Source organism: Lygodium microphyllum, chromosome 14 (assembly GCF_053477565.2).
Source record: "Lygodium microphyllum isolate KBCC chromosome 14, Lygodium_microphyllum_v1.1.10, whole genome shotgun sequence".
NCBI classification, from domain to species: Eukaryota; Viridiplantae; Streptophyta; class Polypodiopsida; order Schizaeales; family Lygodiaceae; genus Lygodium; species Lygodium microphyllum.
In genome coordinates this window covers 126,664,016-126,736,104 of record NC_141148.1, presented here as the reverse complement: position 1 = coordinate 126,736,104, position 72,089 = coordinate 126,664,016, and the positions used below count along the sequence as shown (strand labels likewise).

The following is a 72,089-nucleotide window of genomic DNA, read 5'->3' as shown; positions in this document are numbered from 1 at the left end:
ACTCTACCTTGGCAGTTTGCTATATAGAAAGTACTTCCTTTCCATTTGCTAATTCCACAAGCAGCTTTGATGCATTTACAATATCTGTACCTATCTTCTTAGCATAAATGAGTGTATACTTCCACAGTCAATCAAAACTTTAAATGATTTACCTTGGTGACTATCCGGTGTCTATATTACCGAATATTGACGATTTGGTCCTTTCCTGTGGAATGCAGCATGAACAGTTGCTCTTTCAATATCTTCTTCCATAGTAGGGTCTTCCTCCTTATTAGTCTCTTTTAGGGTAATATTTGACGTTCTTCCTCTTGCCATAGCTACATGACCATGACCTTGGGCAGCTCTGCCTTGACCTCGAAATTGGCCTTGGTGATGGTTTCTACCAAGCTTTGGACAATCTCTCCTGAAATGTCATGTCTCATTACAGTGGAAGTACCTAAGACCATCCCTGTTTCCCTGGGTAGGAACAAAATATCCAATTGCGTTGGATTTTGCCTTCTTCTTTTGTCCTTGGAAAATTTGTTCTTGGGTTCTTTTTGCTTGACCTTTGAATCCTCCTTTGTTCTGGTTATTGTAGCTCCAGAACTTATTGTTATTAGGCTTTGATTGTACTTCCCGCACAATAGGAGCAGCTCGAATCAAAGCATCCTGGAGGTCTATGGGACGCATTGATTCTAAACGAGTGTTCAGAGGATAATTTAGCCCATTGCAAAACTTGGACACTTGTTGAAGAGTATCCATGGGAGGTGCATATTTAAGAAGAGAAACAAACTTGGAGTAGAAGGTCAGTCCCATTTGCTTCAAATTGAAGAACTCGTTCATCTTTTGGGTGCGATAAGCTGGAGGTAAATACCTTCCTCTTACAGCTTCTTTCAGCAAGTCCCAAGTAATGGTATTTTTAGGGATACCTTGATCTCGGCACCACTGCTTCCACCAAAGTCGAGCTTCGCCAATTAATTTTAGCTTAGCTATCATGGCTTGGTTGGCTGGGATAGTTCCAGCAGCAGTAAAATAATCTTCCATCGATTCGATCCAAATTTCTGCATCAGCTTCCACATTTTCGGCTTTCCCATCAAACTTTGGAGGTTTGACTTGCTTCAAAAGATTCCTTTTCTCTTGAGCTTCGTTGGGAATTATTGTGGGTGCGAGATTTTGTGAAATTTTTTAGCAATTCGTAAGTTAAATTTTACAAATCTATGTAGCATTAATAATAGAGTCCAGTACTCAAAATATCTCTCACTTAGTTTACTAAAACAACTCTCAAATCAACTCTCTTCCCATGCTAAAGTTAAATTGCAATTTCAGAGGTTTCGAGACAAAAAAAAATATTGCATTATTTCTCTGATTGATAAAGTATCAATCAATCTTTTATTACAACGGATGTACAAGGTAATCAGATGGAAGGAAATACATTATTCAGATGGCTCGCAGGCTCATCTTATTTTCTCTCAGGAAAAGATTCCCTACTACAATCTAAGTATGACACTTTGATACATCCTTTATGAAGTAACTTGGATTCGGAGAGTAAATATCTAGGAATCTATATTTTTGAGGGAGTTCAAGAAATCCGTCTTTTTTTGTAGTTGTGGCAGCTAGAGCGACCTATGACTTTTATTCTATCAGCCGGAAGGATTTCCGTAACTTCCCCATAGATATATTGGTTTAGTTTGATCTTCTTGCCTCTAGTATACAGGGTTGAGTTTACAGTGGCCTCATGAAATAGATAGATCTTAACAACTTTAAGATCTTCCATCCATTTTACCCTTTTCATATTATTTTGAAGATAAGCTAGACGGCTTGCATCGATATAGCAATATCCTCCACTAATCATCCATCGTCTTTCATGATATAGAGGCGACGGGTTGTACAACTGATCTAGTACTCGCATCATCTGAATTCTCTAGGAAAAACTGGATGAATGAATAGCTGACATAAACATTACTTGAAAGATCAAGAATCGCTTCCAAGATTCGTTACTCTGCCATAATTCAAAAAACATACGTTAATAAAGAGAAAAAAACATGTCCTAGGCTATGCTTCGAAAAAATAATATTTTTCTTAAGCTTACGTTGTAATCTATACTAACGTGCGCTCTGATACCAACTGTAAGGTGTTCGCTAGTCTCAATCCATGGCACACCTTTTAGTAGTCTATCAGTAGGTTTTCCCGTAAATGATACCGCATGGTGCTCCCTTGGAACATCACGGGGTTGTCACTTAGGCCCTACCGAGTCTACTTCGCAACGGGAGAGTTCCGGCCGAACCCACTAGGATCGACCTGAAGATTTGGGTTCCTAAAATCGGATGGGTCTCCTAGCAGCCAGCTAGCGTCAGTAATTTCGAGTTTCACTTTTTAGAGGATTACTTGATCTGAAGCGGACTTACCATTGCACTTGGTTCAAAGAGAATGGGAGATGGAGGGGAGTGCGGTATGTCAACCCTCCTGCCCATAAGGCAAAATCCCATTCCGGCCCCCTAAAACAATGCAAGTCGGTTCTACCTAATGACTACTTGGTCAATTTATCTTCTTCCTATTTCTATTTCCGATGTAGAAAAGCTCCCAGCTAACCGGGACCACCCTACCATTTGACGGACCCGTCGGGGGTTACGCCCAACCGCTTTTCTCTGATGATGGGTCATCTTTAGTTTTTTAATTACCTACAACACATTTATTGGAACATATACAACCAGCTTCCTTAATTAGTCCATTAAGTCACATGTTCCTTCACATAATTTATCTCACTAACACGCATACAATTGGAACAATAAAGCAAACTTCTTTATTATATTGGAAGTTTATTACAATTTCCATCATTCCGTCCCAGCGGAAGATACACAGAATTCCATAAGGACATTCTGTCCACCAAGATTCCACCCTCATAACTAGTATTTAGGGTTCCAGGATCCCATCCTGGGTCACTAAGGGGCTCATCAGATTCTGTAGGTAAGTCTGGAAGGCTGCCTGTCTCCTTTGGTATTGACGGTATAGATTGGGTAGTACCTTTTCCAAGTGGTGGATTGGCTCAGACACTCCATCCATCGCACATCCACGAACTCTTCTAACTAGCCGTAAAGAATGCACTCCACGAGACGTCACCTACCTAGATAGAAATTTACAAGCCACACCTAATGTTTTTGTATATGGTAAATCCCTCCAATACCATCCTCCTAAGGGTTTGCTTATTGCTTCAAGCGTTTCGGATACTCAAAGGATGACCGGCTACCTAAAGAGGCGCCACAACAGTGCGAAAGATGCCGCGTATCTTCATGGAGCCTACAGCACGCCGGAATCTCTCCTGGTCATCGTCATCAAACTCCATCACTTCTCATTCACAAGCATCAATGTCATCTACCCACCGGTTCCACCTCGCAACAGCATCATCTATCCCACTACCTCCCACCACAGTGCCATGGGACTGGCACTTGGCTAGGAGGGGGTAATATTTACCGCAGCACAGAGGAGCGGGAAATGGAAAAAAGGAAATAGCAAAAGGTGCAGGACAAAAAAAATAAAAAGGCGCCTTAACCGGTAACCAGACCCTAAAAAAATTAAAAGCACGGCACGACCCTCAGGAAGTCTTAGAGTCGCCCAAGGAAAGCAAAAGAGTAAAAAGCACACCATTAAGTGTGAAAAAGCTCCCAAATCCTTGTAAGAGAGTGCCAGGCTCACTCCTATGCAAATTGTATGCATTAGTTGGGAATGGGATAGACTAGAAGGTGGGAAATGAGAAATGGGCCTAGGCTAATGGCCGGCCATGTAAAAAAGGGGATGACCTCCCATGAAAAGTAGGGCATATATATAAAGTTGAAAAGTGAATGAGAAGCTCATTCTTGTGTGTGGCCAAAGCTTCTTCTTCTCTTGTTTCTTGCCTTCTTGCTTGTGCTTGAGAGAGGGATTGAGAGAGTGTGAGGGAGTGAGGGAGTGATTGTGTGAGACTGAGGGATCTTGGAGAAGAAGCTCTCCATCTTCTCTCTTCATCTTCCCCTCCTCTCTTCTCTTCTCTTGTCTTGCACATGGCTATGGAGGATGAAGCTCATGGGAGAGGGATTGAGGTTGCTTGAGCTTGCCTCAAGGATCGTGGAGCTACCGGTGTGCAAGAAAGAGGAGGGTACTCGATCGAGCATCAAGGTAAGCTCACTACACCCGTAAGGTAGGCATTGCGCGTCGGCTATGTGAGAGGTATTTGAGCAATAAGTGGTCCGTAGGTCTCGGGGTAGAGCTTGAAGCTTCCCTCCAATACTACTGCCAAACTAAAAGCATAACCACTGGTTGACCTCCTGTTGTAGACACAACCAGCCCAATCAACATTTGTATAACATGTCAAGTCAAATGATTTTCCATGCTCATAAAACAACCCATAATCACTAGTACCCTTCACGTACCGCATAATCCTCCTAGTTGCATCTAAGTGTGGCTTACGAGGTTTCTACATAAACTAGCTAATCAGCCCCACTGCATAACTCAAGTCAGGACCATAGGGGATTCACTAGTAGTAATAAGGAGATGTCATCTGCATGCAAGAAATATATGAAAATACCACTTATTTATCCCCTATTTATGGGACCTTACCTTATAAAATGTACATTCCTTCCCTTAAATAACCCCCTCCCTTGCACTCACGTGGTACCATACAGTAAACCCTAGTGGACCCCCCGGGGTCAGGATAGGTAATAGTAAGGTAAATTAAGCTACCCACCATCTATTTGTATATAGTGACATTCTTGATCTCAATCCCAACATCAATTGCAAGTTTGACATTCTGATCCAATGGTATTTCCATGACTTTATACTCCATCATGCCATATTTCAGCAACATATCATGAGCATACTGTTTTTGCAACAACCATATACCTTGAGGTGTAGACACAACCTCAATCCCGAGAAAGTACTTCAGCTCACCAAGATCCTTGACTTTGAATTCATCCTATAACATTGCTTTAATTTCAGCAATCCCATGTTTCAACCTGTACAAGGCCTTTTTCAGCTTACACACATAATATGTCGGATAGTTAGGGTGTACGTAACCCTCAGACTCCTCCATGTACACCTCTTCAAGCAAGTCACCATTCAAAAATGCATTTTTGACATCCATCTACCATAATTTCCAGCCCTTAGAAGCCGCTAATGCAATGATTGTTCTCACCATTGCCATCTTGGCAACCAAGCTAAAAGTCTCCTCATAATCTAAGCCATACTGTTGTGCATATTCCCTTTGCAACTAGCCGGATTTATACCTTTCCAACAAACCATCTAACTTGCATTTCACTTTATAAACCCATTTGCAACCAATGGGTACTTTTCCTTCAGGTAAACGGACCCGTTCCCATGTCTCATTTTCAACCAATGCTACTTATTCCTCATCCATGGGAGCACACCCACTCTCATATGTAAAACTACCTCACTAAACTTCGTAGGCTCTCTATGGCTTAACACTTTATCCATATATGCATAATGTCTAGCTGAATATCCACTGTATGTCAGCCTATCAACTAGTTTTGTGATCCTTTGTGCACTCTGGGCTTGCCTCTCATGAGGCGGCACATATCTACTTTGCTTTGCACTAGACATCATAACTGATGGTATCCCTAATTCATTGTCAAGACTATCATTGCCAGGTGACTCATATCCAGTTGTAAGTGGACCATTCACATTGTCAAACATCTTTTCTTTGCCTTATATCCAATCTCTCCTTCAGTGACATATACGTGTCAGTGGATGCAGTAGCACAACTGCGGGGTCGTCTTGTCCAAGGACTAACAATAGATGAACCATCACCTATCAGTCCATTCATAGACATACTAGCTAAAGGATAATTTTCAGCATAAGTAGTGTTGCTTGGTCCATTAGAGACCATTGCATTTGGATTACCATACCATGAGGCTAGCTCATAAAAAACTATATCCCTGCTAATTAGGGTTTCTCAAGTGGACAGATCATAGCATTTGTAAGCCTTTCTCTCCTGTGCATAGCCAAGAAAGACACTTTTGACAACTTTCGAGTCTAACTTCGTGTTTTCACTAGGCACATGTACATAGGCAATGCATCCAATAGTTTTAGGTGACTAATGTCAGGGTTGTGCCCATACAATTTCTCGTATGGAGTCAAATCATGAACCCTAGATGTTTGGTTTAGCACATAAGCTGTAGTAACCATTGCTTCAACCCAATAAGCATTTGGCAAAATTTCTTCATTAAGCATTGCCATGGTAACTTCCATAAGCACCCGATTTTTTCTCTCTACCACATCGTTCTGCTGAGGTGTGTAACTGCATGTGAGCTACCTTTTTATGCTATATTTAGCAAGATATTTGTCAAACTCTCTAGATACACATTCTCCACCTCCATCGGATCTTAGACATGAGATATAACAGCCAAGTTCACTTTTAGCATGCTTCTTAAAGTCCTTAAAGACATTGAGCACCTCATCCTTGTGCTTTAGAATGTACAACCATGTGTATTGGTTGAAATCATCAATGAAGAATACATAATACTTGGCATGACCAAAAGACACATTATGGGTAGGACCCCATACATCTAAATGTATCAATTGTAAAGGCCAAGAACTGTTTCTGACATGTCTCATGAACATGAATCTCGCTTGATTCCCAAACTGACAAGCAGAGCATACATGTCCAAGATCAATGTACTTGAACTTCGGTAAGCGAAGTACAATCTCTTTCTGCTGCATATTTTTCAGCTCTTGTACATTAAAATGACCGATGTGTTTGTGCCAGATTTCCACATCCTGGACTGCTCCATTATCATGGGCAAACATGTCTGCCTTCGATTTTGGGATAGATGCATCCATGGTAAACATTCTGCCATCTCTCTTGCCTTTGGCAATCAATTTACAACCATTGCTATATTCTTTAATAAAACAACCATCCATGTTGAATCTGACTTGTAGATTTTGTTCTGCCATCTGTCCAATTGCTAGTAAATTCTTGGTAATAGAAGGTACATGTAGGACATCATGTAGGCTTTTCTTTCTACCATCAGGTGGCATGAGCAATAGAACCACACCTATATGCTAAATATCATGCTGTGTATCATCACTAATACTTACATACAAATCCATGAGACCATGCTACTAACTCATCAAACCATTTGCCATGAGGATTCATATGATTGGATACTCTTGAGTCTATGTACCATTTCTCATCTTTACTTTGATTAGGCGTATTCTTTGATACATGTTGCACATCAAACAGTCTATCTCCTTGGTCATCTTGAGTACCAGTGGAAGATGCATAATGTCCATGCTGCTTGCCTTTTTCCTTCATATCAGCTTACTTTTTATGGCAATCCTTCGTGATATGCCCATATCTTCTGCAATAATGAAAATCTTTATCCCAATTAGATTGCTCATGTGACTGCCATGAGCCACCTCTTCCTCTTGGTGATCTCCCCTGCCTCTAAAGGCTCCAGATCCTCACTGTCCTTGCGTATTTGAGCTGTGCCAAGCATTTTGTTGATGCTTTCCATGTGTGTTTTGAGTGTCTCCTCAACTTCAAAAAGCTCTACGAGCTCTACCACCTCTAGCTTGCTGACTAGAGTAAAAGATAATGTCTCTGCCCTCAGATGTGCTTGAACCTGTATTCAAGCCAAGCTTTACTTCTTCATGTAGCAGCAATGCAAGTAACTCATCCCAATCAGGGGGTTCTGCTTTCACAGAAATGGACGTATCAAATGCCTTATACTCCTTGCCTAACCCATTCAATGTCACTGCAATCATATCATCCTCTGAAACACAAGATCCAATAGTAGCCAGCTTTCTCATGCTGCTTTTGTGTTGAGGACCTTGGGCCACCTTTTTACTGCCTTGTCCTACATCTTTTTTATTTTCTTTGCTTTCTTTTCACTTTCTTTGCACCAAGGTTAACACCAAGGCGGGCCGATCGAGCTACCAAAAAACCCAACAAGCCCACTCGAATACACAAAAATCCTTATGCGTTCACCAACATAACAAGTTTCACATGGTTAATGTTATTTTTAATAATATTAACATTAAATATTAGAGTTAATGATATGTTATTATTATGAGAATGCAAAAACGTAATCATGTTGATATTGAAAAATGCTTAATTGCAGACATGTATATGCAACAACCTGGAGACTTTGAGGAAAAGGGCATGAAACACCTAGTGTGCAACTTGAGGAAGAGTCTATATGGACTCAAGCAAACACCTAGGGAATGTTATTATAAGTTTGATGCCTTTACGCTCTCACAAGGTTACTGTTGTAGTGATATGGATCTGTGTCTTTACACAAAGAAGATGTGGAATGGTAGCCTTATTGTTTTTATGCTATATGTTGATGACATGATAATTACTAGGAGTGCTCCCGATGAGTTTTGGATTCTTTGAAGACTCAGATCAAGAATAACTTTGATATGAAGGACACGGGTTATGCTCTCACATACATGATATGCACATTGCACATAATTGTTCTAAAGGACTCCTCTACATGTCATAGAAGAAGTACACTCATAACATCCTTCAGCAATTCCATATGCAAGGTAGCACCCTCAATAATATGATGTTTGAACATGAAACTAGGCATTCTCATGTACATGAAAAATTGGTTGGAAGAGTGGAATAGATGAACACATCCAATAGTCAAATAAAGTCTTTTATTGATAAACTTGTGGAATCAATGACTCAAATGAAGGCTTCAATTGATAAGGTTGTTGAATTCAATACCCAAATTATGTCACAATTTACTTGATGGGTGCAAATGCAAATGGGAGATAATGATAATAGAGATTAATTTTAGTCAAATAGCGATCCTAGAGTTCCACTTCAACAAAGTTATTCTAATTCCCAAGGTTAAGGCATTATTAGATAAAGAGGTATACCTAATAGCCAATTTGAAGTGTGAGATACTTGCAAAGAAATGAGGATTATATGGGTAGTATCAATGGGGGTAATTCACAAGTGCATGGGTTGAATTCCCAAATGCTAAGAGATCCTTTGCCTAACAGGAAGATACCAACAAAGTTCTTAGCCACCTTATGGAAGAATATCATCTAATTTTGGAGGTCCAATATGTAGAAATTATGATCAATCTATTATGGGACATCAACCTTTCCATGGACAAGAGTTAAGAGATATTGGCAAAGTATAATGGATAGTCATCTTTACCTTTTGATCTAGAGGAATGGATTGCAAAGTTGGAGCTATATTTTCATATATTGTTTAGGAGTAAAGATCAAAAAATCACTTTGTCACATTGCATTTGGAAGGCTTCGCCCGCACTTGGTGGTGATACATTAAGAAAGAGAATCAACTAGTGGAGCCTTGGGACGCATTCAAGATGCTTATGATTGAAGTCTTTGTATCCTCACTTGAAAAAGAAAAGCTAGCAAGATAGTGGTAGGGCTAAAGCAAAGAGGTCTCACTCTAAGACATTATACAAATAAATTCCTCAATCTTACCATGTATTTGGAGTGTATAAGTGATGATGCCAAGCTCCATAAGCATATGTATAGCCTAGAGGCTTCTTTGTGGGCTAATTTTATGGCCCAAAATCCAACAACCCTTTTCAAGGCCATTGACCTTTTGAAAAAGTATGGAAGAAAGTACCAAAGGGAGCTTAGATTTTGACCCACTTGTAGATAGCCGACTGTTTTAAAGGAGCGCCAAGTTGGCAATACTTATGGTATATGCACCTAGTGGGAACTCTAGAGTACTCGTTTATCCACCATTTAATACTTTAAGACCAAAAAATAATTTCAAACCAACAAACCATTTTGAAATATAGAATAAGCATGTGGATAGCAACCTTAAACAATCAACTTCTCAAGGCACTTACAAGTTCATTCCTATGGACCTATTCAAGGAGAGAAAGGAAAAAGATGTGTGTTTTAAGTGTGGCAAGAAGTACACATTAGAACATGCTTCCAAATGTGCACAAAAAAAGGCCAAAGTCAACAGTATGTTTGTCATTGAAGATTTTGAAGATGAAGGTAAGGATACAAGCATTATGGCTCATGCTAAAATTGAAGACTATGATGAGGAGGGTGCTTATGAGTAGTTTTGTGATCCATTCGATGGTTTTCCCTTTGATCCACACAGGTAGTAGTGCCATTTGATTTTGGTGGATTTGACCCCTCTCACATTGCCATTTCAGCCTAGTCTATCTCAATGGATGCTTGGACTAGTTCTAGGAACCTAGGTACACTCAAAATACAGGGGAGCATCCAAGGGAAGACTACTTTCATTCTAGTAGATAATGGAAACATCCATAGTTTCATCAATAAATTAGCCTTGGAATGATTGAAATTTCTACCAATTGAATTGCAACATAAGAGTACAAGTAGCCAATGGGATGACAAAATTAATACTCAAATGTGCTCATAGGTTCACCTATGTCTTGCTGAAATTATGGAGTGTAGGTGGACTTGATTGTGTTAGAAATAGACCCTATTAACATTGTTCTAGGATATGATTGGTTGAAGCAATTGGGTAAAATCACACTAGACTTCTCTTAGCTATATATGAAATTTGCAAGTGATAGACAACTAGCAAATTTAAAGGGGATCTAGTATACATTATATTTTTAGCTTAGCACTACTAAGTAACTTAGGAAAGAGTTCAAAAAGTTGTCTCTGATCTTCGTATTGCATTTCAATAAGGAAACCATAGATCGACCCAAGAATTTAGTAAGCGATGCAATACTAATCCCTCTCTTTGTAGCCTCTAGTGCACTATCCCCAATACAATGCAACTATGTGCACTATTCACAACCTTGTACACTAGTGTATTACCCTAGTGCACATAAACTTGTGCAGTACCCCACTTAGTACACCACATCTTACACATAATGCCTTCATCTATACAAGAGACACCATCCTTGATTTTGCAGATCTAATATGTATGTTAATATTAGAAGAGAAAAACTGGGGTCTTAATGCATCTTCGTCACAAAGAAAGAACAATTTAGAATAGATACTCTACTCTAACACAAGTAGAGGAAGAGGTTGTGGTGGTAGAGGCTATGATGGTGGCCAGTATGGGAAGAGTGCTTTCCCCCAATGAAACCACCCTCTTTCTTTATGGAAGAGTGCGTTCTCTCTCTCTCTCTCTCTCTCTCTCTCTCTCTCTCTCTCTCTCTACACATAAACAATTTGTAAGTCTTTTTCTCATCACGATAACCCAAGAAGATATATTTTTTACTTTTTGGTTTTAACTTGTTTCTTTTCTCAAGAACATGTGCATAGCATTCACATCCAAAAGTCCTGAAATGAGAGATAGATGGTTTCTTATCAGTGTAAGCCTCATGAGGTGGTTTTCCCGTAAGAGTCTCTATGTAGCTTCGATTGAGAATGTAGATTAACAGCTTGGGTCCAAAAAATGGTAATCCCTTGCTTTTTAGCATGCACCTTGCCATCTCCAAAATGGTGTGATTCCTGGGTTCCACAACACCAATTCTGTTGAGGTGTTTGAGGCGTCCTCAATTGTTACTTGATCCCTTTACTCTTGCAAAATTCTTCAAACTTCTTTGAGTTGAACTTACCACCACCACCTATTCTAAATTTCTTCGCACTTTTTCCTCTTTCATTCTCAACAAGTTTTAGCCATTCTTTAAACTTACAAAAGGTTTGAGTCTTATCATGAAGGAAGTACACCCACATCTTCCTACTGTAGTCCTTGAGATGATCAATATGAAATAAGAAGATTCTCCCAAGGCTTGTATTATTGTGTTCCTGTGGAAATGCCTTTCTCTGTTGCTTGCCCATCATACAAGCTTGACATGGATCCTTCAATTTAGTAATTGTAGGTAGGTGAGCAACCATACCTTGCTTATGTATCTCCTTTAAAACTACAAATCTAATGTGTCTTAACCTTTCATGCCAAAGCTTACTTGTGACCACTCTAGCAACAACGTTGGTTGTAAGAGCACTTAGCTCATACAGGTTGTTCATCCTTACTCCTTTACCAAACAACTTTTCCTTCACTATCTAGAATTTTTAAAGTAGTCTTGTTGAATCTCTCTTCATGACCAAGATCAATTATGCATAATAGATTTCTCCTCATTTGTGAAATATATGATACATTGGAAAGCTTTTTTACTTCACCATTTGCAGCAACAAAGAAAATATTACCTACGCTCATAGTAGGGCATTTTGCATTTATGAAACATATAACACATTGGAAAGCTTTTTGACTTCACCATTTGCAACAACAAAGAAAATAGTACCTATGCTCATAGTAGGGCATTTTGCATTGTTTCCAACTGTCACAGTGATGGATTCTTATAGAGGTTGCATAAAACTCTATGGTCACATGGGGGGTCCACTAGGGTTTACCATATGGTACCACGTGAGTGTAAGGGAGTGGGGTAAGGTCTCATAAATAGGGGGTAGATAAGGGGTATTTTCATATATTTCTTGCACGCATGTGATGTCTCCTTATTATTACTAGTGAATCCCCCATGGTTGGTCATGTGACAGGATGCACCACTATCCAACACCCATGAAGAGGAACATGCTTCCTCAATGGTTGCCATGAATAACTCCAGTTCTTCTTCAGCCATGTTGGTTGTCTCCTTGCCCTTACTTTTAAGGGTACCATTCTTTTCATCTGCCTTCTTTACACGACAATCTACAATTGCATGTCCTTTATTCTTGCAGTAGAAACACTCTCCTTGATATTTCTTCTTACCACCCTTCTTCTTTATGTCACCATAATTTTTTGTAAAGGAGCCACCTTTGCCTTTTGCATTGGCGAAGAATGCAACATCTCCACTGCTACTTCTTTCTTGAGCTTTTAGCCTCAACTCCTCCTCCATTAATAATGCAAAAAACTCCTCAAAAGTCAAAGGTTGAGGTCTCACCTGAGTATTAAAGGCAATTACCAATCCATCAAAATTTAGTGGAAAAATTCAAAGACACCTTCGAGTAGCTCCTCGCTAGTCTTTTGTATCCTAGTGCCAACCATCTAGTTGTGCAAATTCTTAATCCGAGTGATGCATGCTTCAATAATCTCTCCTTCAAAAAACTTCTCAGTTGCTAGTTTATTCTCCTATTTTATGTTTCATACAAACTTCTCAATATAGTAATATGCTTGTGATGCCTTGGTTGTATGTTGAATCAAAGTCAAAATACTATCAGAAAAGCTTGTAGCTAAGGTACACCAGTGCATGTGCATTTCTTTATTTCCAAGCTCATAGAAGATCTACATTTGGAGGAATCATCACATTCGAATTTGATGGGTCAGGGGTTGGTTATGGTTCGAGGTCAGCAATCCCCAACATTGTCTCTAGGAGCTCATAAGAATCGAGGATTGTAGTGATTTTAAACTTTCACAAAGTATAGTTTCTACCATCTAACTTGCCTTTGTTGAAGGTTCGTGGACAAATTCTCATCTCAGTATTTGAATAACCGGTATAGTAGCACTGCCTCCAAAACTACTTTTTGATGCACCAGAACCGCTTGCGAAAGTTGACATTGCTGAAGCCTTTGCCTCTCGCATACTCTTCTATTCTTAGAGCTCCCTAGGCTCTGATACCATGCAAAAATTACACGATGCAACGAACATAATTTGAGCAAGAGGCAGAAAAAGAGAGTACATAGTAGATAATAGGAGAACAAATAATTTCTTTAACTCTAAACAAGCTGATACAAAGATGGATGTGTCCACGTGTTGTCAGAGGGGTTTTTGTTGAAAGGTCGGATCCACCGGGGATCAGAGGTAGAAGGAAGTAGAGATAGGAGATGGAAGAGAAGAAAGAGAATATAGTGGTAAACACGACAAAGACAAAGCACAATGAATTGAAAGAACTTGGAATATTTGCACTACTCAGAAGCAATCTCCATGCATTAGTTCTCCTAGAGCTCCTTTGTAGACCAAAAACGTGGATAAGAAAAATCAGCTCTTTTTCTGCTACCCGGAACCCAAATCTGATGGCTCCGTTGGCTTCGAAAGACGGGTAAAACTTTAGGACACCTGTTCACGAATCTCCCAGATCACTCCTTCTTCCTCTTCTAGTTCAAACTGCAGTTTTCAACTTGTTTACAGTGATTACAACGGCGCAATTTCATCAATCTGTCCCTCTTGTGAAAATCCCCTAATTGGTTGAAAAAGCAACTAGCTTTTTGCATGTCATCCGAATCTAGAAGCTTTTTTCTAACTTTTTCAAATTTTTACAATAAATAAAATAGGCTAAAATTATCCAAAAATCTAGTATTTTTGGATAATCCATGCAACTCACACTAGTACTAATGGCTCAGATCACATTGACTCTCTAAATCAATAAAGAAGTCAGATGATGATGCATTCCATACTTTTTCACATTGTGTCCTCATAACATCACGATATCCACCCCCTCTGGACCTGCACATCCTCCGGTATGTGCCAAAATCCTAGTTGTCACCAGATTCTGAGTCCTCCTCATCCTCTGCAACCATATCCTTTACTTCTTCATCTTCCATATCTTCTTGGCTAGTCCCTGTATCAGGACCACTATTTTCTTCCAATTCTGGCAACTCATAGGTAGTAAATTCCCGCCTTTTGAATAATTTGATTCTTTTCCTTGCTACCAGAAGTTTGATGGCTATCCCATCCAGCTCATTTAATGCATAAGTAGCATTATCAAACACCTTTCTTACCACATAGGGTTCAAACCATCTTTTGGAAACTTTACACATGGCACTATGCTGCTTATCTAAACTGCTATCATAAACCAATACCCAATCCCCATCTTATATGGTTCTTGGTCTCAGTCTATGTCTTTTGTCAAACCGTTTCTTGTTCTGTATCCTTGTTGCCCTTAACTTTGCAGTTGCTGCCTCTATGTCTTCTGAATTTCTTTCCAACTATCCAATGCGTAAGGGCAACAACTCCTCTCGATTCAACTCCTCCTCCCAAGGTAACACACTCCATATTACTATCATCTCCTCTATCGGCATGATAGGTTTTTGACCATACATCAATTCTGCAGGCATATATCCTGTAACAGCACTATGAGTTATTCTGTCGGTCCACAAAGCATAAGGGAGCAATCATGGCCACTCTTTTACCTTCTCTCCACATGCTTTTGCCAATGCCTTCACAATAGGTGGGTGACCTCTTTCACTTTTTCCATTTCCTTCAGGGTTATAGGCTGAAGTTAAAGCAAGCTTTATCCCCAACCGTGCAAAGAAATCATGAGCTTCATCTGCATCCAACTCACCCTATCTGATGTATTTTTTCCCACACAGCCATACTAACAAAACTATCAATCCCATCTATTTTTGCTGGTGATGGTCTTCGCCCATAGGACCCACACATATGCCCAACAATCAAAACCTCTTCAACTCCAAAAGACAGACTTTTGTCCAGAAAGAGTTAAATGCACCTCTTCTAGACACGTCAAAATCCTCTCACAATCCACAATATGGTCTGCAACAAACTGTATGCATCCATGAGCATCCATCTCTTCATTCTTTTCATCCACTACACACCCTTTGATTAGAACATCATCCAAGAAGGGTATAGTCAATTGTGGTATAAAATCCCTAAGTACCCTATTCATAGCATTTGTCATGTGTGCCACTGAGTTTTTTGCACCTTGTGGGAGAGTACACATTCGTACTAACCCCAAAGGAGTCTTCAAGGTTGTGATATCCCTGGTTTCAATTGCAAGATAAAACTGATCATAACCCGAGTAAAGATCACCCAAAGAATAGATCACTCTGCTTGCAAAAGCCTCTGCAAATTCATCAACCACAGGACCTGCACCCACATTTCTTATGGTCACTTTATTGAACGGTTGCATTCTTGAATAAATCTCAAAGCCCCATTCTTTTTGGGCACAGTAAACCAACAATTTGAGTACGGGGCTGAAGAAGGCTCCAAGATCTTCATGCAAATCTTTTCATTTAGCAAATCCATTAGCTTTGGCAAGTATGCTTTAGGCACTGGAATAGGCCTCAAGTTCATGGTACATGTGGCACAGTAAATATGACCATAGGAGAGACAACATTGGATCCACACAACCTATTTCACTTGGCTGAAATGCAAATGCCTTCCCATGTCTAGCCAACATTTGCATAAAATAGTCTCTCTCAGTAGGTAAAAGAAACCCTTCTACACCAACTTTCAATTACTGTAATGTTTCAGATGTAAACTGATGACCTATATCTTTAGGATCCTGTAAGCTTGGCTGCCTTGACACTTTTTCATATATACCCTCACTCTCTGGTGGAAGTGGCAAAGCAATTGGTTTCATCTTTTTGTCAACTGTCTTATACTTTGTCTCCACAAGTGCTTCAGCCCATTGTAATTCTTCCTGCTGAGCAAACAATGCTATAACATCATACATATCCAAAGAACATACTGACAACACTTTGTTTTTAGCCTCACTTTTTGCATGTATAGTTGCTAAAATTTTAGCCATAGTGTCATTAATATTCAGCCCATAAAAGATGCATGAAATGCCTTCATTTTCAGCTAACAACCCCAATGCTCTGAGTTCCTTAGTAGCCTGTTTCATAGATATGCGTTCAACCTTGCATATAGCTTCCATAGGCTTAAACCAACATGAACTGTTTGCTATAAAGTGAGAATGCGTTTAGCCTTGCACATAGCTTCCATAGGCTTAAACCAACATGAATTGTTTCATAGATATTCATTCAGCCTTGCACATAGCTTCAATAGGCTTAAACCAACATGAACTGTTTGCTGTAAATTGAGAATGACCACTAGTAAATACATGCTTCATTCCATCAAGAGGCGAGTACACCCTCTGAACAACACTACTGTAGCCTCGCATTACAACAGTGCTTAATGAAAATCTAGGTTTTTGAATTCCCTTGCATTTGGAATCAAAGGAGACTTACCAAGTTTATGGCTAGCCCAACAAGTAAGATACTGTGGAAATGCAAGAGCAATCTCAAGGAAGTTACTATATATATATTCTCTACATCACGTGCGTTCAAGGCCTATTTATAAATATCCTTATCTGTGAATTTTTCTTAAATAAAACATAACCCTTTTCTATTCAATCTGTAAATAACACATTTATATTACACCCTTCTGTATGTAAAAAATGTATAAAACTGTTACTTTAAAAATACCTCTTTTTGAACTCACGTGATGCACATGTATATTCATGAGTAACTTACCCAAGAGAGCAATTCATCAGCTTGCTCGAAATCCGGACCTCTTCGACATGTCACTCAACCACAGATGGGATGACTGGCGGTTGTGGTGGTGGCTGTTCATGCTCCTGAAAACCTAGCTCCTTGAGCTCAGTAGTGGAAAGGCCCATACACCATAGGTAGTGGAATTGTTGCTCCTTAGTGATCCCTGTACTTGTTGGGAGCTCCCGCTCTTGAAGACTGTATCTTAGAGATCGGGTGGTTAGCTCCAACTTTCTTTTCACCTTTTCCACTAGATCATTGCCCTCAGCTTGTGTGACATGGAGCACCGTGTTGAGGAAGGCCTGCCGCTGTGTTTTAGTAGTTATTTCGGCAGTCTCAACCCTAGCTTCTGCAAGCATTCTTTCGCATTCTACCACTGCTAGGCGTTCGGTCAAGTCCCTCACCCTGTCAAAATTTTTTCTTTCCCAATCCACAGCTCTTTCCTCCATCCTTTTTCTCTCTTCCTCCAGTTGGCTCGCCAGGGTGGTTACTACTTGTTGCTGCTCATTTGTTAAAAACCATAAATGGTTCCTTTCTCTTAACTTCTGAGCCAGCTGCTCTTCAGCAATCCCTCTGGCTTGATCTACAATGCTAAGCCTTTGGTGCACCTCGGCTAGTACTTCTAATTTTTCCTGCACCAGCTGCTGTTGGCTTTGGATTTCAGCGAGGAATAGCCTTTTTTGATTGAAAGCCATGGCCATGAGGGCCTCTACATCTTCCTAGGAGGTCTCCAGCACATGTTGTAATCTTCGCACTTCATCTTGTAGCCGTTTTGCTTCTGTTGCTGAGACTCCTGGCCCTTCACTCTTTAGAAACTCGATTTCACTTATTAACATGTTTTGTTCTTCTAGCTTCTGCCACAACCGGAGCTCCGTGGTATGTTCTTGTGGTACACTAGCTTCGCCTTCCTGAACCTCCTGTTTTAGCATTTCCAGCTGAGCGACCTTGTGCTGTAGATCATTGTATTGCTGCACTAGTAGCTTTAGACTCCTTTGTTCTGCCACCAGGTTCTGCTCTTCGTCTTCCAGCCTTTGTCTAAGGCGGCTTTCGTTGTCCTGGGCTTCCTTTGTTTTTGCTACTAGCTGGTCCTGCAGGGCCTTTATTTCTCTTTGTCAGTCGGCTCCTTGCCTTGAGACTTCTAGCCTAAGGGCAGCTGCCATTTCTTTTTCTTTTTCTAGTTCCAGCAAGGCCACTTTCTTCTCTTCTTTCGCCTTGTCCAGTTGTGCCAGTAGCTCAGCCACATATGCATCATAGTTAGTGTTGGCAGGCATGGGGGTATGGGGTGTGGTGGTTGATGCCTCCAGCCTTTGTCGTTTAGGGTCTTGCTGTCACTCTGCATCTGCAGTAGCGGGCCTTTTCAATCTGGTTTCTGGCACGATCTCGGTCACTTTGCTCACTAGCATTTGCACCATGTTCATGAGTTGTGCCATGTTGAGGGGAGGTGTGGGTTGTGTGGTGGTTTCAGCCATTGTAGGCACAAAAGAGGAAGGAAGTGGATGTAGTAGGGACTTGCCCTTGCCTACAGCCACTGGAGCTGCTTCCACACTTACCGGCTTTATGACAGGGGCTCACGGGTTCGAGCTCTCCACCCTCGTGGGTCTCTTCCACAGATCTTCGTGTGGCCTCTGCCAACTCGGCCAGCTCCTTCAGTCTCTGCTCTTCAGCTTCTTCCTCCGCCCTTCTTTTCCTGTCCTCTTCTGCCTTCTTTGACTCTTCTCTTATCCTTGCAAGCTCCTCCTCCTCTTTCCTCCTTCTTTCTTCCTCAGCCCTCCTAAACTCTCTCTGAGCCCTCTTGATTTCACTCATTCTTCTTTGCTTAATTTCTCTTTCCTTTCCTTCTATCTCCTATCCCCTTTCTTTTGTTCTTCGGGTTTGCTTGCTCGTGTAGGCGGCACCTCTTGTTCTCCCTTGTCACTTATCGTTCTTTCGCTTGATTCTTCTCCTTCGTGGTGAGGTGGGCTTTGATGCGGTGGGCTTTGATGTGCAGCTTGCTCTTCTGTGATGCCAGCATCCTTTATTGCTTCATCTATGATGGCTCTCAAAATACCACCATATCTAATTGTGGCTGCCTTTGAGGCAGGTTTCTTCCTTATGGAGCGTGCAGTTGAGGCAGGGGATTCTCCTCCTGCGCGTGTTTCTGCTGGAGTGAGAAGGGCAGCTGAGCTTTGAATGATTTTCTGCACGAACCCATTCCAGTCTACCTCCTCAAGGACTCCTGCTGCGATGCTTTCTAACAGCGGGACCCCGATCCTGTTCATCAATGCATTGTACCTTTGGCCCGAGAAGAGTGTGTGGATCATCTTCGCTTGTAATTTCACTACTGGATCCGGGATGTCAGCCAAGCTGATTCCATCCACGGTGTGCGCCTCTTCTTTCTTTACCCCCAACATGGCGTAAACATCCCTTCTTGGCCGCCTCTCTTTCTTGGGTACAAGCCCCAAGGCCTTCTCTACGATTGCTGCATTGAGGGGCACTTCAATTTTTCTTTCCTACTCCCCTGTCCTCACTGTGACAGTGCCACAGTTCCTACTCTTGTCGAAGTTCCTCAGAAAATCCGCACACATGCCGTAATCCACGGCCTGCCCCACCTTTTCCACATACTTGTGGAGGTGGCATCTGTCCACCAAGTCTTTGATCGTAGGTTCCTCCAAGATGGCCTCATCCAGATTCAGCGTGTGCTTGAAGGTGAATTGACTGAATCCTCGTGTCTCGACGGGGTCTGATGCCGAACTTGGTCATCTCTTCTTCAGAAAATGGGAGTTTGCCCCCTTTGTCTTGTCCTGCCATGATGGTTACCTGTCAACACACCATGCCAACATTAATGCTTAAAAATCGGCTTATTTCTAATCAAAACTCAATTTTGAGAGAAAAATGTATGTGTCCAAAATTGGTATACTTTCTTAGAGGCTTGAATTTTAGAGACAGGCTCACAGCAGCAATTGCTATTGTTTTCCCTTTGCAGTATCTTCCATTGAAACTTAATTAATCATAACATTCTACTAGATAGCATGACTCTCATTTTGCTCTGCTCTTGCTCATATTGCTCCCCCCCTCCCCCCCCGTCTTGGATCTTTCAAGGAATCCTTCCTAGGATTAGCACGGGAAGGACAAGGCAAACGTTGTTTCTCGTGGATTGACTTACTTAGCCAATAACCAATCATAGAAGCTTGGATTGTATTTGAGTTGGGCATGACAATCAAGAGCAGATGGTTGGATGGAGACTTGGGAGATGTAGGTCAAGACATCGTGAAACAGATCTCCAGTATTAAGGTGGCTTGCAACATGTAATTCCTCTTCCGTAAGGAATTGGTCAATGTAAGGGTGAGCGAGCACATGGTCATCTAAATGCTGGTTACGGGTAATGGCCAAAACCCTAAACAAGATAGGAGCCACATAAGTAGGGTCATATTCGATGGTTTTAATTGCCCTACGTTGCTCAGCATTGGTCATTATCCGACAACCTTTTTTCTCCCATTGGATTGTCAGAGCAAACCACTACTGCAAGAATGTGGAAGGCGAGCTTGCCATCTGCGTGAGCTCTTGCAACACGTGTTCAGGAACAGAACGAGGAGGCTTACGATATGAAGTGATTAGTCTTCTGAGGGCAGCTTGCTCCTTTGAGATTTCGTCGTTTGCTATCAGTTTGGCAGCAATTGTGGGGAATTTAGTGGTCATAAGTTCGTATTCTTCCCAAGTGCATGGTAATGCACGAACATCCGAAGCAAGTGTTTGGTCAAGAAGACCTAGGTCTAGCCTCTCATAACTTCTAGCGAATGTAGTGAAAGTTTTGTCCAACATCTTGATGCAGGTTATTAAGTCAAGGAGAGGAAAGGTCGTACCGCGTAGGAAGGTTTAAGACCTGCTGTGGTAAGACTGGATAGTGGCGACTCCATCATTGGTGTCACAGGTGTGGTTGTGCACTCCGAAGCACTTTGAGGTCCTGTAGAAAGCTCTGGGGGCATGGGAGTTGTGATGGGTTCTGAGTGAGTAGTCATGGGGGTATTTAAGTTCTCTGAATTAGGTAGGTCTAAGGCTTGTGGCGTTTGCTTTGGTCGATAGATGAGCTGGGGCTTACTAGCCATAGCGGGCAATGGTTTGCTGACTATGTCTTGGGCACCATGTGTGCAAGCCTCTCTCGCTGGGGTGAGATTTCTTATAGATGAGCTTTTAAACTTGCCATTTTAGGCACCCAAATCCAAGGGTTGCCCTCGTAGTATCCTTGTGCTCGCAAGAGATCTTTGGGGATCCATCGCGGTGTGGTTGTGTGTCTACGTCGATAGCGTCTGGACTGCCTCTTAGGCCGTGATGGGTGATTATTTTGGCATTTAGGATCACATTTGGGTGGTCTACCCAGATGTGGTCTTTGCCTTTTTGGCACCCATATAAGCTTGGACTCCTTGGCCTTGTGAGTACTCTTGGTGGGTTTGGGCCTGGGGTCGAGAGCCTGGCACGAGGCCGTAGTTTTCTTCTATTTAGACTTGGGCTGGAGCGTGGTCGTTGGGGTTTCTACCGGTGGCTTTGTAATGGTGGAGGAATCATGACAGCCCTTGCTGAAAGTCGTCACTATACGCACATCGCCTATAGCAAGATGAATACGGTTTAGGTTGTAATCCACATTACAGTTCGTTTGCTTCTTGAAAGTACGACCCAATAGTGACATAGTACCGGCTCCTTTAGTGTCAGGCAACACATGGAAGAAAGCTGGTAAACTTTCAGACTCGATAAAAACGACTACCTTGCACTTCCCTAGGAGTGAATAAGCAGTACCCCCAAAATGGGTGACTTTGGCATTAGTGGGCTGTAGTTTCGGTTGACCAATGCATGTCCAATGGTCATGCGTCAAGATGTTGTAGTCGGCAAGGCATCGAGAGAATACATCGCTCCTGCTGCAACTGTGATTCGTAGATATGCCGGTGCCACTGCTTCTTCGTCCTGATCTGTAAGGTTGGTTATAGTAGCCATGCAGACGTTCGCTGGGGGTTCTAGCATGGGTGGCTCATGTAATGGATGGGAAGGAGGATAGTACTTCTTTATGCAGCTGCCATTAAAAAAGCCTATTCCTTCACCTTCAAGTGTCTCTAACTCAACATTCCCTGTTCTACCAATCATGCGTACTCTAAAAGGCCCTAGCCCCCGAAACTTCATCTTCTGTTTATGTCCTTTTACAGAGTATAGCAGAACAAGGTCCCCTTGTTCAAAGTCTTGATGTTTGACATGCTTGTCAAACCACATCTTTCATCGAGCCTTCTCACAAATCAGAGAGTGAGTGGCGAGGAGTCGGGTCTTCGTTAGGCGCTCTAGCTCCACTAAGCGATTGGTCCAAGCCTCTCTTCCCTCCCAACACTCCTGGACTGCTATCCTTAAGCTAGGGATGAAGAATTCTAAGGGTAAAATGGCTTTAGTTCCGTACGTCAACCTAAAAGGAGTCTGTTCTACAATCGTTTTATAAGTTGTGCAATAGGCCCACAAGGCCGCCATTAGCTTGTTGTCCCAGTCACCTCTTGAAGTAGACACTATTTTTTTAAGCACGTTGACTAAGATTTTATTCATGGATTTGGCTTGGCCATTAGCCTGAAGGTAATAGGGAGAGGACTTCCGATGAATTATTAGGAAGGTAGAGAGCAAGTGGGAAATCACCTCATTAATGAAGTGCGTGCCTTGGTCGCTTACAAGTTCGATTGGGCAGCCAAACCGTGAAATGACCTGCTCCCATGAGAACTTTGCTGTGGTTCTAGCATCATTCTTCCTCGTGGCCCATGCCTCTGCCCACTTCGTTAGGTAATCGGTTGCCACTATGATGTAGCGAGCTTGGGAATATTATGCCACAGGACTGATAGGTCCAATAAAATCGACGCCCCATTTTTCAAAGGGTTGTTGGGCTATGACAGGGGTCAACTCCGTCTTGTCTTTCCACACAGGCACTTTGGTCCTTTGGCACTCATCGCAGTGCTTTATGAATTTAGCTGCATCGCAGAAAAGGGTGGGCCACCATAGTTGGGATTGTAGCACCTTTCGGGCTGTTGTATCCCCGCTAAAATGTCCTCCAGCGATTCCGCCATGTGCTCCTTTCAATGCATCGTGCATCTCGTGCTCACATACGCATCTGCGCAATAAACCGTCTTGTCCCAACCTGTAGAGTTGGCCAGCTATTAGTTGGTATGGCTGAATTTTCAGGATAAGTCTTCTCAGCCTGGCCTTCTCAATGGGTCTCTCAGGTAGTCCGTTCTCTAGCACTTGCACTATGTCATCGGCCCAATACGGCGTCAGATCAGCTTTGAACAATTCTCTCTCGCTAGACAAGTTAAAGAGATGAGCATCCGGTAAATCGTCAAGTATGCCTTGTCCAGCGGCTTCTCCTGTGGGTATGCGGGACATGTGGTCAGCCATGTAGTGCTGCTTTCCTTTGCATACAACCGCAGAGAAGTCAAACTCCAGTAGAAGGAGTAACCATCTAGCTATGTGTCCCGTAGCGCAAGGCTTGTTCACAAGATACAGTAAGGCTTGATGGTCAACAAAGAAGACAAAGGGAGTGGCCAACAGGTAATGCCTAAATTTCTTTACCGCAAATACCATGGCCAACCCCTCCCTTTCTATCGTGGAATAGTTCATCTCGGTCTCTGTGAGCTGCCTGCTGGCAAAACTCACCGGGTAATCTAAGTTATGTTCACCAAGTTGGCATAGCACGGCTCCAATAACGAACTTAGAGGCATCTATGTGTACATGAAACGTTATGTTCCAGTCTGGGGCTCGTAAGATTGGTGCAATCGTAAGAGCTTTTTTCAACTCCTCATATGCGCGCTGGCATTCCTTAGTCCACTCGAACACTATCAACAGCTTGTACAATGGTCTAGCGATTAGTGCGTAATTTAGTACAAAGCGTCGATAGTATCCAGTGTGTCCTAAAAAGCATTGAACTCCCTTGTAGTTATCGGGTGGCGGTAAGTCAACAATGACTCTGACTTTAGAAAAGTCAGTGGCAATGTCATTCCTTGACACTACGTGCCCTAAGATGCATCCGTGTTTCACCCAGAACTGGCACTTTAAGGGGTTCAATGAGAGGCGGTACAACCTACACCTTTCAAAGATAGCTCTCAATTTCTCTAAGTGTTTGGCCCAACTAGAGTGTAAGCATAAGTCGTCTACAAACACTTCCAGTTCGCGCCTAAGCATGTCCTTAAAGATAGTGCACATTAGGCGTTGAAAAGTTGCAGGTGCATTCATTAGCCCAAAAGGCGTGACAATGTAGGCGAATACACCCCATTCCGTGGCAAAGGCAGTCTTGTGCCTATCGTCGGGGTGCACTTGCACTTGATTATAGCCCGAGAAACCATCCAGAAAACTGTAGGCTTCTTTACCTGCTACCCTCTCAAGCATGTGCTCGGTGTAAGGTAAAGGATAGTTATCCCTCTTCGTAGCGGCATTCACTTTCTTGTAGTCCATGCACACTCGGATTTTTCCATTTTTCTTCATGACAATCACGATAGGTGATATCCAGTCCGTATGCTCGATCTCATATATGAATCCTGCCCTCATGAGTTTATCAATCTCCTCTTTTACTGCGTGGGCATGTTTGGGATTCATGGGGTAAGGTCGTTGTTTCATTGACACTGCATCAGGGACCATTGGGATATTATGAGTCACAACCCTAGGGTCGACTCCCTTAAGTTCATCCAATGTCTAGGCAAACACGCCAATGTACTCTTGCAGAAGTGCAATGAGTTTGGTCTCCTCATCCTCCGTCAAGTCATCTACAATGAATACAGGTCTTGGCTTTTTACCTTCCCCAGCCAAGTTAACTTCCTTGACTTTGGCGGGTCCCTCGATCGGTTCGCTAGTTTGGCCTTGTCTTTTCGCACCTAGCAGAATCACCACTCTATCATCCTTTTTAAATTTTGTAAACCGTTTGGGTAGATCCTGCGGTTTCTTTTGCCTTTCTGCTTCTGAGTCCTTTGCTTGCTTCTTGGCCTCCTCCTTTAGCCTTTTGCGCCTTAGGTGGACTGGCAAGTCTCCCTTGGTGCGTTTGACTCTAGAAGGATGTGGTATCTCGAGATCACTCTTAGTGCTGACTTCCGACTCTGAGTTAAACTAGCATCCCTCACTTGAGGAAGGTGTTTCCCCAGGGGGGCGTAGTTCAGTAGGTGCATCCGTCTGGAGCACTAGGATTACCCATGGTCGTGCCACTCCGGCTTGCTCGTAATCCACGGCTCCTATGTGTTTTAGCCAGGATCTGTCACACTCCATTCGCATGACTCCTTTTTCGTTCTGACTGGTCCTTCCTCTCCTAGGCCTCGAGTCTGCCCTGATTTGTTCTATCGCTTTTCCTTCCATGTCATACTCTATTGTATCTATCTCTTCTTCACTCTCCCCTCCCGTAGAGCAATAGTCCCCATACTCCTCATCATCAGAGTCCTGTCCTGCTGACTGCTCATCATCACCCAAGCTTTCCTCTCCATTCTCCGTGTCATCAGTAACTAAAGCCCAGTTATATAACAAATTCAAGTCGTGGACCTTGGTCCATTTCCATTCTGGCTTAGCTAATAGATCACGTAGAGGCTTTAAGTTAGCAGCCGAGTTGCCTTCCAGTTTATTGGTCAGATACTCTACGATTTCCTAAAGCTCTAGTTTGTTGTTGGGGATATGGAACGAGGCTAGTTTGCCTAGGCTGAGTGAGCTTTTTTCCATCATGCAGAGTGGCACAATTGGCTCCTCCATTGGCATGGTTGTGGCTTTAGCTACCTGCCGACATAGTTCTTCCTCATCCGAGATTGGTAGGTCAATGGTTGCCAAAACGTGCATCCAATCCCTCTCATCCTCAAGGCAAGGAATATATTTAGTGAGTGATCCATAGGGTTTGGTCGTTTGAGTACCGCCTTTCAGCATTGCTGAGATGGCATCTAGGTCAACAGAGGTCGTCTTCCAAGTGTCCATCTCTACCCTTACTGCACTAGTTCTGTTCCCTAGGAAAATCAAACCATTGCCCCAGTCCTCAATGACACGCGCATTCCTCATCCAAGGTCGGCCTAATAGTATGTCGTAATCCATTCCCTTCATGACAATGAAGTTTACCGAAAATTGCACATCGGCAATCTTTACTGGCCAATTCTTTAAGACCCCGAATGGTCTTACCTTCATTCCATTTGCTAATGTGATGTTAAACCTGGCAGTCTCTACAGGAGGGTTTCCCCATGCCTCTAAGACTGCATGGTTTAGTACGCTAACACCTGCGCCTGTGTCTACAATTCATTTTCGCGTCATATCTCCTAAGGCTAGGACGGGCAAAACTGCGTACATTTCAGTGCCTTTCCAAAAAGCATTGATGTGCAAAGACTTAGGATTTGAGTGTAGAGTTAGACTTGGGATCTGTGTAACTGCATCATGATCTTGCGGATCAGCACCTGCAAGTCCTGTGTGTCCCTTGATCAAGTCTTTTAACTCCTGCCACAAGGAATGATTTTGCCTAAGCAGATCTTCCAAGCTTAGAGTTACTGGAGTAGACAACAAGGTTGTGAGGAGGTTACTGGGCTCTTGTCTTCCCCTGAGGCTAGCATTTCTAGGCCATGCGTTCTATCTGCCCTGGCAAGTTTCCCCCTGGCCTTGCTGCTGAGTTGCTCCCAGGGGTGCAGGTATGCTCGCAGCTTGTGGTTTTGAAGGTGAGACTGGTGTGCTCACGCTGGAGAAATCGTCAATAGGATCTTCGAATATGGGTTCAGCATCCTTGAGGTGCTTTTGGGCGTCCTTGACCCACTCCTTGACCTTGGCTATAGCCTCGAGCTACCGTTTGGGGTGGGGATATTCCCCTACCTTGGCACTCCCTAGCTCGGCTATCTTAGGAGCTGAGGTCTCCGCCTCTGCATCTGTGACCTTCTTTCCTGTCTCACTAACGTAGTCGCTTCCTCGGTTTTAAGAGTTATCTTTGCATCGGTTCTCTTTTTCCGTCTCCTCCGGCTTCTCTTCCCTATTGAGGTTGCGTCAAGGTTACTTGGCCCTGGCAAGGAGATGCCTGCCTGTTTTGTTTGAGCTCACGTCATAGCATGTAGTGGGATGGGCGTATCCTCACTACCAAAGGTTTCCACTCCAAAGAGCCCCAAAGGCACCGATGGCATGTTGGCAGAGCTGGTTGATGGCTTCCGCCTAGGACAATCAGGAAACAGATGTGTGATTCCACACTCTGTGCATCGGAGATCCGCTTTGTCCTTGTTAGCTTGTTCTCATTCTGGGCAGCGTGATGAAATGTGGCATGGGTGGCCGCAAGTCCAGCATGTGACCGGATCCTGGCTGGGCCCTCCAAAGCCTTTGCCTCTTCCTCTTCCTAAATCCATCACCGGCACTGGCCGATAGTCCTTCAGGACAGGGTTGCCCTCCTCGTCATAGGATATGTACAGGTTGACATATGTTTCTTCCTCATTAGGCTCCTCCACAAAGTGAACAGGGGCATCGCTAGATGGGTGGGTTACAAAAGGCCTTGGTGGCCTGGGTATACCAGTTGGGTTCATCTCCAGCCTAGGCATGACAAGTCTTGAGTCAGTCGGTGCTGGAAGAGCTAACTGGGCCCCCCTCCCAAAGAAATTGGGTGGCCTATTACCTAAGTATGGAGGGTTGTACTGCTATGCATATGGGAATCTCCTCGGTATTCTGCAATGCACTGCATCATGCCCGAATCTACCGCAATTTGAGCACGGCCGAGATCTAGGATCTTGGCACTCAACTGGGAGGTGATTGCCGCCACAGTATATACATTGTACATGCGATCTCACAGGCTTCCTTACGAGCTCTTGCAACTTTGCAATCTCCATTCTCAGCTCTGCCAACCCTTGGTCGTGGTCTACGTTCTTTCCCTTATCCTGCACACTAGCAGTTGCTTTTTCCCCCGAAGTGGTTGATCTCTCAGGGTCCCTGTGGCGTGCACTTTCTCGGTTAGTAGTCCTCATGTTGCGTTCCCTGAGTTGATCATCTACGCGTATTGCCTCCTCAAAAACTCTAGCTAGCACGTCTCATTGCAAGGTGGAGTTACTGGCCAAAGCCTTGTAGAGCTCCTCGCTCCGAATCCTGTTCATGAACATTGTAGACACCACCCTCTCGGTAGGTTGCTCATTGGCAAGGATTCTCTTGTAGAGGCTACGCACCTGAGTGACGTAATCCCTAACGTCCTCCTTCTCCCTTTGACTAATATTCATCAACCTAACGATGAGGTTATCCGAATACCCAGCCTCCGAAAACCTCTTTATGAATAGGCCCTTAAGACGAGCAAAGTTCGCACGTTCTGCGTCATACAGACTAGAATACCAGGTCCTCCCCTTATCGCCTAAGCACAGGCCGAAAGCTTGAGCTCGCTGTGCAGGGTCAGTAAGACCATTTGCCTCACATACTTGCTCGAACTGCTCCATGAAGCTGTATGGGTCACTGCTAGGTTTGTATCTAGCTAGTTGTTTTGCTACTATGGGGATTTTAGCCTGCCCCTTAGCCCCTTGCGTGACTCCCAATCCCAATAGTAGCGTGGTGGCTAGGGCAGTAGCGCTCTGTTCAACGGACGTGTTGTCCAAGAGTCGCTTTGCTACCAGTTCGCTCAATGTCATGCCAGCCTCTGCTACACGTTCCCTCTCTACATTCGGTCCGGATTTGGCCGCTCCGGCTAGGTCTAGCACTCGTCTAGCCTCGTACATATCTACGTCTTGCTGCAGCCTTCTAGCCCTTTGCTCATGGTTGTAGGAAATTATGCCTTCTAGCACTCTCTTGATAGCTCTTCTCTCTTCTTCCAGGTTAGCTACCACTTCCTCTACAGGTCTGCCTTGGATCACGATCCTGGTGAGTAGATCGTAGTCGTGGACCAGTTCCTGGACCGAGGTTGGAAATTCTCCTAAGTCTAATTGGTCCTCTCCTCGTTCGCCTCTTTATCCCGACATTGTTTCTGCTTCCAGCTCCACGAGATTGTCAATCAATCCAAGCAGCTCCGGCAGCATCCAATCCTCTATATTGTTGCTTTCCGTGTTTTCGTGTCTTCTCCAGGTCCTACTAGTAGGGCACTCAGGCACCTGTCTAAATCTTGGGGGTCTTCTCCTACTAGTGGGTTCCTTAATGTTATTAGATATCCTGATGTGTTCCTTGTTATTTGAAAGCAGCTGCAATCCTTATTCACACGTTACGCTTAGTGCTTTCGTGGTGCTTCGTGCGAAAACATGATTTTTTTTTCCTTTTCTTGCAGTGCAAACTTAGTGGAACACAAGAGTGAAGTGCCGATGCAAAAAGTATTTAATGCGAACTCCACTCTGTTTCTCTCCACATTCTTGGCCTGATTTGAGTTCTAAGCTCAGTTCCTGCCTATTCTATGGTCTTTCTGAAGTTCTGTGCTGCATTTTCTATTTTGCTCTAAGTTCGATTGGTCTCTGAGGTTCTAATGGTCAAACTGGGTCTTGGGGGTGTTCAGGTTTGTCTCCTGGGGGTCAGGTCTGTGGCAGGGTCAACTAAAGATCCTCATTTTTCTTTCTAGCAGGATGGTCCAATTCTGGGAATCGGACTGTCTGATTCTGGGAATCCGACAGGGCTGCTTCGACTCTAGGAGTCGTCGGACGGTCCGATTCTTGCAGTCGGACAGGTCTGGTCCGACTCTAGTAGTCGGACGGGGTTGGTCCGATTCTGGGACTCATCCAATCCTGGTGGTCCGATTCTGGGAATCGGACCAGGAGGGTGGTCCTATTTTCAAAGTGGTCCGATTATGGACTGGTCCGAGTCCGACTATGATGGTCTGACTCTAGTGGTGGGCAGTCCGAGTGCCACCTGGCACGTCCGATCGGACAGGGCTAGTCCGACTCCCTCAGTCGGACGGTCCGATTCTGGGAATCGGACGGTCCGACTCCAAGACTCGGCTGGTCCGATTCTAGGAATCGGACCACTGAGACCTGGTTTGACTGCGTCTGCGACGGCAGGCGTGATTCCGACGCGTTTCGATCCTTCTTAATGCCTGCTGCACACAATCACGAGATACTTTCCATATCTGATTAGAGAACTATTAAGAAACACCAGACTCACCTGGAGCAGCACAAATCGATGGCGCCCAGAATCGTGATAGCACTCCCTCTTCCTATCAACCAGAAACTCTCTCTCTCTCTCTCTCTCTCTCTCAAAGCTAACCAGTGAAATAAGGTTTGTCCTGGCCTCCCAAGCCTCTTAAGGTCCTTTCCTAGTGCTGCAAAACCTTACAGCCAATTCCCTTTCCCTGTTTCACCCAGAAACTTGAATCTGGTCCCCTGTTTCCCTATTTCCAGCAGCAGCCAAAACCTCTGTTTTCTCTTTTCTTAACCTAATCTAACCTTAATCTAGTGCACCCAAAATGCAAAATAGAGATGCAGAATGGTAGTCCTAAACTAATGCTTCCAACAAACCAAAATACTTACTTGTTTCACGGATTAAAACCTCCTAAATCTCCTAGCTATCTCGTTCACCCGGTTCAGGCTGCAAACCCTACTTCTATGCTCGATTTGATGTGCACGGCGCTCAAGGCTCGATTTCGTATGTCCCGGTAATGGAACCAAAATGGAGGGGAGCTTCAAGCTCTAGCCCGAGACCTACGGACCACTTATTGCTCAAGTATTTCGAACCGAGCGGCCATGGCTACCTCTCACATAGCCGACGCGCAATGCCTACCTTACGGGTGTAGTGAGCTTACCTTGATGCTCGATCGAGTACCCTCTTCTTTCTTGCACACCGGTAGCTCCACGATCCTTGAGGCAAGCTCAAGCAACCTCAATCCCTCTCCCATGAGCTTCATCCTCCATAGCCATGAGCGAGACAAGAGAAGAGAAGAGAGGAGGGGAAGATGAAGAGAGAAGATGGAGAGCTTCTTCTCCAAGATCCCTCAGTCTCACACAATCACTCCCTCACACTCTCTCAATCCCTCTCTCAAGCACAAGCAAGAAGGCAAGAAACAAGAGAAGAAGAAGAAGAAGAAGAAGCTTTGGCCACACACAAGAATGAGCTTCTCATTCACTTTTCAACTTTATATACATGCCCTACTTTTCATGGGTGGTCATTCCCTTTTTTACATGGCCGGCCATTAGCCTAGGCCCATTTCTCATTTCCCACCTTCTAGTCTATCCCATTTCCAACTAATGCATACAATTTGTACAGGAGTGAGCCTGGCGCTCTCTTACAAGGATTCGGGAGCGTTTTCACACTTAATGGTGCGCTTTTTACTCTTTTACTTTCCTTGGGCGACTCTAAGACTTCCTGAGGGTCGTGCCCGTGGTTTTAATTTTTTCAGGGTCTGGTTACCGGTTAAGGTGCCTTTTTCTTCTTTTTGTCCTGCGCCTTTTGCTATTTCCTTTTTTCCATTTCCCGCTCTTCTATGCTGCGGTAAACAAGTATGATCACCCACAGTAGTAAGAAGCAACCCACTGTTGCTTTATCTAGTACAGTGGCAAAATACAATGATGTAATCTTACTGGAATGCGAAGCAGTTTGGCTTGTGAAACTACTACATGACTTGGGTATATAGCTAAACAAGAAGGTCACCTTGCATTGTGACAATGTCAGTAGTGTGATACTGGCTAGCAACCCCGTCTATCATCCTAGATCCAAACACATATAAGTTCATTACCATTTTATCAGGGAAATAGTACTTGGTGGAAAGATTGATCTACTCCATGTGAAGACAAAAGATCAAGTTGCAGATATCTTTACCAAATCACTTAATAAAGAGAAGTTTGTGCATTTCGAGGAGCTACTTGGAGTACAGTAGTTAGCTTGTCCTTGAGGGGGAGTGTTGAGAATCAAGCTCGTAATCAATATCACCGACATGACCGACCTTATCTAGACAGCTGCCATCTTAGCTCTCACTCTCCATGTGTGCTGTAATAACTGAGTTGGTCAAACTCAATCACAGTTAGTAGTACGGTTAGTTAATGACCTACTGTGTTTTTCAATTATGTGTGATTAGACTTTAGTAAGTATTATGGAATAATGAGAAGTAGAGAATAATGGGAGTTCACTACTCTATGTCACAGCTCCATGTCTTTGTCTCTCTCTCCCTCTGAATCTTGAACAAAAGAAAGAGTGTTCATCTCTTCTCCCTATTGTGGCACCATTGATCTTAAACTTATACCCATGAATTTTATTATCTTAAAACTCAAGGTGTCTCTTACACCCATTAGTTAGAAGTTATATTAACCTCCTTTGCTTATTTTCCAATTACTCACACCTCCAATTTTATTGGAATACAATCAAAATCAGAATCTAAAAGGACCCAAGTACCATATCTAAGTTTGTAGCTCCTATAATCAAATCCCATAACAAGAGATTGTCAAGAGATATTGTAAGATATAGCCAAAGACTCATGACATGCATTGCACCATATAAAACATGCTAACCCAATCTTTTATGCTAAACATTTTGGGCTCCCATTTTCCATCTTCACTTTTGTTAAAGATGGTGGAAAAGTTTATTGAATGAGAAGAACACCTGGTGAAATCCATAAAAAAAGGAAGTGTAGCTAATGTGCAAAGAAGAAAACTCAAAGAGAAAAGGCCAATGAACTCAAAACGAATGTCAACAAGGCTAATGAAAACACACTTGGCGCTTAGAAGAATATTCAAACGCATCTCAAAAGTTATAAAACCGATAGAATTAATTGTATCTCATCTTTGGTCAACTTTTATTAGCTTTATGAGCTTTGAAACTACCAAAAGATGTCAAATCTTAGAGATTTCGATCAAAAAGAAGGAGAAGTCCATGAAATGGTCTCTAGTATCTCTAAAGTAGAGGAGATAAGAATACCATATTCTTGCACACATGGCAAACTCTCATAGATGCTATTCATAGTTAATGTCTATGTATTGAATGCCTACATGTTATTTGTGTATGCCACATGGTTATGCTGATACTTTGCATTTTTTTAATGCTTGAACATGCTTATGTTGAGATGCTATTTACTTCAATGATTTTCACTTGTGGCCTTGACGACTTATTGAAGGTATGTGCTCCCGGATATATACATGATGAATTTTGGGCACACCAATGCTATCAGCTCTATGCATTGAGCTTTCTTTGCTACTTGCACAATCTGGATTTTCTTCCACTAAGAGTAATTGGTATTTTCTTCACATAGCTTGGTTCATTTGGGTCAATGGGATACTCTCTTATGCTTTATTGATTTATACATATACTACCACTAGAGATATTTACAACTCTGGGATGATTTTCCTTTGATTCGGACACCTTATATTGCTTATTGTCAATAGATTGTTGGTGGTGAATACATGCTTAGTATGCATTGTGGTATGCATCTATGTACTTGACACCTTGGTTGTTTTGACAGTCTTTGATACTCAGTGGTTTATGCTCTATCTTAACACTACTAGCTACATTGTACATCAGCTCTATACATTTTCACTTGTGGCCTTGACGACTTATTGAATGTATGTGCTCCCGGATATATACATGATATACTTTGGGCACTCCAATGCTATCAGCTCTATGCATTGAGCTTCCTTTTGCTACTTGCACAATCTGGATTTGCTTCCACTAGGAGTACTTGGTATTTTCTTCACATAGCTTGGTTCATTTGAGTCAATGGAATACTCTCTTATGCTTTATTGATTTATACATATACTACCACTAGAGATATTTACGACTCTGGGATGATTTTCCTTTGATTCGAACACCTTACACTGCTTATTGTCAATAGATTGTTGGTGGTGGATACATGCTTAGTATGCATTGTGGTATGCATCTATGTACTTGACACCTTGGTTGTTTTGACAGTCTTTGATACTCAGTGGTTTATTCTCTATCTTAACACTACTAGCTACATTGTACATCCCAGTTGCTACCAGGAGTCCCCTAGTAGTGAAAGCTTATTCTTTTGTATATTTTCCTACAATTGCATATATATTTACAATAGTTTATGGACAACCATGCTAACAATAAGTTTTCAGCAATTCTTTTGAGAGCAAGCACTTGTATTCGGTGCTCTAGTGCTTCTTCCTTGTGGACAGCTATGTATTGGCTCAATCTTCCTCCTACTATACTCTTTTTTGCTTGGTTTTAGGGTTGGTTTATTATTGTTACTATAACTAGGACTCTCTTTGTTTGTCATACATGATGGCAGGTGCTTCAAATGCTTCCAATGACAGTGCTATTTTCAACATAGAGAAATTGGATAGCAATAACTTCCAATATTGGAAGACTCAAATCTAGCAGGTATTAGTGTAGAAGAAGCAAGTCAAGACATTAGAATTAGAGGACATAAAGCCAGAATTTTATGATGCAGAGAAATGAAAAGAGCTTGATGAGCTATATAAGTCTACTTAATTTTGTCATTGTCAAAGCAGGTATACTTATTGTCATTGAGTCGAAGCGTGGTGCTTATGCATTATGAAAAAAGATTTGTAATCTCTATGATAAGCAAAGCCCTACAACTCAACTATATTGGCTTAAGAAACTCATGGACCTTTGCATGAAGGGACATCTATGTCTTCTCATTTAAATGAGTATCATTCCATTTGCAGTCAACTTACTCTGCAAAGTCTTAAGTTTGAGGAGAAGGTTAAGTCTCTTTTCTTGCTTATAACACTTCATGAGTCTTGGGATACATTCCGCACTACTATGAGTGCAAACCCTCCTAAAGGTGGTTTTCAGCTCAAGGATGTAAAGGGTGATTTTCATACAATGGAAGTAAATAGGAAGAATATTAATGTAGCCCATACTTCTCATGTACTAACAGTGAGAGGCAAACAAGGTGGTGATGGAAATAATAATTGTGAAAGAGACTCACAACCCAACAAGGGCAAGTCTAAGCCTCGTGCGCAATCACATAGTAAATCTTATGGTCCTAAGTCCTCTCTTGTTATTATTGCAAGCAACAAGGTTACGTAATAATGTGATGCCATAAGATGCAAAATGATAAGCACAAAAGAGACCAAGGGAAAGCACTAGATAATGCCAAATCTTGTGATGATCATAACATTGTTCCTAAGTCCAATATTAAGATAACAAAGCACAACAACCAATTTGCACCTCACAACAATTGTTCCTAAGTCCAATATCAAGATAGAAGAGCATGGCAACCAATTTGCACCTCACAACAATTATTTGAATTCAATCAAAATATTCATGTAAACGTATTTTCTTTTTTAATACCTCATCTTATACCACGATATCCAATTGGTCCCTCAAAAGATTAATGTGGAAAAGCTGAGAATTTCCATTTTCCATTAACTTAGAACTCAATAAACCTTTTCGAAGCTAGTAAACTTTCCATCTCTATTAACTTATAACTCCATCAAACTTTGCTAACTTAAATCTAGAAATCCATATTTATTTTAAATTAAAACCCTCTAGAAATGCTTTTAAAAAATTTCTTAAGTTTTCAAAATACATCGTGAAGAAAATATGCCCAAACAATCTACCCTTGAGGCATTTAAGATAACCGAAAGAGTTCTAGTATGCAAACCAATATGTTAAACTTTAAGAACAATAGTTCTAGTATTTTTTGGCCAAAATGTCACCTTAAGACTTAATCCACGACACCAAAACACAACGATCTTTGGGTCCAAACATGTAATCTTAAGCTTAGTCTACAAGATAGCATAGGTTTGAGCCTTTGGACCACATCAGCCAATCAATCTTACTAACATGAGGAGGCTAGACCTTTAGCCTAATCATAAGAACAATTATCCAAAGTCATAATGCTATGATTGAAGAAAGGTCTTGTTGTGTGATATCAATATTCATAAGCGCCTTGATATAGACAGATTTCTCTAATAAGGTTGTCTTTTGGATAAAACATCTGACTTTAGGCTAAAAGTACTAACCTTAATAAAAGGCTTGAAAATCCATAGGATGGATAGCTTCTCCATCATTCTCCACAAATTCAACATTGATAAAATCTCAATAAATCACTAGAAAATGCACAACACAAGGAAATGTATGTAACTATTTCCAAATACAAAGAGATTGCAAAACATTGAACATCTTTCCCGTAAAACCATTGAGCAAGTATTGTACTTTTTGTCTTCTAGGTTTGATAGCAGGAACTTGGGTGGGTCTATCTTGCATGTGATACATTCACTTATTCATTTACATCTTTCCTTTTCTTTTGCTATTATTCCTTGAATAGTTCATCCATTGTGACAATTGCAATCCAAAGTAGGTAAACCTAACGAGAAGACAAGATACTGCTCAATAAGCATCGGTTGCATTGTCAAGTTTCTTGGAGTATGACCAAACCAAAGGTTTGCCACAGCTCAGGCATTTTTATGTCTTAAGGAGCATTTGATCATATTAACAAGGTCTAGACTAGCTTTCTACAAGATTGCCTCGGCTCTTCAATGCCTATGGTCCTCAGAAAGAATTTGTCTGGGAAGACTTGAATGCCAGAACTGCTCCAAGCAAAATTTGTCACTCTTGTTACAGTCAAAAGGTTTCTAGAAACAGCTTTTGTACAGATAAGCGCAATAATTACCAATCAGGCAATGTATTCAAGACATCTACTAGTTTAAACAATGTTTTAAACCCTTGAGAGCATCTGAGTGAGTAATTCCTTTTACAACAGCAGCAACACATTCATTTCTAGCCCAAATCAATGAAACTTCAAGCTGTAATGTCGTGCTAACCTCTAAAGCTACTCTACTCTGGGCTCCATTGTTTTCTTCCATAATTGTTGACCAAATGCCAACTTCCCTTAATTTCTAATGCATGTCTTGACATCAAGATGCACACTCGTGTGCAATTGTGATTTCAGGACAATAGCATTCTGTTTGGATGAGATGTTTGGATGCCTACTATAAATGGGCTCACATGAACTGTGTACAATGATTGATGTTATTTCAATGTCATGTTAGGTTACATTCCAACTCGAATTTATATTGACCCCATGATAGATTGACTGTGTTAGAACTTAGATTGAAAGAAAATAGTGTACCTCGTCCAGTGATGCTACCTCTTCTTTGTGAAGCATGCTGGATCTGCCCTCGATGGTGTCATGAATTTCATAAGCATCCATTGGATTCTTTCCATTGTTTCCAGCCCATGGGCTAATGAGGCTTTATCCATATCAAAGTCTATTTGGGTTCTCCTTCATAGTTACCTCAACATTCAAGTATAGTTTGGCCTTCATTTCAACTCAGCATTCAGGATTAATTTGGTCTTTGAACCCAAATTTCGAAGAGAGACTTCTGCTTTTATTCAAAAACTCATTTCGTGTGGAGGCCAAAGCTTCTCACAATCTCTTTCCCCAGCACTCACAATGAAACTTTTCACAATCTTTTTTTCCCCAACATTCATGAAGGATTTGGACTTCAAAAACAACTCCTCCAAACAATGATTTGTCACTACATTCAATAGCTTACTTTCTCAGGTATGCATCAGGCTATTGAAGGCCTTTCAAAGCATTTGAACTTATGGTGTTACCATAAGAAATTACTTGGACCATGCCATAACAATCTGAAAACATCTTTATTGGGTAAACATGCGCTTCTAAGTTCATCATGATAGCAGAGTTGAGATCTTGGAAAGAGGTGTTGTAAACTCCAGATGTCAAAATTTAATACAGCCCCTTTCTGGGAAGAAATAAAGCTATACAGAAGAAGTATGTATGCATAGAACTAAACATCAGGAGCTTTGAGCTGATATCCTTAAAAAGAATTGGCTGCATAATGTTACAAATCTACTGTGAATGAAGATCATGCTTTTTCCATCTACCAAAGTAATAATAGAGCATGTCCTGAGGTAGTGAATGCGTTATACATGAAGGCAGAACCACTTAATTGACATTCTGTATGGTTCTGCCAGATGTAAAAGACCTCTCAGGGTCCTTCCAACCTTCCAGTAATTTACAATTACTAAGGGAGTGGTGAGGAAGATAGCTATGACTTGCATGATACCTTCCTACCTTGACCAAAAGCTGTAGATGCTTCAAGCCATGGCTGTGAGAGGATCACCTCACTTGTGGAGGCAGCCAAGCCAACCTTCTCATGCACTGCGCGTCCAAGAACAGTGTAGTGTGAATTGACACTCTCCCACACTGTCTGAGAAAAGTGTTGGCAAGCCTGGAACACCAACAAACAACACGTTCACACTTGACATTGGATTTGCACATTGACAACACACTAGCACACTTATCGAGTCTCTTAACCCTGACAGTCATCATCTTTGACAACTTCCAATAGAAAGTTCTCTGAAGCATCTTCCAGAAACCCAAAACTCTAAGCAAGTTTACCTAGCGAGTACATGGCCTGCAAACCTTTCAAGAGTACGTACCTCATCTGGACTCTTACAATCAGCTGTTATAGTCTTGAAGTCAAGCTCACCCCCAATGGACAATCCAACCCCAGAATAACCAAGGAGACGCCTCTCCCCAATCTCCTTCTCAACCTGCAGATCATGACCAGTTTTTCTTAAATCTAAATCACATGCAGTAACAAGGAAGTTCTCTAAACACTACTAGTGAACAGACCAACTTAGCCTGAACGAACCTCCAGTGGAGGTGGCATGATGTTATGGCAAAGAAGAGCTAGTGGGTACATATGCCCTGGAGATTTAGAGTGTTCAATGAGCCTTCGCATATTTTCAACTGAAGTCGCATCAAATGAAGCCTGTACCAAATGGAGAACCATTCCACAAAATACAAAACAAACTAGCAATCAATGTTCATTCTCAACAAAACCAACACGTGAATGAGAAAACAAAACACATTACAAAGCAAAAGAGAAGTCACTACTACATTCCACTAACAATTCTCCAGCTAGAGGTCATGACAGATTGGCATAACTACCTAGTGGGGGTGTGTGACAGGATAACACAAGCAAGAAGAGTGCATCCAAATTAAGGCTGCTAGACTGCTAGCACAATAGTCAGAGTGCTTTGAACTATATCCAAATCATGGAATGTGAAACTACTGACCTAAACTTGTCAAGCCTGGGATAGAGGTTCAAACTCTGGTGGTGACGCTTTGGAGTTAATTCAAATGGCACTAATAGCCTGCTATCAGTAGGTTGAAGTAGGCTTGCCTTTAATCAACAAAGCCCTTCTTTCATGAATGGGCCCAGAAATCATTTCATACTTTACAGCAGATGTTAGCACTCGAGGACTCAATGATGCTTCACCATTCCATCTCCATCCTTGCTTGCTGCTACTATAAACCTTATACACTTGCATGGTATGGTAAAACCTGGCTCACAGTTGGCAGTATGGAAGGTGCATATGAGAACACTGCCAGTGGAAGTGTAACCAAAATTGCACAAGTTATGGAACATTCATCGTAACAACCCTCTTCAAAAAAATGTATGAGCAACCACAAGCCATTTCTTTTCCCACCCCAATGTCACATTGGGGCACATGATATCTGACTATTGTTTCATTCCTTGTACATTTCCCCAAAAGCATTGCAGAAAGTGAGTCCATAGCAGGCAGCTAATTAGTGAAATCCCTACATCTATGTGCCATCAAGAAAAAATGTAAGACTAACTTGCAGCTTGAAAACCCTATGGATGGGAACAAAGATGAAAGCAAAACCAGAACCTTCCCTAAAAATATGACTAACCAGTACTGTGACAGTACAGAAACCTGGCCGAGTCAATACTGGGTCTTGATATACCATCAAGTCAACTGCATACCGTTAAACTGCCTTAGAACTCCATTTTGCAAAGCTCTTTTTGCTGAAGGACGACATTTAAACACAAGGCTCTTGCCAATTACAGGAGTTTGCATGTGCCAAACAACAGGTAGCCGAGATGGACCACAACCTTTGAATAAAGTGAATATTTCACTAAAAACATGACCAGACCACAAAAACGTGAGGAATATATGCATAAGCACAACTGGCCTAGACTCAGTCTATATACAACATCAATAAAATAAGTGCTCCACCAAGTTAAAACATGTACTACCATTAGTTTCATCCAAACAACACAGAAAAATAGTACTGAAAGAGATTTTTAGGATAATTTACTAACAGGTGCCCATTTGCGGGTCACTGGATCAGGTCGATCGCGACCACCACTAGGAGCAATCCAAATAAGTTGTCCTCCCTTCCTACAAGGCATAAATTTGATAAACCAAAAACTCAAAACTGTACAAATGTTAAGAGAGAACAGATGTTAGAATGTATTTTAATTGCAAGGAGCAATATAAACAGACAACATGATTTCCCCAAAATAAAAAAGGCTATATACATGCAGCAGTCATGCACATATGCTATCTTGAGGACGTTCTCACAATGAAGAAATTTACTAATATAATGTGATCGAAGCAGTGAGTCAAAACTTCCAATTCCTAATCATCTTAAAACAGAAGCCGGTGACAATCAGAGAGAAATTGTCAAGAGAAGTATTGATACAGCAGTAATTGTGATGGTCCACTCAGACAGGAAATAGTTGCGGCCATGCCCCCTCCACAAAGCCTCTAGCACTCCAGTGACATCCACCTCTAAAACCTCTCACTGACCACAATTTCAGAACTGCTAACAAACATTGTGAACAGACTGCTGATTAAGACAAGACATTGACGAAGGAGCACTCAGGAGCTCCACTTCATCCAAGTTCACCTGCCAGTCTAACCAGTCAGTCCAACCAGCACTACCCACTGCCTGCTGGTCTTCATTCCTGCTAGACCCACCAATCCTAGTCAAGGAACGGGCAGTCTTGTTTGATGGATGACTAGTTTGATCTTGTTACCACCTGAAGTTCATTACAAATCAAACCAAACAACACATAGAAGCATACTGTTCCCATGAATTCCTAAAGTAAAACCCACTGTTTTATATGAGGAAGTCTTCAGTGTGAGGAAAACTAGTATAGAAGGAAACAGCAAAAAGTTAAAAATCATCCAAGAAACACACAAACCAGTGTTTTTCCATGCTGAATGTCTGGTCCAAGCATGGGACGAACCCACCATGCCAATTGCTTTATAGATAAGGGCTACTTTGAAAGGAAGAAACTAAGGGTCGGCTCTTTTCACGAGGTGATTGTTGAATTGTTCCACAATACTGTTAGGAGGAAGATCTAAATATCAGAGGTGTCATTCGCAGCAAGTCGCCTATGAGAGGGCTCAGGGAACACAACGTGACTCCACTTAAATGAGGAAGTGCTGATGGAAGAAATGACAACTCCTATGAAAGCAGAAGCAAATGCAATGAGGAAAGAAGCTGAAAGAGAACTAGAAAGAAAAATTACTCTGGAAATGAGTGCCACGAAAAGCACAATGTATGACAAGTTGAAGAAGGAAATCCGAGAGAGAGTCATGCACGAGATGATAGTTTGGCAAGAACAGATGAAGAAGGAAACATATGTCAAATCAAAGGATGAAATGCACAAGAAGTGCAGGCATGGCAAGAGAAATGAAAAACAGAAATGTACGACATGATCAACGAGGGCTGGGCTTGCAAAGCCCAATTCGAACAGAACTAGATACAGCTGAAATCATCCTGTATTCAAGGATTCAAGAGAAGAGTAGATGGGATGTGGAAATAGAGAAGAGTAAGGATGCAGAAAAGTTGGCATGAAAGATGAATCGCAAAGGGAGAAAGATGCATTGCAGGCCTGCAAAAGAGAGGTCCACTCCTGGGAAAAAGTGCCAAATGCCACCCAAAAGTAAAGAAATAAGGCGAGTCCTTGGATTGATGCCGCCAAAAGTAATAAGGGAGTACCAGTTGACAAGGTGGCAGTAATGAATGCCACCTTGGAAGAGAAGGCCAAGAGGAGAGCCAGGGAATTGCACATACGAGTCAAGTGGAAGGAAAGAGCAGCCCACACAAGTCAGAACCCAATCAATATCCGGGCTCACACATGGCTTCTCCTCATAACAAGGGCCTTACAACTTTGAGCACAATGGATCATTGGTGGCACCTTTCAAGGTTGGGGCATTGAGCATATCTAACATGTAATGTTCCATAGACCAACAATTTACATGCACCGAGTTCCATTATCCATCATCCATGACCAATGATAACTTTGAATATCAAAGAAGGATAAATATAGACCTCAAGAATAACCTTAAATATAGGAGAAGCATAATCAGTTCCAACGAATACATGTCACATGATGACTACTAATAAACAGACTCAATGTTATCAGCGTCATTCTCACTGCAGTGCCACTCTTTACAGACTCACCATATTTTTTAACTGATCATGGTTATTTGACCAAACTACACAATTTGCAGAAATCCAATTCTCACATGTCGGCAGGTGTTTTTCCTACCTGTTAGAAACATTTTTTTTGGCTATGGCTTTGAAGATTCCAAAATCTAAGTTGGAATGTTGAGAGTCCCTCAGCAGCAATGCAGCTAAGAAGATCACTTTCCAATTGTTGAGGTAGTGGTAGAACTATTGATTATACAGCTGCTGGCAAGGTATTACCTCTCACTGCTCAGAGAGATGTGCACTCAATTGGAGGCATTTACCAACTTTAATACACTCAAGTGAGGCAGCTAGTAACAACCTATTCAAAGACTCCAAAGGGAGATCCCATGCTAGCCTCTACTAGCCATAGAACACTTTGGCTGTGTCAGAGATTCACCTTCTATCTACTGTGAGAACCAAGAGTTTGTGTATGCGCTATGCAGGCCTGTTAGAAGGTTATGAGGGATAGTGTGCACGCACAACCTATTAGGCAAAACACTTTACACTGGATCTTGAACAGTAGTGCAGCCTCCTTCCCTTGTAGTATAGTTGCTTGTGTGGGTCATTGGGTTGTGTTTGCTAGTTAGGTTGTTCAAGAGTGTTATACGTTGTTTGTCAAAATCATTCACAAACCCTCCCTTGAGGGCAACATTAATCTGCCCAAGTGTGTTGAGAAAGGCAACCTTGCAATTTGGGAACTTTTGCTAACTTTGCCCACATGAGCTTATGCTTAGTCAAATCTCACAGCACCGATTTTGGAAAGTATGGTCATTATACCTGAGCAAAAGCGCTAACTCCTTCAAAGACCGAGCATTGGCCCTCCACTTCATGTCTACTAGCTCAGGTACATCATTGATGTGCTTTTTTGAATAAACACACAGAAGATTCCTGAGATCAATCAGCATTAGAGTATTCCCAATAACAAGGTGAACTTGTAAATGAACATGTCTGGCACAACACCTGGCAACTTTAACTAAATCTCACATACCTGCCCATGCTAAAAGGCTTGCAAAATGGATCTAAAACCACCCGATCCCCTGCAATATAGGTCTGCAAATGAACAGAAGTTTCAAGATGCGGATGGTTTATGCAGAGAGTAAGGTCATTATTTGAACCATATATAGGTTGATAATGGTATATGTTACATCACAGACCAGATTTTCAGCAAGATAGTGATGGCTGCTTTCTAGGAGGAGGGCCATTACAGCTGGGTCGGCTTCAGTCTGATGATTTGCAAACAGGACCACATTGTGACCCTGCCAATTCAAGTGGAAGAGGCAGTCTGAGTGGCTTTGGCCCAAATGACTCTTTTTTTCAAAACAATTATGTAATAGATGCTACACCAAGTGCAATTGGAAAAAATATAAGAACACCAGTTATACAATTGGTTGTAAAGCAGTTTCATTGTGCAGACTTACAAAAGTAATCTGAATTGGACATATCACAGTCTCCTATCAGCATTCTGTTCCTAGCGGTGGCTAGCCTCTCATTTGATGGCAATTCACTATCATGTATTGAAAACAAATAGGGACTATGTGCGTCTGTGGAAACAAGGTACAACTGCCACAGATGGCTCAGATGATCTCTGTAAGGCCACTATTCTTTATGGCTACTAAAATGATAACTGCAGAACAAAGAGAGAGAGGAAGGAATACTGATGAAGACCATACGTAGTTTCTAAAGGTATGAAATATACTGATAAAAGATGAAGATCTGAAAGCAGCTACCAGACCCAAAAGTCTCTGAGCTTTGGAATTTGTGAAATATCTTTGAAAGCTACTTGGACGCAATCTAAAAAGCAACCCATAACCCATGTATCCCCCCTCTTAAAGAGCTGACCAAGTGAAGGTGAAGGGTAGGTCAGCTTCCCATTTAGTCATCCTGCCCTTCTACATCACCATTTTATACATGAAAAGCATATGTCAGACTAACAATTAACTGTCATCTGCCTGCCTGCTAACTCTCCTGGATCAATGCTGGATTGTGCTGCTGAACTGGCACTCAAACTGATGAAATACACAGAGGTGCTCCAAAGCATTAAGTTCATAAATAACCATGAATCACCTGTTTTAATTGCTGTTCAGCTTCATCAAATCGTGCAGTATTTGCCAAGAAAGAATCTCTGGAGATGTAAAAAATCAGATATGATCACCGTGACATTTATTAACATTTGATGTTTCATTTCAACACTTAACATTTACTATGACTTTGGTTATCATTCTGAAGAAGGGAAAAACTTATTATCAAGTAGTTAAGTGCACGTATGCTACTGACATAATCCAAAAATAAGTGCAGCAGAAAACTGCAAGTTTGATAAGCTTGAAGGTTAGCAACTTATGACATTTGGGTAACTATCAAGCTCATCAATTAAAAATTAGTTAACATTTACCTGAAATTTAACAAAGGGCATATGTAATTCTGCCCAAAAGTGTAGTAGTCATATGGTTCTCTGATAGCTTTGTGATATGAAGGAAATGTGAAGGGATCCTGATACAAACAAATAGAGGATTTAACAGACTCAAATACATGGAAAGACTTGCTACCGAAGACCTGGCATAAACAAATCTAAGATCACAAAGCACACCTCAAACTGCAATAAAATACGATCCAAGACCGTAGCCATAATTCTGACTGTCTCCTCCTCACCTAATCCACCTTCTGAAACCTGTCCATTGAAACCAAAAAACAACTTTGAACTATCAAAGTAGAAAAGCAATCCACTTATGTGCTCTCTGTGCATCAACAAGTTCTACTATTGTGCATAATATTGCATGTTGCGAACATAAGTTTCTGTAAATAATATCATCCAGTAGAGTCCCTCGTAATCAAAAAGTGTGCATAGAAAAGGAAGAATAACTCGCTGTAAACCACTAAACAACTCACAATGCGTGCAGAATGAAAGTGGGAAAAAACCAACTCACAAAAAAGTCAAACGAAGGGAATGATGCACTGAGACAATTAGCTGACCACAATGGACATGTCAATCCATCTAAGTTGAATTAAGTATGGCTTGTATGCTCATCTAGGTAGGAAATTACCGTAGCCTAAGAATAAACTAGGCAACCCAAAAAATAGGGACAATTGACCAGTACATATGCTAGTGGACAAAATGAAGAAAATTTGTCAGCTTCTTTTGCCCACACAACCACCATGGTATTTAAAAATGAGAAATTATCTAGAAAGGATACGAGTCTATCCTCGTAGTAGAGACAATGGCCTAGTATAGTGAGACGAATGAAAAACGAATGGAAAAAATGAAGTTGTTTCATTCTCATGATTAAAAAAAGGCATAGCATATACTCACAATGCTAGCAGTAGCTACCCACATAACATATATCCTGACTAATACCTTAAAAGGTAAGCCCTCTGCCCAAGCATACATCTTGACTAATATCTTAAAAGGTAGTCAAGGTTGACTCCAATTCTCCTCAATCAACGCCAAAGCTCCCTCATACAAAAGCAGTGCATGATTGAGCTCATACATCCTAACTAATATCTTAAAAGATAGTCAAGGTTGACTCCAATTCTCCTCGATCAAAGCCAGAGTTTTAGCTTAGGCAGCTTTTCTTTCTTTTGTCTGGGTGATGTATCATGTGTGTATTGGAATCATAACATAGTATCTATTGGCACTATGTGTGTGTGTGTGCATAGACAAGAAAACCAGCCTTCCTTCTCGGAAAGGGTGGTAATTCCCTAATCAAGCACTTAATTACAGCAATCAACAAATAAACAAAATTGAAATGCATAATTTACCTAATAAACTTGGATATTGGACACCCTGTTCACCCCAAAATGGGTGGCTCTTTCAGTATTTCTTTAACTTCAATTGCCAATGGATTGATTACAACCCGAGATTTCATTATCTCCTTGGCTAATCCAATAAACCCTTATTGGTCCAACAATTAACAAACAAATTTGGAAATTTGCCCCTTGATTTTATCCGGTGACTTGCACTAATTGGACCCCAACTAGCCAAATGTTGCCCCAAATTTACAATGAATGGCTGGGCATCTAAAATCCCTAACAATACAAAAAATTGTGGGTGCTGATTTCAATGTATGATGCCTTCTTCTATTGGCACCAGTCTCAAGGTGGCTGAAACCCTGATTTCTGCAGAAATTTAGGGTTTTCAGCAGAAATCCTTCTATTGTCCACCAAATCTGGCTGAGATAAGATCTCTTGAGAATGGGCTGGCATAGGTGAAAGAATGCCAGAGAAGAGAAAGAATTCAGAATTTCACACGAGAAAACCCCTGAATCAGCCTGCAGCCTGCAGCTAGCACCAATCACTATTAAATGCTATCACATGCTGGCTGGAGCCTCCAAAATGCTATCGCCTACAGCTGAATGCTGTCACCTGCTCCACATGATGGTCTTCCTACTGTTGCCAGCTCCAGCATGGCTCCTATCTATTGTCTCAACCTCCTATGGCTATATTCTCTACAGAAATTGCACCAACATGTTTCTCTCTCCTTCAAGCTCAAAACTAATTAAATGGCTAAGACCCAACCCCCAAAAACGTTTTTCTCAATTTACATGAGCATTTTGGCCAAGTGGCAGCCTTCTAAACCCATTATCCAACCATTAAATTAGTTAAATAATTCCAAAAATTAATTTCAACCCTTCCAACCTTGCCCTAAATCAAATGTGCCTATCCATAATTAAATTGGCTATGCCATTTGCAACTTGGAGTGGTCCCCAACCTTTGTTGACCTTTAAACTCGAATTAATTAATTAATTAATGATAATCCCTCGTGTCACCATTGACACTTATTAGCCAAACATCTATCGTAGGTTCAAAACTGACACCAACTAACCACCAAAACCATTTGGCATAACTTTTTCCTTTGACACCCACTACATCATCCATGTCCTTGGCATGTTACCATGAAATAACTACCATGTGCATCACATGTGCTAAACAACCTTGCACATTTGATTAATAACTTAATGAAATATTATCAACAATGAAAGGGGGGGCCAGAGTGCCCAAGTGGTGTGCACACAAAGAATCGGGTGTGTTCAACAATAAAGAGTACAGAGAGAGTAGAGACTTGAGTTGGGTGTGTACCAATGTGGTACACACAAAGAATAAAAGAATGTATTTATACTTAGGATACAATACACTCACACCTACAAGGGTGCGATCACATGTATAAGTAAATTTATACACAGGAGTAGCAAGGGCCTTTACACCCAATAGCCTCCCACTTAAAGGTCCTTAGTGAACCTTTAACCAACTTCCACTAGTCGAATGCAATGCTCATGTTGAGCCTTTGCAAGACTCTTAGTGAGAATATCTGCAGAATTATCTTGTGTTCTGATCTTAGTCAGTGTGACTAGACCATCATCCAAAACCTATCTGATAAAGTGATACCGCACATCAATAAGTTTGATACGTGCATGAAACATGGCATTCTTAGCCAGGCATACAACACTCTAGCTATCACATCCAAGTACAGATGTTTTGGTGGGCAGCCCAAAATCCTTGACCAAACGACCAAGCCAAACAGCTTCTTTTGAACCTTCAATGGCTAAAATATATTCAACCTCAGTGGTAGAAAGTGCTACTATATTTTGTAATCTAAAGCACCAAGAAATGGCCCCACCAATGAAGGTAAATATGTACCTACTAGTAGACTTGCGAGTATCCAATTCACCTATTTTTCAGGGCACCGGAATAATTATTAGATTAATTTTCAATATTTAAAGATTGAAAAGTAATATTTAATTATGGCTAATGCTGGAAAAACCATTTGGAAAGGCTGCCACTTGTCAAAAATGCCTATGATGCAAGACTGAAAAACATCTTTAGAAGCTGAAGAGAGGCTTTTTTAGTGTATTCAACCTACAAGAGAGAGGCAGGAGATGTTGCTGGTCCGATTTGCAACCATTGGAGGACCTTGGGAGGCAGCCAGGGGCAGGAGAAGACTAATCAACAGTAGGTGATAGCATCTACAGGCTGTTGAGACAAGGCAACAACAGTAAATGGCTGATCTTCTTCAGTTCTTTGCATCTACAAGCTGTTGTGGCAGGGCAACTGCTGCACTTGACTGATTTTCAATCATTCTTTGCTACAAAACTCTGAATTCTCTCTCTCTACAGCTTTCTCTCTCATCTCCCAGGCATTTCACAGCCTTGCTCCAAAGATCTCAGCATTTGGAACCTTGGAGGCTAAGAAATTGCAGATTTTTCTGCTGTAAACCCTATTTTACAGCAGAAATTAGGGTTTACCAACAGCCTTGAGAAGCGTGCCAAAAATTGAAAGGTCCAAGACTTGGATTCAATCAAGGCTGAATGTGAATTTCATCTAAATTCAAGTGGAGGACTAGCCAGCCATTGAATTTGGGGCATTTCCATCATCTATGAAGTGGGTGAAGGCCAATTAAGTGCCCAAATCAAAGGGCAAATCAGATTGAAGACTTGCTAGTCACTTTGGACAGCAAGGCGAGTTTGGATTGCGAAGGGGATCGAGAGAATCCCATTGTAAATCAACTTTTTCTTCAATAAAGCTAAATAAATACCGAAAGGGGTACCAATTTCAAGGCCAATCAGGTGTGCATTGTCCAAGATCAGTCAGTAAATTTGTATTTTTAGATTTGCATTTATTGTTTGCTGCTGTAATTAAGTTGTAATCAGGGATTTACCACCTATCCACGGAAGGAAGGCTGGTTACATCTGCCATAGAAAATGATCAAGTACTTTGCTGATGTACTTTTCTTGTGAGAGAAATAAGAGCTGCTTCTCCCTATCTCTCATCACACACATGCCCAAAATGTGTTCAATTGCACCCAAGTCCATCATGGAAAAGGCTGAATTCAGCTATCTTTTTACTACATTAACCTGGCTTTTATGCTTACCAGCAATAAGCATACTATCCACATAAAGCACAAGGATTATAAGGCTTCCATCATCAGCCTTCGTTATATATAAGCAGTGATCTGGATTGCTTCTTTTAAACCCATATGAGAGCATGAGCGCATCAAATTTTTTATACCACTATCTAGGAGTCTGACTTAAACAATACTCTTAAGCCTACATACCAAATGCTCCTTCCCTGGCATAAAAAAGCCCTCTGGCTGTTTCATGTACAACTCTTCTTCTAAATCACCATGCAAGAATGTAATTCTAACATCCATTTGATCAAGCTCAAGATCCATAGATGCTACAATAGCAAATAATGCCGGAAGAGTGGTCATTTTGACAATAGATGAAAAGACTTCCTAAAAGTCGATCCCCTCTTTTTGTGTATAACCCTTAGCCACAAGCATGGCTTTGTATTTGGGTTTGCCATCCACACACTTGATTTAAAGACCCATTTGTTAAGAATAGCTTTCCTATCTTTAGGCAATGTAACCAAATCCCAAGTATCATTTTGATACAAACATTTCATTTCTCCTTGCATAGCTAACTCCCACTTTTTCTTTAACTCACATGATAATACCTTTTTATATGTGAGAGGCTCACCCTCATCTATGAGTAAAATGCAATCCAAAGAGGGATGAAACCTCCATATATGTCTCCTGACACACGTGTAGACCTTCTCATCCAAAGATCTGTGTTATCAAGCAATGGATCCACATCCAAAGGAATCTCAATGACCCCATTATTTGGCTATTGAACTGCATTTTCAGGTTGATGTAATACATTTCAGGCTGCTGTAATTCATTTTCAGCATGCTGATTTTGTTGCCTAAGCTGATTTTCAACATCCCTTTGCTGCCTTATCAAAACCAGCATCAAATGGAGCTGAATTTTCAAGGGGCTGATAGCAGTTCAAGTGGCTGATAATGCTGAAATTTCACTTTCTTTTTGTCTAAATCACTAGATGTGGCATTTTTCAGCAGCTTTGATTCATTATATACCACATCTCAACTATGCATTACCTTTTCATACTTGGAACCCAAACTCTATAACCCATGAAGATGCCTTTAAGGGATTTCATGTCAAGTTTGATTCTGTTATCAACAGGTACATGTACATAAAATTCGCGGCCAAAGACCCCTTAAGTGGTCATATGAAGCACGTTTGCCAAACCAAACCTCTTCATGGATGCCACTTTCAAGTGCATGACGTGGAGATCGGTTGCAAATATGCACCGTGGTTTTAAGTGCCTCTCCCCAAAAAGATTACGAGAGATTAGTTGTGGACAACATGCATCAAATCTTCTCACATAAAGTGTGATTCATTTACTCAGCCACACCATTAGATGACGGATTATAAGGGGTTGTAAGCTCTCATTTAATCCTATTTACATCATAAAACTTATTGAATTCTTTAGATACATACTCTCCCCCATTGTTTGTTCTTATGCATTTTAGTTTTACATTATTTTAGGTACTAACAAATGCATAAAACCTTTTAAAGGCGTCCAATGCCTCACTTTTCCGCATAAGCAAGTTAACCAATAGCTTTCTAGAATGGTCATCAATAAAAGACACAAAATAACGGAAACCACTATAAGTTTTTATTGGCATGGTATATACATTAGAGGGGACTAAATCCAAAATACATGCCTTCCTACAGGCTTCATGAGAGTATGAACTCTTTACATGTTTTCCCAAAACACTGTCATTACAAAAGTCAAGCTTTGAGTTTTTCATATCAACTCTTCCAAGTGAGAAAAGTGTTGGAGGAAGAAGAGCACAGCTGAGAGAGATGGAGGTCGAGCAAGAGTGACCGAGAGAGAGTGTGAAGGCTAAAGAGTGAGTGAGCTGAGTAAAAGTACTATCTGGTTAGAGTGTACCAACAATGTGTTGGTACGCAAAGAATAAAATGTATTTATACTTAGGGCACATAAAGGATGCATTCACATGTACAATGTGCATATACTATACACGGGGGGTTAAAACCGGGCCTTTGGAAGAAGAAGAGCACAGTTGAGAGAGATGGAGGTCGAGCAAGAGTAAACGAGAGAGTGTGTGACGGCTAAAGAGTGAGTGAGCAGAGTGAAAGTATGATTTGGTTAGAGTGTACCAACAATGTGTTGGTACACAAAGAATAAAATGTATTTAGACTTGGGGCACGTAAAGGGTGCATTCACATGTACAATGTGCGTGTCCTATACACGGGGGGTTAAAACCGGGCCTTTATCCCAACAGAAAAGTACTTGTAAACCCATTTGGCTCATGTGTCCAAGACACTTGTGCCATAGCTCCATGTGTGATTGCACTTCTACAACTCCAACAAACTTTCCAGGAAGTGCCTTGCAATGAAGATAATGTAGAGTTCCCTTTTTACAGCCTATAATGACTAGCATGGATCATTCATGAAAAATCAATTCTTGGCCATTTTCAAGAGCCAAGTATATAGTGTCTACTCCTTCAATATTACATGTATGGTTATTCCCTAGGTAAACTTTCCCAAGGTTAGCTGTTGCATAAGAAGAAAAACACTCCAAAGATGAAGTTACATGAAATGAAGCACCATTATCAACAATCCACGATTGTGATAAACCATCATGAGCAAACAACAAGGCATCTATCACATCCCTTTTAGTGATATACATGTCTTCTACTATCATAACATGTGGATCTGAAGATGCAACCGGCAAATCAATATCTTTATTTTCTTCTATCTCCTCAATAACAACATTAGAGACCACATTTGCCTTCTATGTTTCTTTAGGGATAGAGCTACCATCCTTCTCATTCGTTTTGCATTTTACATTAGCCCACTTCTTGTGTTCTTGCTCCTTTTTATGGTACTTACAATTGGGTTTTTTATGCCCTTTACATCCACACTAATAGCAAGTGATATCTTACTGTTTTTCCTTGCTTTTGCTACGAGTTTTGTTCTTATTTGCAACATTTGACCTCTTTTCAATTCGTCCTCTTACATTGAAGGCTAATCCACTGTTTCTCCCACTTGCCTTGCGTCTAATCCCCTCATTGAGAATGGAACCACGCACACTAATCAAATGTCAAGTTGGGGTTGTTGCTCGATGATACAACCAACGCTTCCCATGAATCTAGTAAAGTCATGAGCAAGAAGATAACCTTCAGCTTAGGATCAAAAGCCGACAAGCTTGCATCCAGTAATAATTGACTCAAAATACCAATGAATGCATTTAAGTATTCTAAGACGCGCTTAGACTCATCAAGCTTCAAGTTGACCAACTTTCGCATGAGATGGACCTGATTGACAGAAGTCGTGTTCTCATACATAGCCTTGAGTTTCTCCCAAACTGCATACACAGTGGTGAATCCCTTGATAGCACCCAAGTTATCATCTGTGACTGCCATTTCGACATAGGTGATGGCTTTCTTATTCATTTTAGCCCAATCCTCATATGACAAAGCAAGACGCTTGCGTTTTGCCAAAGCATCATCACAATCCTTCAAAAAAAGTATACCCTGCATATGATCTTTCTAAATATCAAAGCCATTGCCGTCAACTTTGCAAATCTCAAAAATATTCTTTGTATTAGATGTAGATACACTGCCAGCCATTTTCAAAAATAAAAAGGAACTGCAATAAAATGCTGAATACTTTCAACCAATAGCAAGGTTGCTGAATATAACAGCAAGTATTCAAACTTGTACTTCCAAAAGTGCCCAAGAAGCAGATATTTTGCTGCGATTTTAGTCCCAAAGGATGATTGCAACCTATACATTAATCAAATCTGATTCATATGCATAAAAGACAGCTCCCGCTTCAATAATACATCACCATAATGCCCAACTGCAATAACCCAAGTGTTGTATGTGCCATTGTTTCACTACACAATGAGCATTCAGCAATACATATACCAAGAGAAGTTGCCCCTTTTTTTTTTACAACATTTGATACATCCCAAGTCCAAATGTCTCCCACTCAGCAATGAATCTGCTATAGTTTCACTATCAAAGCACAAATCGGCTCAAAATGCATCACCGATGTGAAAAGCCCCAAATTTTGCCCCAATTTCATTAATACATCATCCTGAGTGTCAAATAAGGGCAAATGTTGTAGAAATTTCACAAATTTTGCAAAACCCCCAAATTTCGGGGTTCAAATGTGCACAAATTTCAGTGAAATTGGTTCAACTGAGTAAAATTTCACTTGTACATGAAAAGCCCCACAATTTCCGGAGCAAATGGGCACAATGTCTACGATTTTTGGGTCAAATGTCTTTGTTTCACATGAATAGCATCAAACCTAGGAAAAGCCCCAAATTTTCGAGCACAAATCTGAGCACTGTGCTTACACTCAAGAATGGCCAACATCATGACGCGCCAAATGCGGTAGTTGTCGCCGTCGAGCTTCTGATCTGTAGGAAGAGCCGGTAAGACAGGCACCTTCCGGTCCATAATCGCCTGGAACTCCAAGTCAATCTCTGTAGACATCTTCACCTGCAATGCCTTCACAAACGCAAAAGCAGCCCCCTCTGACTGGGAAAACTCAGCCTGCTAAGGCTCTTCCACATCCTGATCCTTCTTCACACGCCGGAGACGATGAAAAAGTAAAACCTGCACTTGTAGGCTAAAAACTCAAACTTCCTCCACGTCAAACAGCAGTAAACAGCAGCAAATCCACCACCTGTACTCCTTTCCTGTGCGCCCACATTCGTTTCAGCCTTGTTCCAAGGCGCAGCCCTCCTGTCTGCCCTTAAACGCAAAAAACGCAAATTTGTTTCGCGATGGAAACTCCTCTTCAGGTTGATTCTGCGCTCAGTCAGCCCTCAAACACTGCTCTGATACCATGTCAGAGTGCAGCGGTGCGGAAGCGTAGGACTGAGAGAGAGAGAACGCAGAGAGAGAAGAGAGAGAAAGCGATAGTGGACGATGAAGATCTACTGTATAAAGAATGCTGAATACAAAGATATGCAGATATATACACGGGCGCAGTGCGCTGGACTGCGTGTCTCCACCTCGACGATGCAACCTGCTGTCCACCTCGAAGTCTGCTGCAGTCTGCACTGTCTGCTGTCTGAAATCTGCGAACAGAGACGGAATCTGCGCGTGTCACCGGTCAGTAATCTGCGAGCAGAGAAGTGTACCAGACTGCTGAAAGTGCCAGGTATAAATAGCCGAGAAACCGGGGGAAATAGGGCGCCAGAAATGGCCAGGCGGCTGCATTTAAATGCAGCCGACTGGCTGCTGCAGGTCGGACTGCCACATGGCAGTCCGACTGTACAGTCCGACTGCCAGTCCGACTGCACCAGCCTGCTGCCCCTGATCAGGCTATGACCTGATCTCTAACAAGAAGTAGGAGAGGGAACCTTGGGCAATAAACGAATGACTGCAATCTTCCAGTCTGAAGGCATGACACTGGAAACTTGCTGACACAAGCGAGTCAACGGGTCCTTAAGTTGCTCAACATTGGTTGAAAACAACTCATTTGGAAGCCCATCCCAACCAGGAATTTTTCTTTTTGGCAAATGGGAGAGAACCCCTTCCACTTCATCCTCTAAAATATCCGCTTCCATTAAGGCTACCCATTCTGGCTGAACCTGATTTCTAATCAAATCACAAATGTATCTACGAGCAGAGTGAACAGTGTCTGACAGACTCTCTTGAGGGCCCAACAATGATTTGTAAAAATCTATACACATTTGAATGATGGATGCAGGTTCTGTCACCATAACACCTTGTTCATTCTTCAAACGCACAATATTTTCCTGGGCATATTTCTGATGTAATCGAGCAAAGAACTGGTGAGATTGACAATTATTATCGTGCAAACCCTCTGCTCTAGACAGCAATTTGAATTTACCATATTCATGTTCCTGTGAAGATTGAACGCGGCCTTTCAACCATTCAATGCCTGTCAGCAAGTCATCTATAGTATCCCCTAGCTGACATAAAGACAAAGAATGGGCCAACAAAAATTGTGCATGCCGCAATTCAACACGTAAAATGGAAGCATGCTGAATACCAAACTGACAAGATAACATATACACGCATTATCCCTAAAAACAAGCCATGTTTCCAATCCTTCTAATAGGGCCCTAGAACGAAAGGAATCAATTATTCGCTGAATACAATCTAAAAACTGATTTTGCAGGAGAAAGGATTGATTGAAACGAAGAGGCAGGCGAGCCAAGAGAGCCTTATAGGCATGAACAGGTTGATGTGTCATTTCCAAGATCAAAGAATGGTGATCAGACAAGACATGTTTTCGCTCTATCCACATATCAAGGACTGCAAGGAGAAAAGAATCACTTTGACAAACATAGGTCCTATCCAATCTAGCCCATCTGTTTGGATGCTGAAGAGAGCAATAAGTATATCCTAAGTGTGAGGGATGCAACCAAGACCACATGTCCCGTTTCAAAGACTCAGCTGCAAAAGCATCCCAAGCCTGATGCTTAGGACCATCCATAACCGTGTGTTGAGAAGTCGTCTGATCCATAGATATACAAGCATTGAAATCACCCATTACAAAGCCTTGACGAGCCATAGCAAGGCAATGCAAGTCATCCCAAAGCTAGCGACGTTCACAAGAAGCAGAAGGAGCATAGACACCCACCAGCCATAAAACTTCTCCCTCATATTGGATTTCGGTAACCATGAATCTACCTTGACGATCCTGAGAAATCAAGGATGGTTGCAATGAAGATCTAACGGTGAACATTACTCCAAATTTATGTGAAACACACCCACTATAGAAAACCAAGTAATCCTTATATACATGAGATGATCCTGCCAAAGCATGTTGTTTATGCTCCTCGGCACATAGAACATCCCAATTGCCGGCCAACATAGCTTTCCACAACCGATACTGCTTACTGCCCGAAGAGATACCTTTAACATTCCATAACGCAATTCTCATGATGGAATACGGAAAAGAAAATTAATGGATCCCGATTCCCCACCTTCCCTTTCCCTTTAATATCAACTGCTTTGGCTGCCTGAAATCTTTCCATCTCGCTTCTTCGAATCACATCAACCAGATCTGCCCTTTGCAAACTAGCAATCGAGGTACGAGAAGGAAACTGTTGTTGCTGGGTACGGAAAACATCTCGAGGAGACACCATTCTCCCTCGCGAGTCAAAGTGTCAAGCAGTATCAAAGACCCTTTTATCATTACCACCAACTGCAGACTGAGGATTCATATAGAATCCCCTACCTCGGCCTTGAAATGTCTGGGTAATAATCTGGGGAGTTAGGTGAACAAGAGTAGACCGAGGCTCTTGTCTAGCATTACATCGAACCACCAAAACCCAGGAGTTATCCTAAGGAGACAAGTTCTAGCCCCCCGAGGGCGAAACATGTTGATTTCCAACTTGAGAAGCAGCCTTCTTTCCATCTAGTTGTCCGTGCTGGACAATATACTCAAAAGCGACTTCAAGCTACTAAGTTACCTGCTTCAAAGGATGGTCATGCATATCCAAATCACAATCCAAAGAGGGCTACATTACGTCGTGACTTCTATCACATTCTGAAATAAAATGTTCCAGTTGTCCACACCTGAAACAATGTCCTACAAATGTGCCCCATTTGAGCTCATAGACCAAAGTTTGCAACCCCGGAACCTGAAAATGAACTTTATTCGGGCAAGATTTCCCTATATCCCAACGCATGCATGCCCTATTCCTGTTACAGGAGGCCAACTGAGGCTCCACCAACACCTCTCCAAAAGATCTCAACACGAAGGGAAGAAGTCGCCAAAGATGGGGAGGGAAATCCACCACCTCGACCCAAATTGGGCATACCTGCCTCAGTATCTCTTGAGATTTGGCCATAGGCATCCAAGGAACCATATGGACTAACTAGCCATCCATGAACAACGGGATACGATGCATAATATGAGCCTGCACTTCCGAGGAATGGAAGAGGACCTCAAAAAAAACCCTCGGGCCATCATAGATCTCTTCCACAAGGGATGCCTGGTCTTGCCTGAAAACATTATCCTAACCCATCTCCCCCTTGGCAAGCATGGATAGCAACCATGCCCAGATGCTGGACATCAATGGGGTCCTTCCCGTAAAGTAAAAGATGGCAGCCCTCTCATGGAAGGCAGCAATCTGCTGTAGAACCAGATCAGCACCCATAACAGTGACCACATGTTCCCCTTGTGGTAAAGAACTCGCTTTACCCTCATTAACTTGAGCATATTCTGACATCAGATGATTGGCAGAGGCCAGCATAAACTGAAACGACTCTTTAGTCTGAGAGCACGAGGCCTGAACATTTTGCTGAGGCAAATTCAGGGCACACAAGTCCGGTTCTTTGACCAACATCTTGCGCCGTTTACCCATCTCATCCCCTTCCATTAACTGCCCAGAATCCTCAGCTAACGAATCGCCATCTGAGCCGCCAAACTTTGTCGTCCCCATTTCCAATATGTTGGTCTAGAAAGGCCATGTCAGTACCGTTAGGTTCCTGCAAGTTCGCCATTCTCAAGGTTTATGCTGATTACACAAATTATCCAACTCTGGCTGTCTTTCACAAAAGAGGGTAGAACCTGTCTCCTTCAACAAGCCGTTGTACCCCAGGACCTCAGGACCACCGCCCCAATCTATACACTGCTATTTAGTGAAAACAGGGCTTTAACAATCTCAGTCACTCCCAACCTGACTTACCTGGATTAGGGCCGGTCGTCACACCCTAGCTGTCAGGCACAGAACAAAGGATGAAAGAATGGGACAGGTCGATGCAGATTACCAGGCGAACGTCAGAAGGGACAGGAGGCGAATCGACAGGCAGGACGAAACGAGCTCGAGCAGGGCGGAACAGACCCTGCGCTGGTGACCTGTCAGTCGCAGAGCAGGGCAACGCAGGCAGAAAGGTCGCACAACAGACAACACAGCAGGTCGCCCGGATGAACGCAGGCAAGGGCAGGGCGCGATGACACGGGTAGGGCAGAACACCCTCCCCTCTCTCTCTCTCTCTCTCTCTCTCTCTCTCTCTCTCTCTCTCTCTCTGTTCCTTTCTTTCAACCTGGTCATATGCTTCCAGATTCACTACAATCTGACAAGAGCATCACATTCGCACATGCCCCATTCACTATAGACTCAAGGTAGATTCCCCTATCTCTTCCAAGTTGGCTTTGACCCACACTCTCAGATCATGGAGTTCCCCAATCAAAGGTGTCTTGGCCTCTTTCTTCCAAAGAGGCCACAAACATAGGGAGTCCATTTGAGACCGCTCCTAACATGACCCATAGAGAATAGCAACCAGCAAGCTATTACACACTTCTTTAAAAACTACAACCACAAAAGCCTCATCAGACTCAATTTAAGTGAAAGCCCTCCTAGGGGGGTGATAGTAGATCGAGTTCTAGAGATCCAACACAAGAAGTGCCCCCATCTACGAGGCCTTGGAATATGACCGAGATATCTTAGCATGATCTAAGCCATTGTCACCCCTCATAGGAGCCAGCCACCATGCTAGCACACCTGACAAGAGACATCATTGCATGACATCCATCTAATACTAGAATAGGATTCCACCTCCCTTTGTTGTACCCTCTAGATACTCATAACGATGGGAATTACTTTCAATTTTATTTTCATTTCCTTTACATATCATTTGAAAAAATGCAATTCATGAACCTGTTATGAAATGTTTGGCTCTGTGTGTGTGTGTGTGTGTGTGTGTGTGTGTGGAGTTCCATCCACCATAGCTGTTGCTCCACTCTCTCAGGCCACATGCTCAATAACAGAGAAATGAATGTGAATCATAACCAAAGAAATTTCACAAACTGAATTTCCTACTGTATGAACATTCAAAGGTTTACCTAAACTCTTGCTAGTTCTGATGTCCAAAATATAAGGCTACATCTCAAAAATAAAAATATGAAGGCATGAATAAGGAACCTTACAGCATCTCTATAGTTGTAGTAAAGCTGCTCCATTCCATATCCTGCTTTTGGTGGTATGCGTTTTGCTTCAACTTCTTTACAAATGCCCAAGAGAAGTTCTACAACAGAGCCCCTTTTTGAGAAAAATCAAATGAAAATCACTGTTGTTCACCACCCGTTACAGCTATGTCAATGAAATTCTCTGACTATATAAATCGTAACAACTCCACACGAAAAATAAGCATCATTCTAATGTATATGCACAAAGCAAATTAAAAGTGTGCTAAGGTATATGCACAAAGCAAATTAAAAGTAAAATAAATGGAACGTGGGCAGGCTGCACAACATAACCAAGGATATTTGAAGCAAATCTAAATCAAAGGATTTCCTTATAAGCAGTATTACTAACATATTCAACTTCTTGATCTTTTAAGAGATGACTGATCAATAATACATCTTGACCCACAACACATGTTATAAACAAAAAGCAGCTCAACAGCTTGTTACTTGTGACTCCACACAAGGCTAGTGATATTTCCAGAAAGCTCAATGTCACAGGTAGTTAAGGACATGCTTAAATTTTTTAAAAGGCACCTTATGTGAGTCATGAGTCATGACAATCTGAATGCAAAATTATCTAGATAAAATTTGGACATCCCTGTCCTCATATTTTTACAAAAATTTAAAAACAGGTGATATACATCAACCGAATCCCTAATGCTGAGGTTCTGAAACAATCTTGTTCTGCGTAAGATTGTCTCTGTAGCATCATCGAAGTCACAAGACATATACTTGACTCATGAAGATTAGGACTAACCAGAATACCCAGTTCAATCATCAGCCACTTTCAGGTTCTAGCAGATTTTGAATGTTAAGATCACAAATACACAATTCAGAGCTTATACATAAAATCATCCCTCTGTTGAGTGGTCAGTGATTCTGTCTACTCCCTTTTGTGGTTCTAATAGTATTGGACTCTTCCACAGTGGTTGAACCATCCCTTCAGTGCATCCTCAAATTTTGTCAATTTCAAAGTGTTACATTTGCTCATTTTTTGGTTCATGGATCATATTTCTTCTCCAATTTCAACTGTGTTGAAAAGATCTAGTATGAGTTTCATGTTGCATCCACAAAATTGCATTTGTTCGCCTTGGTTTTTGACATTTCATTTTTCCTTACCTGATTCTCTATTAAGAGATATACTATATAATGCTCTAATAAAAGTGGAGTGCAACCTCCTCTTTTTCAGTTCTGCCTTGATTTTCTTACTAACCTTGAAATAACAAAGCTGAAATTTTGGTGTGTCACCTTTTACTTCTCTCTTGTAATAGCAAAGGTTTATGGGATAATTGTAGAACAGGAGCAGCTGCAATATATTCAAGTACAAAAGAACTGCAATACATCTGGTCTTTTCCCCAACAACATGCCCAAGCATATATGACAGACAAGCAAATGTGCTTACTGCTGCAATACGCTAGGGGCACACTAGCACAAACTTCATAATATACACATCGGCCTAAATATGACTGGTCCTAACCAACTACTAACCTACAGTTCTCTTATCCAAGCCACGTGTAATCTCATGGACATCATCATCTTACTTGCATCCAAAACCATCCTTTTCTTCGCATCAATAATGAACAGTGAGTTTACCCCCCCCCCCAACACACACACACACACAAAAGACAAAAAGATAATGCACTCTAACCCTAGGTTGGTTAAGTTATAAGGTTTCAGACAAAACCCTTTTCATTCATCCTTCATGTTGACTGCAAAGCAATTCACCTTCCTTCTGCTTGCAGCTTCCCCCTTGCTTCCATAAATCAACTTTGCTGGGTGCCTGGCACGGATGAGAACAAGTCTAACAGTTTTGAGGAAGCATGGGTTAATGTGCATCGGATGTTGGCCACGCAAAAGGATTAAACACAATTACAAATAACACCACCTGGGATGTGGTAGATATGTCTATGAGTAAAAGGTCGTTGGTACTGAATGGGTATACAATCTCAAGCACAAGCCTAATGCTATTGCTGATAGGTACAAGGCAAGGCTGGTTCTAAGGGGGTTATGCACAAGAGAGAGGCATAGAAGAGACCTTTGCCCCCATATCCACGACAGCCATGCTACATGTTATGATGAGAAGTGCATCGGCTGATATAGAGACAGCATTCTTGAGTGGTGACCTTCAAGAAGAGGGTGCGTGGTACAACCTCCAAGTTTTGAAATGCCAAGATAGGAGCATAAAGCATGCAGGTGGAAAAAACCATATATCGTATGAAGTGCAAGGTATGCCAAGGATTTGAAATTTAGACCAACTGAGAGCACCCACTACATCAAGAAGGATGGGAAGGCTGTTAATAATCATCCATTATGTAGATGATATGCTGCTCCTAGGCAACAGTGGAATGACTAAGTACAGATTCAGGGCTGATCTGAGATCCACAATGAGATTTCAAATATTGCATTGGTACACTTTTTATTTGGGCATGATTATGCAACTGTTAGACCGGTTCAGCTTGCAGGATTGCAAACCTATCATGAAGCCAGAGCTAAAATTGTTGCTTGATGGCAATAAGCATTTGATGCCTCTAGTTAGAACCAGGTTGTTGGATGTCTTATCTATTTGAGTAACAAGGCCTGGTATTCATATGCCATGTCAGAGGTAAGCAGGCATGTGTTGTTGGATGTCTTATCCATTTGAGCAACAAGGCTTGGTATTCCATATCCATATCAGAGGTAAGCAGGCATGTGCACAGCCCAAGGACGCAGCATAGGCAAGTTGTTAAGCATGTCTTCCATTACTTGCAATGCACTAAGAATTATGATTTGAGGACTCGAAGGGGGTAACATGCAGTTACATGCTTACAATTTGGATTGGTGATTTTTGTATGGATGCACTACTGCATAGGAAACAGCATGTGTATGAACATGATTAACAAATGAACTCAAATTTAAAAATGAAGAATGATAGAATGAACAAATGAGATGATAGAATGAATAAATGAGATGAACTCAATGAACAAGCAAGGCAAAGATAAAATAGATGCTTAATGAGCAAAGAGCTGTCCAACAGCCACATGTTAGTGGCCATGCTCATCTCCTACTTGTGAGACTTCAATATCAGTGAGCGACATTAGGAGCTCTATCCGGGTTCACTCTTTTTGGCCACTTTTGGTCTTATTGTCCTTTCTCCATATTTTTAAGTCTCATCCATTTTTATGGTCTAGGACACCACCTGAGAGATTTTTTAGGGTTATGCCTCCTAAGAGTACTTGAGCGGTTCTTTAGTTTTTCTTGCCTATTTACAAAATTATAAGCACACATTTCAGTTGGTCATTATCACTCTTGCCTTCTCACTTCTAGCACCCTCATTGCTGCCACACACTGTAGCGCGTGGAGGGGCTGATCATTGTATTCAGCTTTCACCTAGCATACAAAGGAGTCCTCTCTTCATTGCCTTCATTGTGTGTTCTTTCTCAATTGTTCTTCTTCTGCTGCCATCTCTCACATGATATCATTGCCTAATCTTCATTCGAGTTGTTGCCCCTTCATCGCCAGCTTCTTTCACCCTGCCCACAATTGCGTTTCTACTACAGCTGCCCCTTTCTCACCTCCTCTGCACTTCACCCTACCATCCACCTTGTCTGCGAACAGCATGTTTTCCAACTGCTACACTTTCCATCTGGTCACATGCTGGTGGTTGCATTTTATGTGAGAGTGCATAGAGGAAAGTAAAGTGAGCATAGAGCAAATAGAGGGGGAGACTTAGAGAGAGTTCAATGGAAACCCTAATTTGGGAGGCTCCAATCCACATCTATAAATAGACAAGCTGCCCACCATTTAGCATCATACTTGTTTGCAGGTTACACCAGCCCACACACCCTCTACTACTGTTGACGCTCAGTTTCCAGCCTACAGCCCGTCTCCATCTACTGTCCAGCCATCATCGACTGCAGCCACATTATCTTCAGCCTGTCCATTGCTGTAGGCGACAGCTCTCAACTGCTAGCGACTGCTCCAAACTGTCCCAGATTGCTGTTCAGCCTGCCGTCCATCATCACCAAGGTCAGTCAACCTGCGTTTTCAATATTGCAAGCCTCCGACACACCTTCTTCAGCTGTCGCCCTACTGTTTACAGTGCCTGTGCACAGTTTCTAGCTTCCGATCCGTGGTACACTGCTGCGTTTACCAGTTTCTAGCCTCCAAACTGCTGCATTTCGGTGACCAACCTGCTGCCATTCACTATTCAGCACTCCTACAGCTCTGACTGGTGGACACTGACTTGGGATCCGTCTCCAATGGACGTCACACTCCGACATTGCTCTGCCCTTGAGCACACTGTACACTCTTACATTCATTTACAGCATTCATTCACTTCGAGGTTGTGTTCTCTCTCTCCCTTCTTTTGTTTGTGTTTGAGTTTCTATGTTTGAGTTTTGCGTTTAGGGTTTGAGTTCTGTGTCTACGTCTATCTCTTTGTGTTTATGTCGTGGTCGTACACTCTTATGTGTCCTCAGTGCAAACCCTAGTAGTTTTCTTCACATGGTATCAGAGGCGGTGCTCTTGTAAAGAGTATCCTACGGATATTGTGGAGAGCTAGTCACAATGTCTCAGACACCTTCTTCTCCAATTCCTATGATCTCCTATCAAGCTTCTCCATCATTGGAGGCCCTAAGACGGCATTATAGACTTGGTGAGAAGGACGACACTCCACTTTCACCTTCGCCCCTCTTCTTCTACTCCTATTCCAGATTTCACTGACATGACAAAGGAGGACTTTGAGGAGTACTATCGCAACAAGTACGATAATGTTTGCACCCCTCCTACCAATTTTGCTACCACATTCAGACCGGTTGGTAAGGCCGGCCACCTCTCCCATCATGGAGAACATACGGCATTCGAAACATCTAGTGATCCATCTTCATTATCTCAACCAAGTCCAATGTCAAGTTTATACAATTCTTTTATGTTGCATGAATCAAAACCCTCGCCTGTTTCTTCTTTTGAGATACGGGATCCGGATGGCTTTGCATATGTGAACTTCAATAGAGGCGGCTCACGAAGCAGACCGAATTCAAGTACATCTACAGCTTTTGTTTCATTTGAGCATGTCACATACACTTCTCACTTCCCTCCCATCCCACCCTCTTCTATATCATACCTTGATCACCTCTCATTATCTTTCCAAAAACCTTGGATTACACTTCACATCTGCATCACACACCCTACGGGTTGGATCTTCCATCTCTGCTCCTAGCACCTTTTCCTTCTCCATCCCATTCTCTACCTGTTTGCACCATGGTAGTTCGTTAAGGGGAATGCCACCCTTTAACACAATGCCTCTCACCTTTCAACAAATGAGCACACCCATGACTCCTGGGTCAACTGTGATGGGCATCCCCCTCACTATCCCCAACTTCACATCTCACATGACCACTCAAATGCAGGGGTTTCCATCCTCAGTTTATGGTGCGTCTTCACACTCTCCTTGGGTTACAGCTACACAAGGATTCCCATCTTCTGCTCCCCGTGTTTCCATCCCACCTCCTTGGGTTCCTCATGTGGCTACCATGCCCATGCCTAGTCAGCCCATCCCTACCTATGGATCCACCTTGCACACTACCCGCCTACCTGGTGGGCACTCTGGGGCCAATTCCCAATTGTACTCCACTCCCCCATCCTACCCACACTACACTTTTTCACACTATCCATCTCCGAGCACTACCACTCCTGTTGCAACAGCTAAGAATGTCTTCATGGATAAGACACGTTTTAACGGGTCAAATTTCACCACTTGGTTGAATTTTATGCAACAAGTGCTTGAGTCTCAGGGTCTTTGGGACCTCATCATGGGTCTAGAGCCTATGCCGGACCCTCGACTCACTCATCCTGACTATATCCGTCAATGGAGAGCCCGCAATGCCACAGCCAATGTTGAGCTAATGCAGGGATTGCTTCCTGAGTTTCACTCTCAATTGCAACACTTCCCGCTCACGTCAGAGCGTTGGAGTCACCTTCTCGACTGCTATGCGGCTCGAGATCGTACTCGACGCATCAATCTCGACTTTGAGCTTCAAGAGTTCTCTATTAAGGAAGGGGATGATCTGAAAGTCAAGCTGGCTGAATATAGGCGGTTACTTGCCGAGTTCACCGCTACTGGCTCTCCAAAGTCAGATGACAATCAGGTTACATTCTTAACACATCATCTCTCAACCTAGATTGCCAACCTTCTACGAGTTTGAGTGTCAGTTCTCGCCTTACGCGAGGCTGCATGATCAAGTCCACAAGAAATCCTCATCACAGCCTTATTCAAAGCAGAGGGGGTTGGTTGCCTCTTCTTTGGGAGGAAAAACCACTAGTGCCAAGAACGCAAGATGCGAAGGCAAGCCAATCAAAGGGTAACTCCTCTTTCTTCAATGAAACCAAAGAATCTAGATCTGTTTGGTAGCAACTCCCTAAGAAAAACCGGTTTTGCACACTGCTAGAGAGCAGGCCATGTGGACGAGGAGTGTAGCTCCAAGGCCCAAGGTCTTCCACCTAAAAAGCCTCAGCAGATCGCTACGACTGCACGGTCCAAGCGAACTACACCTTCCGCTCCTGGTTCATCTACTCCGTCAGCACCCCTTGTTGCTACTGGACATGTGGCTCGAGTACAACCTCAGCAACCCATCTCTTTCACTACCCCTGAGGGACTGGCTAATTGGTATGTAGGTTCCAATCTCGTTGCACTTCATGCATCCATCTCACTTTCCTCTCCACCTCGTCACGCGTTTCCTTGACAACGCCCTGCTACTGGACGTATGTGATGATGGCATCTTCTTAGACTAGCATGTCTCTAGATCCTTTAAGATACCCTAGGTCAGTCTAGCATTCATTTTTCGCACTCTTAGAGTCGGGCCCATAGGATTCATTGTCCTTAGCTTTTCCATTCTTTGTCTTCCGCTACATTTACTCACACACATATACATTCATTGCATTTATTTTGCGTTAGATTTTCTTTCTGTTATATTTTGCTTTGGAGTATCTCATCACTAACCTCTGTGTTTGCAAATTCTCATCTCTTTTGCATGGTTTTGTCTTTCAATGTAGGGCTAACTTGCAAATTGATTTGGTCCTACCTGGGCTAGAGACGTGGGGACGCGCACCGTTCCTTTCATGGTTTCATCATCCTCGGAGTGCTTGCTCTTCTTCTAGCATGGCCGTTTCCCCTCCCGAGGCAGATGGTGCAGCATCTCGCTCGATGCTATCATGGCGGTGACTTATACCTTGCTCATCTAGCGGAGTGCTTCCTCCGTTTCATCCACTTCATCTTCTTTCATTCCTTATGGTTCTCGGCACCAAATGAAGACCGGCATCTGGCTCCTCTTCTTTCATTGGCATCTCCAACCAGGTTGAGAGAGGGTTCCTACCCTTCTTGGTATTCTACATGCTATAGCACACTTTCTTCGACATCAGTTTCTTTCCCCTGTTGTACCTTACCCTTTGCATTGCATGATTTCATCATCTTTGTACTAGGGCACTTGGGCAAGTGATCAATTTTTCCATGAGACACTGTCCAAGTGACACCTGCTGTATGAGCATTCTTTAGCATGAAGCATACTTTGCATCTCATTATGTAGAGCACCACTTGAGCGGATCCTAAGCTATTTATATCGGCGGCTGTTGTTTCCACACCACCATCCTCCATCACATGGATACCTCATCACCTATTTTTCCTCGTCATCAACACCCTAAGTGGTTGGATTAGCTTGTTTTATTTTGTGATGTGTTGGGTATACTCTCCCTACTCCCATCTTTTGGGTCACTATTCTCAATCGGCCGCATCCCATAAAATTTACCTCACCTTTTTTTTTTTAAGTTCAATGTGATTCCATCCGCCTTTGTAGAACTTGGTAGGACACTAGGCAGCCGACATGCACCCTTTGTCCAATGCCCTATCCTCTCTAGGATGACTACTTGGATTCCCATGATAAGATAACCATTGTCTCTGTAGTCTTGGTAGACCACTGGGCGGCCGACATGCACCCTTTGTCCGATGCCCTGGCTACTTTGGGGTGGGATGCCTTGGGATCAATAAACATCACAATGGTTGGCCTAACTTTTTGGCTCAGTTTTGGGCCTAAGAGAGGGTGTTGAGCTAAAACATGCATTACTTGCTGATTAGCCTCTTAAACAATCCCAAAACACACTAAAAATGCTCTTTTAGAGTAGCCAATACTTTTGTAAAAGAGCACAACCGCATCATGATTTAATTTAAGGAGCGCCGAGCTCTCACCCATGCAATTTGTAAATGTAGACGGGCGGTGAAAAGGAAGCTAGGAAAATAGAAGGACAATGGGAAAAAGGGCCACGGCCGGCCATGTAAAAAAGGAAATAAGGGGATGACCGCCCAAAAGGGATTTAGGGTTTTGTATATAAAATTGAAAAGTGAATGAGAAGCTCATTCTTGAGTGTGGCCAAAAGTGGCTCTCTTCTTCTTCTTCTTCTTCTTCTTTTTGCTTGCTTGAGCTTGTGCTTGAGAGAGGGAGTGTGAGAGTGTAAGGAAGTGAGTGTGTGAGGGTGAGGGACCAGGGAGGAGAAGCTCTCCATCTTCTCCTCTCTTCTTCTCTTCTCTTCTCTTCTCTTGCTCGCGGCAATGGAACTTGGAGCATGGAGCTTACTTGAAGCTTGCATTTGGATCGTGGAGCTACCGGAGTGCGTGGGAGAGGAGGTAACTCGATCAACATGGAGATAAGCTCACTACACCCGTAGATATGGATGGCGCGTCGGCTATGTGAGAGGCAGCCATTAGTGCTCGGCTTGGAACGCTTAAAACAATAAGCGGTCCGTGGGTCTTGGCGGTTGAGCGGAAGCTCCCACAGTAACTAAGGCTGAAAATCTGATGTAGACGATTGCATGGCAAGCTGATACAACAATGTGGCAGGCTGAGACAACTGCATTAGTGGTAGGGGCAGTAAACTGTGTGGGAAGCAACTATGTTTTGGTAATTGGCAGCAGTGCAGGTCCAAGCAGCAGTACAGAGCTGCAACAGCACCACTTTTTGCAGCAAGCACGTTATGGAAGCCACAAACAATGCTGGGGCAGCAATGGGGAAAGCTTAAGTACTCGGTTGGCTGAAGATAAGGGCTGTCATAGTGGGCTAAACAGTGATCATGGATAGCAAGAGCTGAAAATCTAGCACTGAGAAATGGATGTGATGGGATGAAATGTTGCTGTCTTAGCATTCTGTATGCAGGGACTAATCAGTCCATTGTGTATTCAGCTTTCATTTTCAAATCAGTGTGATCTATTCCTTCTCTTCTCTGCTTTCATTTTAGTCTCTCACAAGCTGATCCCCTTGGCTTGTTTTATAGAGTTTTTGGAGGCTTTTCTATTAGTTTAGTATGTATCAAGGGTTTTGGGCACAAAGTCTAGACTCTAGCCTTTACCTTGGGCACCTGATAGAGATAGCTGGGCGGCTCAATTCAAGTTTCTCCAATAGTCTCATGTCTCATACTAAGGCTTCTAGACACACTGCACTCCACTCTCTGTCGCTCACACAAAGATGGCACACTATCAGCATCGTTACTCCATCAATTGGCTCACCCATTCTTCAACAACTTCAAAAATGTTAATCCACTTCCAAATTTGCTTGTGTGTAGGTCTGTGCTCATCGATGCATCTCCTAACTCATTTCCATGGTGCATCATGATCTTGCGGTCAAGTTGTCCATCCACTAGGATGGTGATCAATGATCATGCCTGTCATTCTTGATTCACTAGGTGTTTTGTCACTACTTCCTATTAGTCTTCAAAAGAGTTGTTGCAACAGCTTGCTCTTTACAGAGTGCTTGGCAGTCGCAAAGAATATCAGCAACTCTGGAATTTCAAACTCTGTGCATGGAAACCTCAAGTTGGAATCTGTACATGGGTTTGATGTCTAAGTACTCAATGTCCTCTTGTGTCATTCTCACGTCCCCTGGTGGCAAGGCATCAGACATTGTTTGCATCGTACCAAAGCTTCATTTTAGAGTTCCTGGGCTGTGTTGTAAAAGTTTGAAATTCTTGTGGTGTAGGACAACAATGTAAGTTGCAATAAAACAATCCACCATCCATTTACTGCACATAAGTTTGATTACCCTCTTTGCAGCACCTTCGCTATGCTGCCATGCTACTGGAATCGTCTTCAATCACTGAGGGGGGTAACTCGGCATCATTAGAGCAAACTGCATCCGCAACATTGAACATGGTAACATGTTGCAGAAACTTGTAAACAAGGGCAGCATCGTACAGACAATATGAAGACTAGGAATTGTTGTCTATTATCACAGCTATAGTGCCTATTGAAGCTTTACATCTGCGCTGCACCAATAAAAAAATGGAGGGGGGCCAAAGTTGAAATTGCACGAGTCTCAACGAGAAGAGAGTGAGAAAGACAGATTCAATAGATTAGCAAACATTAAGTTGCTTAAAACGACTGTTGTCTGAAGAACCTTAATTAAACAAAAACGCGAAACGAGCTCAAGCCAGACCTTTTTCCGAGGTCACATTCTGGAATGTGTCAGAGTGGTTGCTGGTAACTTCACTAAGTGCAGAAGCAGTGGCAGGGGGGGCAGATGGAGTGACAGCCCTGACCCTCTCCGCGACCTCGAATTGTGAGCTGATTAGCAAGCTGCTGCGGCGACGGAGGTGGAGCGAGAGCTGCCGGCGGTGGAGTGGCACAGCAGAGCCGTGACCGGCTGCGCGGTACTGGAGGAGGCAATCGGCAGCGGCCGGGGCGAGCCGGCTGGCGCAGAGGCAGGGGTGGGGGAGGGTGTCTGGTGGAAGGGAAGAGTACAAGGGGGGGCAGGGGAGTCTCAGAGGAGGAGGGGAGCAGGGGGATGGGGAGGAGGAGGGTGAGAATGGGTGGAGTGAGGGATGGAAGGGCTGCAGGAAGGCCATGGATGCTGCTGCTGCTTCTGCTTCTTCTTCTTCTGTTGTGGGTTCCTAGTGCAGCAAGGGAGGAGAGGATGATGCAGGGGACAGGAGTAATAACAGGGGAGAGAGGAAGAAGATGATGATGAAGGAGATGGAGAATGAGAAGAGGAGGGGGTGGCGGTGGTGGTGGTGGTGATAAGAAAAGGGCGAGTCCAGCAGCTCCTCCCGTGCCCGGAGAGCATCTTCAGAAGAGAGAGAACTTCGGGGGTATATTGTGTCTGTTGATCTGTATGTTAGAAGGGGGTGGCAGAGAGCACAAGATGTGGTTGAGACAGAACCGATTATCAATCCTCCCTCCTCATCAAAGTCCCATAGGCCATCCCGTGGGACAAGAATAATTAGTTCCCCACCTGAGAAAGGGAAATTGGAATCACATTAGTGACAAGCACAGAACAATGGAATCACAAAGTAAGTGATCATGATAGCCTATTGGCAAAAGCTTCATAAGGCATGCCCATTCCCTAGAATATAAATAAATAAGAGTACATCTCAAAACATGTAAGAAAAAGTTTCTTAAAGTTTAAATTTGATTAAGTAGATATATGTAGTATCGTATTTATGGGCTCGTTAATTAAAAAGGAAGCCTTTTGCATTTGGAAAGGAAAACAACGGAAGGAAATAGAAACACTAGCCTCAAAAATATTCTAGAACTATTATGGGAGATTCAAAAATTAACCAATCAAATAACGAATGAATATTTACCAATTTCTTAAATAATCTTTTTATTTAAAATTATTCGACCCCTACAATAGTCAACCGTTATAACCTCCGTAAAAAGAGAGGGGCTCATCAACAACAGAAAAAAGCAAAATGGTAATTAAAAAGGAAACCTTTTGCAATTGGAAAACAATGGAAGGAGATAGAAACAATAGCCCCAAAAACATGTTTGCTACGAATATGGGAGATTCAAAATTCAGCCAATCAAATAACTAATGAATTTTTACCAATTTCTTAAATAATCTCTTTATTTAAAATTATTTGACCCTTACAATAGTCAAACATTAGAACCTCCCCTAATAATAGAGGGGCTCGTCGACACCAAAAAAAAAAAAGGTAATTAAAAAGGAAACCTTTTGCAATTGGAAAACAATGGAAGGATATTAAAAAAAGTAGCCCCAAAAATATCTACTAATATGGGAGATTCTTAAAGTTCAAATTCGATTAAGTAGATATATGTAATATCATATTTATGGGCTCGTCAACAACAAAAAAAAGCAAAAGTGGTAATTAAATAGGAAACCTTTTTCAATTGGAAAACAATGGAAGGAGATAGATACAATATCCCCATAAATATTATGCTACTAATATGGGAGATTCAAAAATTAGCTAATCAAATAACAAATAGATTTTTACCAATGTCTTAAATAATCTCTTTATTTAAAACTATTTGACCCCTACAATAGTCAAACGTTATAACCTCCCCTAAGAGAGGGGCATGCCAAAAATATCAACTAAAATCTTTATAATAATAATGACTTGTTGAACCTAAATGTGATAACAAAGAGCCCTGACACATGCGAGTCGCCAATTGTGGAACACCTTATCTTTGTTGCATCAATATCTAAAATGAATAGAAAATCGCAACATTTGCCATTGACAAATGTAGAGTTGTATCAACACGATATGCAAAATAGATGTGAATGTTCACGATAAATGAGTTCACTTTCAACAAGAAGTGGAAAATAATCTTTTGATAGAAATTGAGCCTTAGAAAATGATACAAGCAAGGGCCTTTCATAAAACCATGTTCTCACATAAGACTTGAACCCTCCCCTCTAGCCATGTAAAAAGCTCAACATAACCACTTCACCTAGTGAATGTTTTGAAGATGGAGTGCCTTTTTTAAAAAAATTGGGCCCTACTAGAGCCATTACAGTGTTTCATTATTGGCAACCTTTCAACATTTGACCCCTTTACCAATATCTCACATCATAGATGAAGAGAAACACAAATCAACCCATGAAGCCATTGGTAACAAAAAATCCATTTTTGTATGACTTTTGCAAGCAAAATGAGGACCATATTTCGAGGTGTACTCACTTAACTTGCCTTTTGCAATGGAGATGAAGTTGACTCACCGATCTTTGCATTGAGGAACACCATCACCATGATGCACACTACTTGTGCATGTCATGGCCCAAAGTCAAAGCACATCCATCCATAGTTTATGTGACCC

The 72,089-nt window shown here is 42.2% G+C and overlaps 1 protein-coding gene across 2 annotated transcripts; it reads right to left on the bottom strand.

Moving 5' to 3' along the window:
- Positions 1–37,634: 37,634 nt before the first annotated feature.
- On the bottom strand, positions 37,635–70,245 carry ATS1 (phospholipid/glycerol acyltransferase family protein). Of its 2 annotated transcripts, none has more exons than XM_087693323.1 (12): positions 69,469–70,245; positions 58,980–59,077; positions 44,817–44,897; positions 44,622–44,719; positions 44,297–44,354; positions 43,387–43,488; positions 43,221–43,282; positions 43,010–43,120; positions 40,068–40,146; positions 38,589–38,708; positions 38,374–38,487; positions 37,635–38,162 (listed from the first exon to the last, which is right to left on the bottom strand). In XM_087693323.1, the coding sequence occupies exons 1-12, from the start codon at positions 69,875–69,877 to the stop codon at positions 37,980–37,982; spliced, it is 1,515 nt and encodes a 504-aa protein (XP_087549449.1). In that variant the 5' UTR covers positions 69,878–70,245; the 3' UTR covers positions 37,635–37,979. The 2 variants fall into 2 exon arrangements, with proteins under 2 accessions (XP_087549449.1, XP_087549450.1); XM_087693324.1 differs by having other exon boundaries at positions 58,980–59,091; positions 69,469–69,584.
- Positions 70,246–72,089: the final 1,844 nt, after the last annotated feature.

Coding starts and splice junctions, on each gene's coding strand:
- ATS1 (XM_087693323.1), bottom strand. CDS start 69,877: ATGGCCTTCCTGCAGCCCTTCCATCCCTCACTCCACCCATTCTCACCC. Junction 59,078..69,468: donor GAATGTGACCTCGGAAAAAG/GTCTGGCTTGAG, acceptor GCTCTGTTGTAG/AACTTCTCTTGGGCATTTGT. Junction 38,488..38,588: donor TCATGCCACCTCCACTGGAG/GTTCGTTCAGGC, acceptor CATGATCTGCAG/GTTGAGAAGGAGATTGGGGA.